Raw genomic sequence first — 72,089 nt, 5'->3', positions numbered from 1 at the left:
ATAATGTTTCATAAAGTATAGATTCTTTAATGCTTCTCATTCCTCCTGCGATCTGTCTTTTGAGATAAATATTCTGTATGGCTGCCCCTCTTTCAAGCGTTGCATCTCTTTCTCTTTCTGCCTCCAAAGTAGACTAGACATCCGACGTGTCAGCAAGTTGAAAGATTTCCTTTCTGACATTCTTCATTTGAATTTCAGGAGCACTCAAACATTCAACGTTCTCACGCTTTCCTTCATATTTTAATGTTAAAGACAACAGATAGTCCAGTTTTTTTCCAGATTTTTCATATGTGTCAAACAACTTTTGAAAAGCGGAAAAAATCATTTGAAATGAATCACTTGAAGCAAGTATAGATGCCATGATGTGACGCAGAAGATATTTGCAAGTAAGGACACGCTGGGAGCTATGCAATCTTATCTGATCTTAGACCAACACAGCCAAGCAGTAAAAGTGTCAAGTTATAAGAAGCCAAATTATAGTAAATTGGTTTAAAGCCCACTTAAGGAGAGCCTGAGGGAGTGTTGAAGTAAAGTAAACTTTCCTTTATCCACGTAAACAGCATTCAAAACATTTAAGAAATAGGGTAACCACCAGCCATAAATCCATTAAAAAAAACCAATTCGCCGCTAGATTCTTCTGTTCTTTGGTTTCAGTTAGCTTAGATTTTAATGCGGACCATCTCTCTTTGAGTAATAAAATCAGCTTACCAGTTGAAATCACTTCTACCATTCTTAGGGGCTACCTGCAGTTTCGGTTAGCATACAGCTAATCCAGAAAGGGTTGGCAAAAGGGGTTGAATTCCAAGCCCCCCCCTCCCCCCAAGACCTGCGAACGTCTCTGAGGTCACTGGATCTCCCCAAACCTTCACTGTCTCTTCAGGACAGCTAGGATCGAAAACGACCCGTCCAATTCCTCCGGAATAGGGGAATTTCAGGAATGGCCTGAAACTCCGTCTTCTCACTGCTAAGCCCTGCCTTCTTCCCCCTTAGAGTTTCTCTTATGCTGTCAGATAGCCATGTTTTACAGCTCTGAGAGAATCCAACAGGGAACTGATAATTTAGACATTCCATAAAAGAGAGGAATCACTAAGAAGGCTCAGTTGCAAAATATACAAAGTATGACATTGGGCAATAGCTGCTGTACTCTTAGTTTCCAATAAATAAAGGAAGAGAACCATTTGCCTGGAAAAGTCCAATGGCGGACAGTTGCTGACCATTCAGTTATACTGTAGCACCTATGAGATAGAGAGGTCAAAAAAATCAAGATAGCAAATGTGACTGACCCCCCCCCCCCACACCCTTTACAGAAATAGCAGTTAGATTTATATGCCACTTCATAGTGCTTTATGGCTCTCTCTAAGGAATTTACAGAGCACTTTCCTCCAACAATCTGGCTCTTCATTTTACTGAGCTCAGAATGCCAGTCAGGATTGAACTCCTGGCAGTGAGCAGGAGAAGGAACTCCTGCATTCTGACCACTGTGCCACCATGGCTCTATGTGTCATGCAGAGACAGGACTTCCATCTTGCAGATTTAGTTACCATCTTGATTTTTTTGACATTTTGTGCTTTTGTGCTGTTTCTTTTCTTTTCTCTCCCTCTCTCTTATTACCATTCTAGCGCCTCTGTTGACCAAAAACCGAGAGCTGTGTTTGACACATATTCCTGTAAGAAACTCACCAAGTCAGTAATTGCCTTATTAGCCCTGATGGCTGGAAATTCCTGGGACTGTATTTTATCAGAAGGAGCTACTGCTGCTCTCCTGGCACAGCTATGACATCTGTTATTAGTAGGAGACAGATTAATCTTAGAAAATCCCATTTCAGAACTGCCCCTATTTGAAGTTTGGCAAATTTCATCCTCTCCCTAAAATGCAACCCTATTGTGGAAAGATCCTCTAATTCTACCAAGAATGGCAAAATAAGAAGTTGACACTTGACAGTTTTGAAGAAGCAAAATGAAGTAAACTCTATTTGGACCCGTAGCAAGGGAAAGCTGTCCTACAGACAAAACCTCTACATTTAGTCATCTATGATTGGCTGCTTTAATTACCTCTAAAGAAATACAATGAATAGCATATTTCATACAATTTGGCCAAGCAGACAACCTATTACAACTTATTATGTTTTGTTTATTACTAACATCCGTCTGTTTGCTGCGTTCTTTCCCTATTCTAGTTTTGCTTTGATACTATTAAAAGCTCTTAGAAGAATTATTATATAATGGGTATGTGTAAATGATTGCTTTATTTGTTTTATTGGATTGTTCTCAGAGCACTTTCCATGAGATGGTTGGCCATAAGAATTTGATGAAATAAATAAATATTTATATAGGGCTATAAATAACAAGACCAACATACCTACACCTGTGAAAATCTACAAATATATATATATATACATACATACATACATACATACATACATACATACATACATACATACATATTTATTTCACGGTGTAGGTATGTTGGTCTTGTTGTATTCAGGTCTCTTCTCGTGTAAGATTGAGATTGTCTTGGCAACGTTTCGGTGATGGAAACTTCTTTTAACCAGCTGACTTATGGCACGCATGTGATGCAAAGGATGCAATCCAGAGGTTGGATTTTCTTCCCCAAAAATGCACACACAAGTGAAAATTATCATTGGACTCTAGAAACAAAATGGACTTTTTTAAAAAAAATGTTCCTTATTTGCTGTATAAAACAACCTGAACAAGTTTAGTGCCAGAAACTGCTTACCCGGAAAATATGAACCGGCACCAACACTCATTTGAAACAAGACTTTTAGATTTACTGATCATTCTTCTTGTCTAGTAACAATTCAGTTGTCTAATGGGTTGCTCTGTATTTGGCTGGTTGAGGAATTGTTGGAAAAACATCAAAGAAAACCACTCCTATTTCTGATTCTTCTGCAGTCTACCAGCAGAAAAGGGGTGATAATGATGTTTTCTCCATAATGTACAGTAGATGGAAAGAAATATTCTCAGTTCCAGATGATAGGTACCTTGATTTCCACTGCTTTTCCACTAAATTCCTTCTTCTTACATAAGGACTTCATATGATTTAACTAGCAGATATTGTTTTGGTTCAAGCTCATACAGGTTTGGGTGAGTTGTTGTTTTTAAATGGCTTTTAATTGTTTTGAAAAGATCTTAGACCTTCTCACACTAGATAAGAAGAATCTAATCATTAAATTTAAGAGAAACTAGTCTGCTGTCAGCATTACTGTACTGAACCAATGAATGGTCATTCTGTTGGCTACTGTTTAACAAAACAAAGCAAGCCTTATAGATACAAAGAATGCAGTGGCTATAAATTCATTCATTCATTCATTCATCTCTCTCCTTCCTTCCTTTCTTCCTTTCTTCCTTCCTACCTACCTTCCTTCCTTTTTTCTTTTTTTCTTCTTTCTTTCTTTCTTTCTTTCTTTCTTTCTTTCTTTCTTTCTTTCTTTCTTTCTTTCTTTCTTTGAAAAAATCTCAACAAGTATACTTCCTGAGTAATTTTTAACTGTTTATTTATTTACATAATGATTTAACTATTACATCATTTACATAATGATTATGTAACTTGCAGATGAGCTCCAGTTAAGATGCTTTAGATCATACAGCAGGTCTAGGTTGCTAGTTTTGGATTTCACACTTTTAAAATAACAACCTCAGAAACTAATGTGGTCAATCCATGATATTTCTGAACAATCAGTCCATCATAAGGGAGAATGTGTGTCTCAGTGGATCTCTTTCAGTTCACATTCTTAAACACAAAAATTCCCACCTAACCACAGCACTAAAATGCCCTGGCAGTTCTTATAGTAATGTCTCCCTGCGCCCATGTCATTGTTGTATGTCACTGATAACAATCAAATAGAGTTAAGAATCACAAATGTGTGATGGGATGCTAGATAACCTTAATACTTAAATAAATAATAAAGATATGTGCTGGTATTATATTTTCTGAATATTTGGACACTATCCAAAGACAGCATTTAAGCACTTTAGGCTTCCTAATCCATCACCCTGGAGAGTAACTGGTAATTACTAGGAATAGAAACAGTGGATACAGTGGCATAGGCAGTTATATGCACAGTCAGGATATGCTTCAGTGGTGGGATTCAAAACTTTTTACTACCGTTTCTGTGGGCATGGCTTGGTGGGAGTGGCAGGGGAAGGACACTGTAAAATCTCCATTCCTCCCCCCTCAAGGGGAAGGTTACTGCAAATCCCCATTTTCTCCCGACTATCTGGGACTTGGGAGGCAGAGAATAGATGGGGGTGGGGCCAGTCAGAGGTGGCATTTACTGGTTCTCCAAACTACTCCAATTTCCGCTACTGGTTCTCCAGAACTGGCCAGAACCTGCTGAATACCACCTCTGATATGCTTATAGTATTCTGCAAGCTGTCTTGGTTGCCAGTATACTTCGGGATCTAATTTAAGGTGATGGTAATAACTTGTAAAGCGCCATATGGCTTAGGACCAGGCAATCTGAGATATTTCCCAATTACAACTACATATCCCAGCTGGTCCAGCCAGGGAGGTGCATTTTATGAGTCCCTTCTCCAAAGGAGTGTATTTGGTGGGTGTCAAGAAGAGCCCCTTTTCTGCTGTGGTGTCCACTCTTTGGAACATTATTCCTCCAAATCTTACATTGGCCTGATTCCTCAGGATTTTAAGAAAAATGTGGCTGTGCCATCATGCCTGGCAATGGTCTGTAATAGTTGGGAGCTTTTACAATGCTGTGTTGATGCAATAATGGATTTTGCACTGACCATAATTATTTAAATGTAGTTGTTGGTGTTTTGATATGTTTGTACATCTGTTTTAACTTCTTTTTATTAGATTGTTGCTGTTAACTGTTGGAAGCCACCCAGGATCACTTAATAAGAAGGGCAGATATACAAACCAAATGTAATGTTACTGTTCTTTTCTATGACTGAACCAGGTGATGATAGTATTTTAACACAGTGGTGGGCATATGCCTTTCACTTATTCAAGACAAGCACTGATTTATGGAAAATGCAAGGCTGTTTTAAGGAATTAAGAGATCCAATGCAATACCCAGCTTGAATCTTCCACATCTATGGAGAGCTCCAGATTAGCAAAGCAAATAGATTCCAGAAAAACAAGACAGTACAATTCTGCATTCCAAAAGGAATATCCACAGAACCTGAATTAAAAATTAAATGTGCATCTATAAGGAGTAGATGTAAACATCACCATGCAGTAACATTCTCTTTAGCCCAAGCTGCCCAGTTGGCTAACAAAAGTTGTATTAGTAAATGGGGAGACCCACACTGATTAAGTCTATTTGTATATAGGTAGCCCTCGACTTATAACATTTAGGTGACTATTTGAAGTTACATGATAGCAATAGCAGTTAGAGTTATATACTGCTTCATAGGGCTTTCAGCCCTCTCTAAGTGGTTTACAGAGTCAGCATATCGCCCCCACAGTCTGGGTCCTCATTTCACCCACCTTGGAAGGATGGACGGCTGAGTCAACCTTGAGCCGGTGAGATTAGAACCACTGAACTGCAGGTAACAGTCAGCTGAAGTGGCCTGCAGTACTGCACCCTAACCACTGCGCCACCTCTAACTGAAAAAAGTGACGTCTGCTTTTCACACAACCGTTGCAGCATCTCTATGGTCATGTGATCAAAATTCACACGCTTGGCAACTGGTTCATATTTATGACGGTTGTAGTGTCTTGGGATGATGTGATCACCTTTTGCGACCTTCTTATAAGCAAAGTCAGTGAGGAAGCCAGATTCACTTAACAACTGTGGCAAGAAAGGTCATAAAATGGAGTAAAATTCACTTAACAACAGTCTCGCTTAGCAACATAAATTTTGGACTCAATGATGGTTGTAAGTTGAGGACTACCTTTATTAACATGGAGGTATGTAACTCATTGGGAGATCTGCTTATCCAGAAACCCCATCAGCTCCAGGCAAAATCATAAACTCTGCCAGAGACAGAATAGTGGAGATATGCTCTTGCTCGCCCATAGCCCACTTCAATCTTTTCTTGGATGTAAGGCAATCTTGGAAAATGCTATCTATAGATCTGAAATAGAGTATTATGGCTTTTGCAAAGAATGTTGTTAGAAGGAAGGTGCCTGGATTGACACAAATATGTGTTTTCATGTGTAGTAATCTGCATATAGTTAGAAATAATTAGAGATAAAGGTGTCTTTTAGCCTTGAGAAAAGTCTTTGCTTTCTAGCTTTCTGCTAAATCCCAAGTCCTGATAGGTATCTGTCCTTCCCTACCTCACTCGGCAAGATAGTAATTAGTCCTTGCCATTTTCATGCTCCTGCTAACTATGTGTGCAGAGAAGTATAGTGCAAATAAATTCTGTAGTTGTTTACTCAGAGTGGGATTTCTCTGTCATCTCCTCAGTTAGAACATGTCCTCGTGGAAAAAAAAGAGCTGAGAGAAATTGTTTAAATTGCTCTAATTGCTTTTGTGTGAGAGACAGTGAGTGACATGTCTTCAACCAGTATCATCTTTCTAGTGTGATAATTATGCTAGAGCCTGAAGCTAGTAATTTGCCAGATTTTCCAATTGACTCCCAGTAGTCATACAAGTCAAGGCAAATTCACTTGATAGCATTTATAATTTCTTAGATTTATGTCAGGCTGTTATGTTATCAAAATTTTCAGCTGTTGGTGCATCAGCAAAGTAAGTTAGATTGGAAAACCTACAGTTATGCACATGCTCCCTCAAAAGGCTTAACTTCTGCAGGTAACTTAACTGACTGTTGAAAGCAATCATCCATTTTGTACCCAAACAATTTCTTAAAGCATAGTTAGTTTTGAAGAAGCCACAGCTTATATGAAATATCTGGATAGTCATTCCAGACTTTATAGTGTAAATATCTTCAAAAGAATGTTTCTAGGTCCTTTCCTCAAATTTATTTTTCCAAGGATAGAACCAATGGAAGGGAGAGCTGGCAATAATGTCTTCATTTTAAGCATAACCTAGATGCTCTTAATAAAAGAACAAAAAGGGATGCAGTGGCTCAGTGGCTACGATGCTGAGCTTGTCAATCAGAAGGTTGGCAGTTCAGCAGTTCGAATCCCTAGTGCCACATAATGGAATGAGTTCCTGTTACTTGTCCCAGATTTTGCCAACCTAGCAGTTCAAAAGCATGTAAAAAAGGCAAGTAGAAAAATAGGGACCAATTTGGTGGGAAGGTAACAGTGGTTGATGCACCTTTGGCATTTAGTCATGCCAGCCACATGACCACTGAGATGTCTTTGGACAGTGCTGGCTCTTCAACTTTGAAACGGAGATGAGCACTGCCCCCTAGAGCCAGAAACAGCTAGTGTGGGATATTCTTTACCTTTTCCTAATAAAAGAACTGTGTGAACATTGGGATGCATACGGAAACCATAGCTTTTAGAATTCACTAGGAAGACAGAAAAACTCAAAGAAATAAATGTACTACTGTGATATACCAAAACATTATTCTGCATTTTAATCCCTTTCCCATCAATTTAGTAGAAAACTAGATTAAGATTAAGGTAAATTTAAGGAAGCAACATTCCACATATGGCTTCCTCAAATTTCTGTTAATCAGAGTAGAAAAAGAGTGACCATTTGATTTTTAATTGTACTCAATTAATCTGCAGCCAAACCGGTTAAATTAAATCTGAAAACAAAACAAAACATGCAAACGTCTTCTTTAAGGTCTCTTTCAAAAAGCAAGGAGACCAGAGAGTGGTAGAAGAAAGTTAAAAAGTAAAAGAAAAGGGGTACTATATTGTGATAAAATGTATATAGGCTGCGGAAAGCAATTCCATTAAAAAATAAATAAATTCTAAAGCATGCTGCGAATGAGGTGGCATATTTGGCAAAAGAAGAAAATGTTGCACAGTTTGTTGTTGCTGTTTAAGGGGGGAAATATTAATAAAGGCTATGCTATGAAGTGTCACAGAACATCCCATGGGGATCTTTTGGTCTCAGTTTGAAATTGTTGCGAATTTAAATGAAATAATTTCAACCTCATGCTCGGTGTAGTAGCTTGATTTCAGATCTAGGCTAGGATTCTGATTTTAAATTCCTCTGCTCAATGGAGAAAGCAAACAATAATTATGCAATGGAAATCAGGTTCCAGAGAAGGAACCAAGTATCACTTAGAACGTAAAGCTTGAGATTTTAATGGAGCAGAATGGCTATGTCTTGGTTTTAATTGGATTTCCAGCACTATCGCTCCCCGCCCCCCAAGGAAAATGAATCTTTTGCAGCATAATAATGTTTACATGCTATTTCTTAAGATTGTGTGATAATTGTTTGCTTTTATCAGAAGCCTTTCACATTCCCAATCCTCACAATTCAGCATAAACATACACATGCACACACATGCACAATCCAATGCAAGAGATTACATGGATTTTATTTAAAAAAAAAACAACGACAGCACATTTTTATAATTTAGAGTTATGAAAAAGGGATTTGGCAATAGGGGATTCTGAATCATTGATGATAGATGAATATTGCCTTCTGGTTATAGGCAGCATAACGTAACTACCAGCTGCCACTTCTGAACATACATTCTTCATCCTGCTAAACTCTTCTTAGGCCTGCCTCTTATTATGTAATGTTTATAGTGCAAATAAATCCATAAACTCAACTCTACTGTAATAGCTATAACAAATGAAAAAGGCAAAAAGCACAGAGTTCAGAAAAAGGCTAGTGAATTGCTACAAACAAGCATACCTTAAACTTTTGAGCTTTTTGCAATTGGCAATTCTGAGTTAAGTTACAAAGCTGCCTATAAATGAACCACAAGTCAAAGGACAATGTTTAAAGTCAATTTTAAAAAAAGTTGGAATATAAGATTTTTTTAAAAAAAAAACTTATTTGGTAGATATTTCTTTTTGCTTACTATCTGCACAATCAAGAGATTCATTAGAAATAGCCAGAATGATAACTACTATTAGACTACTTTTGTGCTGCCTGATATACCTTAAGGTTAGGGTTAGGCTTAAACAAAACCAATATGGTGTAGGGACTTAAGAATTGGATTTGTCTAGGGAAACATATTTTATATCCCTGCTTACCTAGAGAACTTGCCTCTGCATATCCATGAAGGAAAAGGAGGGAGGAAGAGAGGGAAAAGAATATATGAGACATATTAAATTACTGTTCTGAGTTCCTTGAGGCTGAAAAAGTGAATGCATTAAATAACATGTACAGAGCTGTTCTTTAACTCTTGTACTGTATCAGGAAGTGATTTTGACTGGAGCATATTTCCTCATAAGCTATACTCAAATCCTTTCCAAGAGAAACAAGAAAAACAAGAACAGACTCTGTTGACATCCTGGCTTTATGAGTAGGCACATGAAATAAGTTGAGAATAGCCATATATTTCAGTGGCTGGAACTGTGTATAAACCCTCAGACGAGTAGTACCAATTATTCATTTGATGGAAATATTGTACCCTCCTCATGAAATAATCCCCATCACAACTTCAAGTACTATTCTTCTCTCCTTTTGACAGTTCCACAATTTTGTAAATTTTGTAAAACTCTACTGTGGGTTAGAATTGCTGATGGCTAAAGTGATGCTTCCCCACCAGTGGTGGGTTTCAAATTTTTTTAGCCAGCCATGTGACCAAGTGGGAGTGGCTTGGCATTCATGTGACTGAGTGGCCATGGCCAACTTGTTAAATGTGGTGAAACACACTTAACAACACTTTTCCTTAACAACCAAAATGTTGGCTCAGAAACTCTGGCATTGAAGTGTGCATCTTAAAGCTGTTACAAGACTCTTGCACCCCTAATCCTTTAGAAAAAAAAATCCAGGGATGTTCAAACTTGACAGCTTTAAGACTTTAAGGTTTAAATAGGACTTGTGGGCGGGGTGATTGGTGAGCCAGCCAATCAGTGAGCGGTGGGCGGGGCAAGCATGATGTGGATGGGCAGGGGGAGGGAGCTGGAACCAGTTCTAAACAGCATGGTAGATTTGTGGAACTTCTCCTATAGAAGATGTCAGAACTGGCAGGAGCCCGCCCCTGTTCCCCACCCAAGATACACAACTTCTCTAGATATTCTTCTCAGCGCAGATAATTCAGGGATCTGATTAGGTCTGGCTGTGTAGACAAGAGAAGTAGGAAAGGGGAGTTATTGGTACAATGGATGAGTCTTCATTAGAAGTGGGTTCCTATCTATTCGGTCTGGTTCAGCCGAATAAGTAGTAACTCCGGCAGACACATGATCATACCAGTTCTATGATCGGTGGCACCATCTTGATTTTCCGTTCTGCACATGCGCAGAATAATCTTCATTTTAAAAATGTAATTTTTATTCATTTTTTAATGTTGTGTGCAGGTCATTTTAAATGAAAATGTGCACGGGTGCAGAACACAATTTTTTTACTACCGAACTGGTAGCAAAACTCACCCCTCGTCCTGATTCTCCCATTGCCAAGAGCCCTGAAAGCCCTGAAAACCCGTGACCAGAGACCAGAGGGGCTAAGAGGAGCCAGGCAGTCCCAAATAATACTTAGATATGTAGAGCTATAAATAGCTTGCATGGCCTAGTTTGTGCACCACTTTAAAACTGGAACAGAAAAAGTCAAGTTAATTCTGTCTTCTTGATGGATCAGGGGCTATCTGAAAACCCAATTAATATTAGGATAAGTTATTGCAGTGTTCAGTACATCCAAGTCAGGATTCCCTGGAGTCTTAGTTGCTTATAAAAATGTTCTTTTGACTCTTTTCAGTTTTTCATAGCACTGAGAATACCTAAGAGATGTTTTGTGTGGGAATTTCCATTTTAGTTTTAAAATGTACACTTTCTCTGGGGAGGTATTGTAGGGCTATTGCTGAAAATGGAATGTTATTCCATGCTTTATGAAAGAGGCTTTAAGTACATCTTCCTACCGTGTATTATGTTACATTACTTTAACAATATTTCTGAATACTGCAGTCAATACTGCTACAAACTACATTTTTACCTGTGTGTATTGCCTTAAACTTCAGTTTATACTCTACTAATAAAAGCTATTTGCTGGTGCTTCAGCATCGGTATTGCTGTAATACCAATTTCTGAAGTATTACACTTTGATATCAAGTGTTCTTCTGGATTGCAGAGCTTAAATGTTGAAGCCATATTGCTCAGTTTTAAAATTACTATAAATATGAAGTCTGTAAAATACTCATCATTGTATAATGATGGTATTGTTTTTTCCTATAAATGCACCAAAAATATATTGAAACAGTTGTTTTTCCCTCAACCTTTTGTAGTTTTTGTTGTAAGCCAGATATCTATTCTCCCTTTCCACACAGCCTCCCATACTTAGATAGGGTCTGCTAGATTCCTGATTTTTAGTCCTTAAATTCTTACATGTCATTTTTTATTATTTTTTATCAGAATATAAGATACAAAGGAAAATAGAAAAAAATAATGGAAAACCAGGAGAAGGAAAAAGGACTTCCCATTTTCTTTGGCACAGGAGAAGATAACATTACAAGGTCAACTTTTTACTTTTATACAATAGTATATACTAGCCATTTCTATAACACCGAACCTTTCTAATCAACAAAAAAAAAGGCAAAATTTCATTTTCCCCCCCCATCACAAGCACACAGTTCAGAAACTCAAATCTATAAACCTGCTCTGTACACGTGGATAATGCTAGAGTGCTGATTCTTGGTTTAAAGAATTCTGTGTATTTGCAATTTAATTTTTTAAAAAACAAAAGTAGTTTAGATCTCTTTCCTAACTTTTTTTCCCTCTTTTTTGTAAGCCGCCCGGAGTCCTTCGGGATTGGGCGGCATATAAATTTTACAAATAAATAAATAAATAACTGGCAATAGAGAAAAAGTATTTGTATAGGCTAGTCTAGTGCTAAGAATTCCTCTCGAACAATACCTAGCACCAGCCTACACAAAGACTTTTAATTTCTCCAAAGCTCTGTATGAATGCCAGAGTCATAAGTCATGACTTCTGTGATGTAAAAATCTATCTCTTCCTCTTGGTATTGAATTAAAACAAGTATCTGTCTATAAATCATTTTTTTCTGAAGTCACTGAACCCTTCTGTTAGTTATTTTAGTTTATCAGGGTTCTGTGGCATTAGTGTTATATGCAATGTATGGTTTTTCTCCCACAGTAGCTAGTAAAATAGCTTTACTACCACATTCTTCTCTTCTTTTTATCAATAACAAATATAAAGTTTTGCTTCCACTGCTATCAGTGTTGCAGGTATGTTGAGGTAAAAGACTAGTAATGTGGGTACTAGTTTCTCCATTATCAATGTGCTCTCGCTCTCGCTCTCTCTCTCTCTCACACACACACACACAAAAACACATATCATATGTTCTGTTTATAATGAATGGAATAACTTAAGAACAAGTGGCATTATTTATTAAATAATAATTTTGGGGGAATAGAGTAGAGCCAAGGTGGCGCAGTGGTTAAAAAGCAGCACTGCAGGCTACTGCTAGATCAGCAGGTCAGCGGTTCAAATCCCACCGGCTCAGGGTTGACTCAGCCTTCCATCCTTCCGAGGTGGGTAAAATGAGGACCCAGATTGTTGGGGGCAATATGCTGACTCTCTGTAAACCGCTTAGAGAGGCCTGAAAGGCCTATGAAGCGGTATATAAGTCTACTGCTATTGCTATTGCTATTGCTATTACTGTTTTCTCCTTTCTCTTCAACAGACTGTATGTTTTTCTCCATTTCTGTTCCTCTTCTCTAATTCTGTTTCTATTTTCTGAACTATGTGCATTGCATATTCTAGTAAAATAGGCTATTACTCTAATAAATCCCAGATCACATGGAGAGCTGAATCTGGGAAGGACTTTGGGAAACACAATTCTTAATAGAGTTGAGACAGAAATGTATTTCAGAAGTATTTTGAGTACCCACAGACTACTAAAAACCCCTTCTCTGAGGTCCATTTGTGGCCCTGGTCCCCCAACTGAGGACACATACTACAAATATCTTGAATTTGCTTTGAATTCTCAGTCAACCTCAATTATTTTGCCTGTTTATGTAGAATCACATTTTCATTTTCATATTAAAGGTGCTCTCTTACTATTTTGAAATGAAATGCAACCAGACAAAGATGAAAGTCTTAGGTGGAGCACACCGACTGAAATGATCAATGGCCAGTTTTTCTGGGTGGGTGGTTTTGACAGAAGTTGGCACCATAAGATAAATAAGCCAAGCCAAAGCAAATGTCATTCAGCCAAGTATCAAGTTGTGAAACCCAGCTGAGAGAAGGAGGGTGTACCAGGAAGGAATGCACATAACGTTAAATGTAAAGGTGGATTCCCGGGCCAGCTTATTGCTTTCTTTCATTTTGACATGAACCAAAAATGATGCAAGACAGGAATAATACTGAGAAGAAAAGAGCCAAGAAAAAGGAAGGAGAAGAGTTCAAGGTATTGTGTTCCTCAGGAACATATGGTGGTGGTGGTGGTGGTGGTGGTGGTGGTGGTGGTGGTGGTGGTGGTGGTGGTGGTGGTGGTGATGAAGGAAGTGTCAGGATGAAAGGTTGGGTTTTTCAATTGCTTATTAAAGAGAGCTTAGCTCTTCTTATGCTTCTGTTATGCTTAAGAATGGTATTTATGTTTTCATCATTGTCATCAAACATGTAGGATCGGTTGCAAAAGTTCCAGGATTATATTATACTTTACTTGATAGCATTCTTTATAGAAAGATTCAGGGATACACTCAGGTTTCCTTTAGGGTCATTTCTACCTACAAAGACTGTGAAGGTGAGTTAGATGGATCTCTGGTAATCTTCTGTATCTCTCATGACACTTGTATTTGGAAGGGCAGAACAAGAAGACCTCAAAAGAAAGAGTAACACTTCAGACTTTTATGTGGTTTCTGACATTTCTAGAATTAAATTAAATTAAATTCAAGAGTATCTTCAGGATACAATTAAACAACAAACACCGAGATGGCAACTGTGACAGTGCAATCAAAGCTCCACCTGCTTTGTATGTGTCGTTTTAATCATACTATGGCATCTACCAACTTGACTTTTTTTTTTTTACCACACTGTGCAGAATGTTTGTTTGTGATTCAGATGTGGAAAAAGCTGTATCTTTCTCCGGAAGCTTTCCAAAGGCAAAAAAAGAAATAGAGGCGGGAAGAGAATATACTTTTGTGTCTGACTTCAGAACTTCAAGATAAGTTCTGCAGTAAAACATTCTGATGTATTTTATATAGTGAAAGTGATAGCATGGCTAAAAGTGACATTAAGACATTTCATTAAAAATCTGGCAGGAGAGAGAGGGGGGGTAGGGAGGGAGAGAGAGGAGGAGGGGAAGGGAGGGGGAGAGAGAGATATTAAACACTTGGTCAATTTTCTAATACTAAAAAAAGTGGATAGTTGAATAATGATAGGTATAAGCCAGTTTGATGCTAGGTAGGCTGTCAAGATGAGGACATTTTCAGCTTACTCACATTTATTTTTGCTCAATTTGTAGATTGTCTCTTCCCTAACTGCCAGCTTTTCCCACAACTGGTAATGTGCTTCTATTATTGTGAACATTGTGAAAGATTAAATGTAAATAATCCCCAACACATCTCGGGTAGCCATTAATTCTGGACACAGGAACATGAGGAAAAACACGAACGTTTTACTGACCAGAGCAAAGTAATTCTGGCTGTATATTAAACTTTCTGCTTTATACCCACAAGATGGTGCTGTGTTAATACAAACCGCTTTGTGTTGCACCATTGCTAAAAGGTTTCTTGAAATTGTTTTATTAGGATGGGCACTTTGTAACTTATTCCTCTAATATTTATTCTCTACAAATTAAATCTCATTGAGTTCAGTAAGACAATATACCTTTGTGAGTTCAGGAAGGCTGGGACTAATGTAAAACAAAGTGACCAGGCCCACAGAAATGTTTGGGATCACCTGGGAACAGCTGCCAAAATAATTGCAGAAGCCTGTGGGGAGGGTGGAATGGAACAGTTTTAATGATTTGAAGAGAAATGCTTCATTTGCACCACTGCAGGAATATGCACCTATTTGTATCCAAAGCAGTGTTTTGGGGAAGATGTTGGTTCAGCTGCTGTATAAACCCAGAATCAAGCTTAAGGGGGTACCCAAAAATGGACTGAGCACTCCAAAGTCTCCTTTTCATTTTGGAACTGACTAGTTGCACATTGCAAGGGATTTGGTGTCTCAGTGGCTAAGACACTGAGCTTCTCAATCAGAAAGGTCGGCAGTTTGGCGGTTCGAATCCCAAGTGTCACGTAACGGACTCCCGTTACTTGTCCCAGCTCCTGCAAACCTAGCAGTTCAAAAGCACATAAAAATGCAAGTAGAAAAATAGGAAACCCCTTTGGTGGGAAGGTAACAGCGTTCTGAGAGCCTTCGGCATTCAGTCATGCTGGCCACAGAGATGTCTTTGGACAGTGCTGGCTCTTCAGCTTTTAAACGGAGATGAGCACCGCCCCCTAGAGTCGGGAACTATTAGCACATATGTCCGAGGGGAATCTTTACCTACCTACACATTACCATACTACTATATGTGACCAAACACCCCTTTAAAGGATCTTCACAACCTTGATAGCACCGCTATCATCTTGAATGGCAGATAGAGGATTTTTTTCCCCAGAATTGGAGAATAATTCATTTGTCAGCATTCTATCTATCTCCAGTACAAACTGTGCAATTTTTTTCCTTGTTTTTAGTGGGCTAATCCTAACTCTGTAAAAATGGATGCTTTGCGGAAACCCAAAATAGAAAAATCACATTTTAATTTCCTTGAATGCAACTGGTTGATTTATTGAATCATTTCAAATATTGACTTGTGCTTTGAATGGTTCTACTTCAGAGATGGGTTCCAGCAGGCACTACTGCTGTGTGCTGATGCATGCTGTGTGTGCATGCACAGTGCAATTAGTTCTGTGCATGCCCAGAACTGAAAAACAAGATGGTGACACTGGGGAACCAGTTCGGGGGCGTGGCAGGCCTGGGTCGCTGCCAGTTCCAGCGATCCAGGCCGCCAAACCACTACCTATTTGGCCAAACCAGTTCAAACCAGTAGGAATCAACCATTGGTATACATCCATGGTTGGGCCCCTCATTATTTCCTATTTAAATAAATTTTAAGTTTTCCAGAATTGTTTAGAAACTTAGGTTGTACAACCACTAAAACATATTAGAAATGTCAGCACATTATCACATAAGGCAAGATAAGCGTTATGGGCAATTTTTCAAGTTGTTAAAACAAAGTTATAAAATTAATTCACACATTACAGAAATACCAGAAACATAATCCAGATCAGTATCAGGGGCTCAGTAAAGCTGAAGGCTGTCAAATGCTCAGAACTGGTATCTTTGGATAGATTTCCTAGTTGTTTCATTAACACTTTCACTTTCTCAAATCTGTTAATATTTATTAAGGGAAAGTAATAAAGAAAAGTCCAGTCCAAAGTCCAGTCTGAATTGTAGAGGCAACAGCCAACACTTTTCGACAATCATGAGCCAGACATCGGCCACAGCTGAGCCACTTAATGACAAGCCTGAAGAAAAGAGTTTTGCCTTTGGAGTTCCTGACATCATTGTGGTCGTCATTTATTTCATCTTTGTCCTAGCTGTAGGAATATGGGTAAGTGCCATAAATGGCCATTTTGGCAATTAGGGAAGCTCGCTCTGTCTATCTGTCTGTCTGCATGTCTGTCTGCCTATCTGTGTCCTTTAGGTGGCCAATATAATGGCCCTGCAGAAAGTCACAGGCTTCTTGTTTCTGGTTTTGTTTTATTTTGTGTTTGTTTTGTTTTGTTTTGCCTGATAGCTGCATTAAGGTTGATACACAACTTTAACTAAGGTTGATGCTTCCTAACACAAACCTTAGCTTGAAAATAAATCATTTTCTTTGCAAAAGGGAGACTTCTTATTTATGTTATTTATCGCACAGACAACTGTTTAGTTTCGCAGGTGAATGTATGCACCTTCCTCCTGATACCACAGGTACGAAAGATAGTGGAATGTTCTCCACAGCATTCTTTATTTTCACTGTTGCTCTACAACATTGCTTATAGAAGCAATTGTGGTACTAACAGTATGTTTCAGAAGAGTTGCTGACAAGTAGAAGTTGCCTTACACCAGATCAGCCCATTAATTCATTTAGCCTATTGCTGACAATGACTAACAATAGTTCCCAAAGGTTTTGGGTCAGGGGTTATCAACCCTTATCTGGAAATGCTGAGCAATTGAACCTGAGGGCTTCTGGAGGCAAAGGAAATACTCTCTCATTGAAAGACTGTCCTTAGGTCTTTTCCGAATCCATCACTCCAACTTTCTGCTTTCAGAGAGTGTCGGCAGCCATGTCTGCCTCTTTCATACCCAACATGTGATAAATCCAAACCTCCTCTCTGTAATTTTGCATTTAATATACAAACCTCGAAGTGTTTGGATCTATCACAATCCATCTACACTAACTTAGTGGTGGATGTATTTATTCCTTACATGACGAATGTATTGTGTTCCAGTCTTGAAGATAGTATCGGCCTCAAGTTCACTGTGTTCTGGCATAAAACCTTGAATGCCAGTGTCCCAAGTAGGGAATAAGTATTGAAGCATGCCTGCTATGTGTTGCATACAGTTGAGGCAATATAAAAGACTCATAAATAAATCAATAGATCAAGGTTTAAGGAAAAAGGTGGAGCAGGTAAAACAAACATGTGAATTCTGTTCCATATATTTCTCTGCACTTCTTCCTTGTAGAGAATTTCAGCCAGGAATATTTTCCTATCTTTCTTTCTCCTTGTGCTGTCTATACCCCTTTGAAAAGCTTCTTTGTGGAAGGAAGGAGAAGCCTCCAAGCTGTGTACAATACTGTCTCACATTCCATTTTTTCAATCCCCAGAACCCTTTTGTCTTTAGTACCAAAGTGCACTTAACAGGGGTTTTAAAAACTAAAAATTCCAGCTCCAAAGAGGATAAAAACAAAATCTCAATTGTGACACATGTGGAACATTACCTTAGCCAGAGGAGTCAACAGTGAGATCAAAAGAGCTATGCAGTTGTGGTTGCACATAAAAAAGCAGTGGGGTTTTTATCCCATACTTTCATATACCATCTTGATATTTTTGATTCACCTCCATCCACTGGTGCCTGAAACCTGGCTCACCTATGTTTAAATGTAGCCAGTGCCAACCACATTGGTCTAGGCCCACAACCTAGACACTTTTAGAGGTCTGAAAGGAGAAGGGGTGGAATAAATCTCTTATTCCATTAAATACTTCTTCCTTTCTTAGAAGTAATTTTATTAGAAGAAGATTTTGCATAGGTTTAAAAAATCCAGAAACAAAAAGAAAAAGTTGGAAAAAAGAAGGTTAAAAGAATACAAAAAGGAGATAAGAAAATAAAAGGCAAAATAAAAATATCTAAAGAAATGAGTTGCAATCTTCTTTGAAGGAGTTATAAGCATGATTATCATATTCACCCACCCAAATTATGTATTATAGTTCCCTTTTGTAATAGTATGTGGGAATGATCTTGGAAAACCAGAGATGCTGTCTAGGGAACAATCAGATAAGAAGAAGCAGAGCCCACAGCTGCATAGTGGGCAAAGCAAGAGACTCAGGATGGACCCTCAGACTTAAAAGGTGACCATGGGTGAATTATCTTTTCAGATTTGCAAGATCCTGTTAATGTAGTTTACAATAAAGTGAAATTAGCTTACCTGGCCATGTTTCCTGTCTAATCTACCTGGTAAAGCTGTCACCTTCTTTTCTTAATCAAACATTTAAATAAATAAGTTCTAAAGTCATCAGTTCATATTTTAGCCATTTTTAGGAAAAAGTCCACACAAAGGAGTTCAAGTCATTTATAAAAGAAATTGTAGTTCCCTCCTTCTTTGGTGAATGTCATATCATTCAATTTTCTTAAAATCCAAGCCAGTGTTTTCCTTATTTCAGTATTTTTTTCTTTTTCATTCCTTTTTTTTTAGTCTTCTCTTCGGGCCAGTCGAGGAACAGTTGGAGGCTATTTTTTGGCTGGAAGATCCATGACATGGTGGCCTGTGAGTATAAATACTTTATTGGTTATATTTATGCTTGAAAATATCACAACTCTGATTTTAGATAGATGCCCATCATGTGACATCTGAGAGACACAGAAAACTAATGCTGTTAGAAAAGAAAACTAATGTTCATGGCTATTTGGATTTTTGCAACCTGGATTCTATTTCCTTCCATTCCATTCCATTCCATTCCGTTCCATTCTAATTTATATGCCACCTATCTCCTCAGTAAAGTGACTCTTTGGCAGCTCTAACTTTAAATGCAAGAGATGGAGAAACGATAAAAGGCAGTCTTCCTACATATAACTACCAATATACTTCTAGTTTCGATACATCTAAATGGTAACAAAATAGAACTAAACCAAAACAGAACAACTTCCTGCATCAAACTGATCAGATGCATAGACTACCTTTTTTTTTCTTTCAAAATTCAGATTCTGTCTTTAGAATAAACTAGATAACCCTGTGATCTCTTAGGTCATCCTTGGAGAGGAATGTAGTGTAACTTGATGTAACCAGAAAAAAAAACATTAAATTTTAGACTGATCATATCCATACACCCTGTTCTGCCCCGGGCAATGAGGTTCTGCTCGGGCAGCCAGTTAACTCCACGCTTGGGAATAACTTTCAGATCAAGTTTATTGTCAGGAATCCTTAATAGCAAAACTTACAGTTCAGTGTTAAGATTCTTCTGACTTTCCCTGATCTGTCCCATCACGTAGTGTAAAAAGACATTAATTCCTCTAACCCATGCCGCTGGTGCAAAGCTGCTTCTGGTAGTGCTGATAGCGATTCAGTGAGTGTGCAGTAATAAAACAATTTCCCAGGCAAAATACCCCACTGCCCAATCAGGGAGCACAGATGTGGTCACATGTTATGGGACTACATTTCCCATAAGGTAGTTACATTTCCCATGAGATAGTTGCTTAAAGGAGACAGCTTCTAATTCTTAATTGGCTATATACTGTTGGGACAGCACACACCCCAATACTGTATGATCATCTAAGAAGAGTATATATCTTAAATGGAAAAATAATTGTAGTAGCAAGCAAAATTTAGTAAGTCAATATTTACTTACGTAAACAGGTAAACAGAATGACCCACAGGTAGGCAAAACAGCAGTGGAGCAGGAGCAACTTTTGACTTCCAGCTGACTTTTGCATTGCTTGTGGGAAGTTGACAGAGAGCATTGGCAATCATGATCATGTGACAATGGGGTCATTGCAATACACCTTGAAAGGAAAATGGTGTCCCTAGCAGCCCTGAAAACATTATGCAAAGTCAAGTGTCTTCTCCATTGTGTGCCTACTTACTCTCTTGTTATCCTTTCTTTTCCAATGAATGCAAATATGAATGTCAATTGTCTTCTTGCTAATTATCCCGGAGCTGGGGTGAACATTTCAAAGAATGGGGGAATGAAGGAATGGAGGAAAGCAAAGTACAATCACAGTAATTTCCAACTTGATCATAGAATAACAGAGTTGGAAGGACCTTGGAGGTCTTCTAGTCCAACCTCCTGCTTCAGCAGGAAACCCTACACCACTTCAGACAAATGGTTATACAATATCTTCTTAGTGTTGGAGCATTCACAACTTCTGGCAGCAAGTTGTTCCACTGAGTATTGTTCTAACTGTCAGGAAATTTCTCCTTAGTTCTAAGTTACTTCTCTCCTTGATTAGTTTCCACCCATTGGTTCTTGTCCTGCCCTCAGGTGCTTTGGAGAATAGTTTGACTCTCTCTTCTTTGTGGCAGCCTCTGAGAAATTGGAATCTGGAAACTGCTATCATGTCTCCACTACTCCTTATTTTCATTAAACCAGACATATCCAGTTCCTGCAACCATTCTTCCTATGTTTTAGCCTCCAGTCTCCTAATCATATTTGTTGCTCTTCTTTGCACTCTTTGTAGAGTCTCAACATCTTTTTGACTGCTTCAAGGTCAGCAAGGAATAGCTGAAGGAGCAAGGAGACAACTCAAGGCTGCTGTCATAATGGCTGACTATCCAACCCTGGGTAGTACTATCTTGCTGCTAACTACCTCCCCTTTAAGACTAGAGCCTGTAGTGGAACTCTATAGAGACCCCCCCCAAAAAAAATATTCACTCCAATAAATATTACATCATTTGTCAACCACTTGATCCCCCAGACATTAACTGACCCTCTTTTGATCCCACCTGACATTTATTGACCCCTTGGATGATCCCATTGACCTTTGGGTATCAATATTGACCACTATGGGGAAGCCTTTTTTTTCTTTAATCCCTTAATTTGGGGTGGAGCCATGGCAACTGAATGGAGCTGAGCATTTGCTGGTTGGATGCCTTGCCTGATGCCTGCATGGAGTTTGTAGCAAATATTTTCTCTTTGCGCCCTGATAGAGAGACATCTGTTTAGGATTAAATTCTCAATCTTCCTAGTGGGAGGCAAGCATGTCACCTCTAGACCACTGCACTGCTCGGTGGGGAACCCTATGTTACACTAGCTGCTTTGGGAAAACCCTATGTTACACTAATTCAAAAAAAGAAGTAAAAAAGAGAGTAGACTTAGATATTAGCAGCTATAGTAAATATGCAATAAGGGACATTCAACTCTGCAAATCATAGCCTTGCTGCAGTCTGGAATGTCCACTGGTGTTGATATGGGCTGCCTAAAGTGCAAGACATTTAAGGCTTCAATCACACAGTTGTTGTTACCATCTTGACCTTTTATAGCACTCCATAGATACTTCTGGTGGCCAAATAATTAGTATGCTAAGCACTAGGAGGAGGGGGGGCAATCAACTATACAATAGGCTACTCAGGTAGCCTATTTAAAATACAATGAGACCAAGGAAAGCAATAAAAAACTTTATCTCAAGCAGCATATTTCTGGCAACCAACTGAGGATTTAAATAGCTAAACTTCATATTTGTACACAAACCAATGTACAATGCCACCTGGAATTTATGAAATATTATTGGGTCTTAAAATATGATCACCATGGCTTTGAAAAGAGAATGGGGATAAGGGAAAACCTAGCATAGTCACAAGGGAATAATAGAGATTTTCAAGATTTTTCTTTTAAAATAAAAATAAAAATCCCTCAGGTTCAGAAGAGCTATTATTCTCTTAGCTGAAACTATGGCAAAAATAGGTCCCCCCCCCTTACTGTCTAATAACTTCTTCATTTATTGAGCAACTTTGTAAAGATTGTAGCTTTCTGTGCTAAACCACTTGGATTTAAATCTCCAAAATGATTCACTGGAAAGGCATAAACTTTTTGAAGGACACATTTTCTTTGAAGCAAAAAGGTAATATAATAGTAATTTAAAGGCCCAGAGAAATAAGTGTCAGTGGGATGAATATCTTTTTCACCCTCCCTCAATAATACAATGCTGTAGATCTTTTGAGAGTTTAACTGCAAGCTGAATGTGGCATTGAACTTCAACTTTGGGTTATATGAACTGTAAATTCTATAGACAATGTTCCCCTCCTACCTTTAATAGACACACAAATACACACATATATAAAGGTTTGGTGTGCTTTGTGCCCCAGTGATATTTAACCTATTGTTCACCTACAGTAATATTGTAGGAAATTTAAAAAGCTTACAGGAAGCCAGTTGCACCCAACAACTTCCTTACTAGGTTAAATATCTTGAGAGAAAAGGCAAATTTCATGAGAATTGAGTCCCAGAAGAGCACTGTTCCCTCTAAGGTGCGCGGCTGCGCGGCCGCGCACATGGCAAGAAACCCCCGCGCAGAGGTTTCTAACTGCCGCGCAGATTTCTTTCAAAGTAAACGTAGGGAAGTCCTTTGCAGGCGGCTAGAACTGGCCGCCCGCAAAGGACCTCCCCAAACTTGTTTCAGCGGCAGCTCTCAGCCTGGGCGGCAGCGTCATGCAAGCTGTGGAAGGAGGGGGAGGAGGAGGGAACCAAAGAGAGGCTTTTACCGAGTCTGCGCCCCACAGCCAGGACCGTCCTTGCGCCTCAAGCCGCGTTTCTTCCTGCAAAGCCCTTCTGGCGTCAAGCGGAACTCTCGGGTTGCCCGAAGGGCTTTGCAGGAAGAAACGCGGCTTGAGGCGCAAGGACGGTCCTGGCTGTGGGGCGCAGACCCGGTAAAAGCCTCTCTTTGGTTCCCTTCTCCTCCTCCTCCTCCTTCTTTCTGGAGCCCCTTCCTCAAAGATTTGGTACCAAAGCAATGGCGGTGAGGAAGTTGTGTCTTTTGGATTTTGCACTGTTGTCTTTTCAATGGTTCTCAGACTGGTTGAACCTTTAGCAGCTGGGGTGATATTCTTTACTGTTAAGGTTACAATTGGATGTGTTGGACGAATCTTAAAAGATGAAACTTTTATTAAAACGTTTGACTTAACTAAAAACGTCTTCCTTTTTCTTCTTCTTCTTAAATATGATTTATTTATTTATTTTTACTTCAGAAGTTTGATGACCGTTGTATAAACTAATCCAACCTAAATGTAGAGGAGGAGGAGAAGGGGGGGGATTTAAAAAGAGCAGAGGAAAAAGAAAAGAAAGCATGAAGAAAACATAAAGAAAGGGATGGGAGGGAGGGAAGGAAGGAAGGCACTTTATGTTGAAACAGAAAATATTATATAAGGAAGAAAATGGAAATAACTTAGGAAGGAAGGAAGGAAGGAAGGAAGGAAGGAAGGAAGGAAGGAAGGAAGGAAGGAAGGAAGGAATTGCACTTAATATTGAAGGAAAAGAGAATGAAGGAAAAAGTATTGGAAGGATTGAAAGAAGGAAGGAGGAACAAAGAATTACACTTAAAATTGAAATGGAAAAGAAAATATAATGAATGAAAGAAGAAGTATAGGAAGGAAGGAAGGAAGGAAGGAAGGAAGGAAGGAAGGAAGGAAGGAAGGAAGGAAGGAAGGAACAAAGACTGTTGAAACAGAAAAGATAATATAAGGAAGAAAATGGAAAGACGTATAGGAAGGAAGGAAGGAAAAAAGGAAGACAATGTTGAAATGGAAAAGAATATAAGGAAGAAAATGGAAAAAAGTATAGGAAGAAAGGAAGAAATGTACTTAATATTGAAACAGACAAGGGAATGAAGGAAAAAATATTGGAAGGATTGAAAGAAGGAAGGAAGAATGGAAGGAACAAAGACAATGTTGAAATGGAAAAGAATATAAGGAAAAAAATGGAAAAATGTTAGGAAGGAAGAATTACACTTAATATTGAAACAATTGAATATAATGAAGGAAAAGGAAACAGGAATAAGGGAGGGACGGAGGACTTCAGCTCCCAGAATTTCCCTGGCTGAAGAATTCTGGGAACTGAAGTCCACCCCTCGTAAAGTGACCAAGGCTGGGAAAAGAATCCGCACTAGGGACAATGCAAGCTATGCTTCACCCCGTCAGTCCATCTTAGCGTGCAAGAAAGACATCAGACAACGCCATAGTTGCTATGGTAGCATTTGTCTATGCGCAGCGATGCTCTCCTGGTCTTTATGGGTGGGAGGGGGGCAGTTGAGCTGTGATGCTAATCCCCTCGTGGGAACACAGAGGGTGGGAGAAGAGAACCAAAGAATTTCAAACTCCAAGGTTCTGGAGTGGAGAATAAGGGGATCAACTTTGTCTAAATGATATTGACATATAAAGAACGGTTGTAGGAACTGGGTATGCCCAGTTTGATGAAAAGAAGGACTAGGGGAGACATGATAGCAGTCTTCCAATATCTCAGGGGTTGCTCCAAAGAAGAGGGGGTCAAACTATTCTCCAAGGCACCTGAAGGCTGGACAAGAAGCAATGGATGGAAACTAATCAAGGAGAGAAGCAACCTAGAACTAAGGATAAATTTCCTGACAGTGAGAACAATTAACCAATGGACCAACTTGCCTCCAGAAGTTGGGAATGCTCCAACACTGGAAGTTTTAAAGAAGATTTTGGATAACCATTTGTCTTAAGTAGTGTAGGGTTTCCTGCCTAGGCAGGGGGTTGGACTAGAAGACCTCCAAGGTCCCTTCTGTCATTCTATTCTACGATTAGGGGACTGGAGGCTAAAACATATGAAGAATGGTTGCAAGAACTGGGTATAATGAAAAGAAGGAATTGGGGAGACATGATAGCAGTCTTCCAATATCTCAGGGGTTGCCACAAAAAAAGAGGGAGTCAAGCTATTCTCCAAAGCACCTGAGGGCAGGACAAGAAGCAATGGGTGGAAACTAATCAAGGAGAGAAGAAACTTAGAACTAAGGAGAAAATTCCTAACAGTTAAAACAATTAACGGAACAGCTTGCCTCCAGAAGTTGTGAATGCCCCAACACTGGAAGTCTTTAAGAAGATGTGGGATAGCCATTTGTCTTAAGTGGTGTAGGGTTTCCTGCCTAAGCAGGGAGTTGGACTAGAAGACCTCCAAGGTCTCTTCCAATTCTATTTCTATTGTATTCTCTATATTCTATTCTTTCTCTATTCTATTCTAATCTCTTCTGAACTAAATGTTTATCTAGAACTCAAATAAATAGCTGCTTTTTGGTTTTATTTTTTAATATTTATCAGTCTCTCTTTTATTCCATACTTCTGGTTGAAAGACTATTCTATGTCATGCTAAACAAATGCATATTCTAGTGGTGGTGGGGGCTCGTTGGCATCTTCAGCAGCAGCCCTGCCTCCTGTGAAAAAACCGAAGATGGAGCAGATCCACGCAGATGATGTTGCTGCAACATGACTGGAGGAGGAATTCTGGGAGTTGAAGTCCACAAGGCTTAAAGCTGTCAGGTTTGAAGACCCCTGGGGTTTTTTTCCTAAAGGGTTAGGGGTGCGAGGGTCTTGTAACTTGACAGCTTTAAGACTTGCACGCTTCAATGCCAGAGTTTCTGAGCCAACATTTTGGTTGCTAAGCAGGACCATTGTTAAGTGATACTGATATTATATAACACTTTTAATTAAGCGGGTACCTTGAATAAACATAACTTTGAGTTTCAAATAATACTGATTTCGTTGTTGTCTTAGGTGACATCTGTGAAAAAAATTCAGGTGCTCAGGCATGAAAATGTGCCGCTCAAACACTATACTTTTCCGCTCACACTGAAAAAAAATTAGAGGGAACATTGCAGAAGAGATATGTTGATTTGTTTTTATGAAGACTCCATATTGATTTTTGACCCACTCCCAACTAATTGAGTTCTGCCCTTAAGAAGACCAAATGTTGCTTTGTGTTTTTAATTCTTAAAAAGAAAAGAAAACCCCACTATTCATTATGATGAGATGCTATACCTAAGAAGCAAATTTAGTCATCTAATCTCACAGCCATATTTCTTTTTGTTTGAACAAAGAACTGGACAGATGACACTTAGAAGATTCATTGTAAGCATCAGCATACAATCTGTTAGTTCAAAATATCTGAACTTTCATTTTTAAACAACATCAATCATACCAAGCAACTTCAAGTAGCTTTCAATGCCTATGTAAGCTTGCAATCCTAAGGACACACACATCCCATGCAAGCATGCATATATACAGTACATATAATAAAAATAGCATTTAGAAGATTACATTTTCTCCTTTCAAAGTGAAATCTCTTATGGTCTCTCTGTGATTTCTCACCCATCCACCCCTTTTCTTTTCTGAGAGTTCAATGTTCCCTCCAATTTTTTTTCAGTGTGTGTGGAAAAGTATAGTATTTGAGCAGCACATTTTCATGCCTGAGCACCTGAATTTTTTTCACAGATGTTTCACAGAGCAATTGATTTATAGGATCTGAATTGGAATGAAGAAAAATGGTTTTGTCCATGAGTGTGTGTGTATGTTTGAGTGAGCGAGGGGTCTGGTAAGGGAACTGCGCCTATTTAGGAAAGAAGGTACATTATTGCAAACATGATCAATCGAAGATAAGCATGGGGACAGAGAGAAAGTGATAAAAGAGTGGAGAGAGGAAGAAAAAAAGAGGGAAGAGAGACAGAAAGAGACAGAGAAGGACAGAGAAAGTGACAGAAGAGTGGGAAAGAAGGAGAGAGAAAGAGAGACAAAGAGAAAGAGGATGAGAGAGACAGAAAGAGACAAAGAGGAGAGAGAAGGGAGGAGAGAGAAAATGAAGGAAGAATGGAAAAGAAGAAGAAAGAAAGAGAAGAGAGACAAAGAGAAAGAGGATGAGAGAGACAGAGAGAGAAGAGAGGAAGACGAAAGAGTAAGAGAACATCTCATTTCAACCCTGAGGTGCAAATATTCTCTTTGATTGGTAATTTTATTTGTCCATTTACTATCCAATACTCTCATTTCTCCTTAAGTTCATCAAGAATTCCCTTCTTTTTATTGAATTTATCACAATACCGTGAGAACAACTTTTTCAGCATAGCTTTACAGCTATTTAAAATATATAGTAATTTAGGTCAGGTTTTCAGAACATTAGTCTATTTATGTCACTAAGTGCAAAGAAACAGATTCAGAAAGTTGGCTTCCCTTTTTGTAATTGCCTATTGCCTGCTTAACTTTTTACCTACATTTTTGATAACTGATATTCACATTGACCCAAGAAGCCCATCGTAGAAAGAAACCCTCCCTATGAACTTTGTTGGGTTTCCATGGAATGAAGTTTGATCTTTTTCTCAACCATACAGTAGCATATTCTTTCTAAGGAGGATATAATCAAGATAGTCCATAATTGCCTCTCAATCTAACAGCGATTGACAATCTCTTTATATTTCAACTCTAACTCTTTCAGTCTTAAAGGTTTGGTGAGGAGAAATCCAAAAATTCTTTTAAAGAGGAAAAAAATGCTTGCACAATTGCACCCATTGAGACATGTATATATACACAACACACAGAGAAACAAGGTGCTAAGTCTGCCCACTAACTAACTAACTAATTAACTAACTAACTAACTCTCTCTCTCTCTCTCTCTCTCTCTCTCTCTCTCTCTCTCTCTCTCTCTCTCTCTCTCTCTCTCTCTCTCTCTCTCTCTCTCTCTCTCTCTCTCTTCCCTCACTCTCGCTGACATCCCGGACAGATGAGAGGGACTGCAGAGGGTCTAGGGCAGCGAGTCATTCGGTGGGAAAGTTGCCTCTTGGAAGGAATGACCCGGCTTCGCTCCCACTTTCAATCTGCCGCCCAACGACCAAACGGAGAAGCGGAGACAGGAGGTCATTCCTTCCAAGAGGCACGTTTCCCATTGAATGACTCACTGTCCTAGACTCGAGGAGACCCTCTGCAGTCCTTCTCATCTGGCCGGGATGCCAGTGAGAGTGTTGGGCTGAAGGAAGGAGGGATACACACGCTCTCCCTCTCCCTCACTCCCTCCATCCCCTCATCCTCCTTCTCCTATTCCCTCCCTCCCCCCTCTCTCTCTCAAATGGCAAATCTGAGCAGCCACTCCTGGGAGCCCGTCCCATGCCTTCTCCCAACCCCCACACCCCTTCTCTCAGCTACTTTCTGCCTTGTGATTGCTGTCTCCAGGCTGGCTCTCCTCTCCTATTATCGTGGAAGGCATCTCACAAAAACCTCTGGGCGGCAGTTGGAAACTGCTGCGCAGTGTTTTGTTGCCATGTGCGTGGCCGCACACCCGCGCAGCTTAGAGGGAACATTGGTTATATTTATTCCTTTGCACTTTGGAGCCCTAAGCAAAGACTTTCTCACCTTTGGGATAGTTAAAATATTAATACTGGATAAGACTAGAAACCTTTCTCTGAAGCCAGAACTGATAACATCTCAGGTGGGATGTAAAGAGACTGACTGTGCAATATGCATTTGTATCTTAAGGAAATAAAGATGTTCCCTTCCCAAAGACACATATCTTTATTGTGGCAAGATTAAACAGGAGCTGGCAGACATGATCTCAGAACCACTGAACCATATCTTTGAAAGATCATGGAGCATTGGACAACTTTAAAGGGACTGCAAGACAGTTGATCTAGTTCCTGTCTTCAAAAAAAGGGAGGGGTGGTAAATGGATCTAGAAAATAACAGGCCAATAAGTCTGACATCAATACCTGGGAAGATCCTGGAAAAGATAATTAAGCAACAACTCTGTAAACACCTAGAAATAAGTAAAGTTATTACTAGAAGCCAACATGGGTTTGTCAAAAACAAATCATGGTAGAAAAATCTTATTGCATTCTTTTACAAAGTGGCTAAATTAGTGGACCAGAGAAATGCTATGGACATAGTATACTTAGATGTCAGTAAAGCATTTGACAAAGTAGACCACAACCTACTTCTTGGTGAGATAGAAAAATGTGGGATAGGCAGCACCATCAGGACACAACTCATCTTCTATTCCACTATAGAAAACCAACATAACACTTCATCCTCCACACACCCTTTCTTCTCCCCCTCCAACTTTCATTTCTCCCCTCCAGCATCCCCCTCTTCTACTTCCCCTCCCCCTCAGACATTCCTTTCTCCCCTTCCCTCCATCTCACCCTCCTTACATTCCCCTCTCACTCCCGCTCTACTCCTCCCTCTTCTTTCCCTCTACTCCTCGCTTCGGTGTATTTCTACTATTCATTAATCTATTCGATTTGTATTTCATACTAAAATTGAAAGAAAAGGGAAAAAAAGGAAAATAAAAGGAAAAGAGAAAAAAAAGAAAAAAGAGCAGCAGTATACAAGTGCATTCTTATTGTTTTGGAAATTGAAACTATATTTCCCCCCTCCCCCCAGTAAACCCCCCTCCCAAGCCCCCTTCCGACTTCCCAGATCCCATGCCCAGCATAGTTTTTTATCAAACACAGTCTAGAGTATATTGAAACCAAATAGATTAAAAATTAAAAGATAAAAGATAAAGGGGAAAAAAAAGGAATAAAAAAAGAAAAAAGAAAAAAAGAAAAAAAGGAAAAAATCAATAAACTCTCTACATTGAACTCAGCTTCCCATCATTATTAAAACTTAAACAATGTACATCATTCCTAATCTCAATTAATTTATTACTTGCAGGATTTCAAACTATATTGAAACCAAATAAGTTAATCAAATAGAATTCTACTCTAGCTAGGGACCTTATCTCTTTGTCTAAATATCTGTCTGTTTCCAAACCTTTAATTTGTCCCTTTTACCTCCTTCTCTAAAAAGCAGTTTAAACACATCTCAAATACTTCTCTCAGTTTCCTTTTCCAACTCTTCTCATCCTACCTCACCCGTGTCCATATATATATATTATTTTCATCCGTACTCCTCTCATATTTGCTCCGCCTTCCTGCACACTCCCTGGGTATATCCTTCCAGACATTATATTCCAATAACAGTTTATATAAAAATCAACTTACTTTCTGGCTCAAAATAAGCTCTAATTGAACCTTCACTACCCTCCCATCTACACCAGGCGTCCCAACTCTATTCAATCTAAACCACAACTTCACCCTCCTCACCCTAGAAAATAAATCATAAACAATTTATATAAAAGTTCAGAGTTATCCATCAAGTCTTTTTTAAGTCTCATACAATATATTTTCCGAGGAAATCAGCGTCATTTCTTTCAGCCTTAATGTCTCTTCATCGGTATACCACTATACCATTTTATACAAGACAGAAGTCACAAAGTATTATTCAAATTAAAATTAAGCAAATGTTTTGGAAGCATAACTAAATCCTTGTTCTCTGCTCCTCTGCCCTTCTGGAGGGGGAAAATGATACCTCCCGCCTTGTAGTTGTGTGTTTTGTTGTTTCTCTTCTACTTCTCCTTGTCTTTGTCCAAGTCCGGGTAATTCAGGAAGTCCCGCCTTTAGGATCTTATAGTAAAAGTCTCGGGCTTCCCAAACAGAATTGAGGCGATGTTTTTTGTCATCAAGTGTAACTGTAATACCAAATGGCACCTCCCATCTGTACTGTATCTGATTATTTCTGAGTTCTTTAGTTAGAAAAGCATAGTCTCTCCTGGCTCTTAACATTTGGGGTGGTATTTCTTTGAAAACGATCAAGTCCTGTCCATAATTCGCAGCCTGTTATTGTAAAACTCTTGTAGTATCGCGTTTCTGGATTCTCTTGTAGCAAAATATATAATTATATCTCTCGGAAGCTGTCTCTGTTTTGCTGCCCACGAATTATGGCAGTAAATTTTTTGGATCTGCCAATCAAAGTTGAGTCCCGGACTTCCCACCAAACGACTGAAAGCCTCAAAAAAGGTCTGTTTCAAATTCTCCTGTTCATTTTCACGCAATCCCCTAACTCTTATTGCAAATGCAGTCTTTTTATAATTTGTCATAACAAGTTGTCTTTCTGCGTTTTCAACTTCCTGTTGCAACATTTCAATTTTAGATGTCAGATTAGAATTAGCTTCTTCCAAAATCTCCAGTTTATCTTCCATTCCTGCAATATAATCTGTCATTACAGTTATGACCCCGATCATATCCTCCTTTGTTTGAGCAATCTTGGCATCAAGCTTATCACATAATTCCGAGATAAGTTGCTTCATTTCCTCTCTAAATTCTTTAAGAGTTTCAAAAAGAAATTCTTTCGTTAACAAATCTCCAGTAGAGGGCGTAGAAGGCAAAAGCTGTGGCTTTATAGCAATTGCTTGGGATGTATTGTTAAAAAAACGTTTAGACTGCTTTGATTTGGGAGCCATTATAAAAAGGAAACAAACAAAGTCTCTGCTCACCTTGATTTAAGATAAAATACTTTCAATAAACTTTTGGCAATTAGTAAAGAGAAGTCTTCAGGAAAACAGGGCTAATTAAATATATCATATATCAAATGCGGAAGCTATAAAATCGCCATTTTGAAAAGCAGTTAGACAAAGGAGTTTTTTATAAAATTGAAGCTGGTATTTTGAATAATAATAATAATAATAAAGGCTTCTCAGGAATGGTCGCTGCTCGGATTGATTTTAAATAGCTTAGTTTTGTCCTGAGGGGGGGGGGGCGACCTGCCTTGAGCTGAAAAAAAAACAGCTGAGAAGATCTGGCTGGAGTAAAAAAAAAACTCAGCTTTTGTTGAACCTCTTCTCCGTTCACAGCGAAAAACAAAAAGCTGTGAACTACAAAGAGGATTCTAACGACTGAGTTCCTCCCTGCTCCTTTCTTACCTGAAAGGAGAGATATCTATAGATCTTGTAGATATACAGACCAGAACTCTGAGGGCAGCTCTGTTGAGCCACCGGCAACGGCAGACCCCTCCCCCGGAAGCTCCCTTCAATATTTTTTAAAAGAACCTGGCAGGGAAGTTGTAAACTTTAACATTGCAAATTATTTATAATTAGTAGCCTCATTTTAAGTGACACAGTTTATCACCTTGGCACATGATTATCTCATCCTATTTCTATTTAATTAAACTATGCTTCTGTCAAAAACTGGGATCTCCTATCTGCTGTCTTACACATTTATACCTTGATTATTGCTACTGCAACTTATAAATACTAGTTAAAGTAAATACCAAGGTGTTTCCTGATTCTTGTCACCTACAATATACAATATACATTCTGTATATTTTAACTACAGCTACTATTAACATACATCCTTTTGTACTGCTATTTAAACTATGCACTCTACTACTTGTCAAGGAAGCTTTGTCTTTCACAGAAGCATCAACTGAAGTTTCAACCACCCTGATTAAATATTTGCCCAAAGATCTATTTTCATGGAACAGTTACTATAGCACTTTCAGATCCACAAATATTTTGGCTTGAGAAGTTCCTGCTTCTTATGGGACCACCCAGAAGTTTATGGAACAGCTAGCTATCATGATAGGGTCCCTTGGGTCTTTGGTGAATGGGGCCAATGTTATATACAGAAATGGAGGCAGGAAAGCAAAGGAACCCATCGTGCAAAAGCTGAGAGCAAGTTTTTATCCCCCTCTGTGAGGTTTGGTCTGGCCTGAGTTTTTGGTAATACTGAAACCCTGGGTCCAAGATTTGATAAATTCTCAAATGGGTTCAGCAAGGCCAATTCTTCCTGTTCAGATCTTCAGTGACTTCAAAAGTATATTCCCTGGTTTTCTTGCTAATCATGTAGCTTGCCCATTCACTGTTTGTAAAATGATAGATTTTCTATTTCTGTTTCCAAATAATCACACAGCATGTTTTTTCTCAATAGATTTGTGCCATATTTGTCCCAGTATTAGTTAATGATGCTATATTATTTTTAAAGTTTGATAGCACCAGACCTTATATATTCTATATTTAAGGAGTCCAACCAGTTTTAAAGTATTATAAACAGCAGGAAATCCAGAAATACAGTACGGTAGACCATGTGATTGAAGATCTATCCCTTTTAAAAAGGTGCCACAAACAAATAAAAGGGATAGGGCTTCTATTATACAGTTAAGTTCCCATCCCCTCCTCCAAATTCCCCCCAATTGATAATTGAATCATAAATCTGATGAATGGAATGACATATTGATGGAAATCTTGAAAGTCACCTCTATTTGGCCAAAGGTGCTATCCAGGAATCATTTGAAAGGCTCTGATAATTTTCAAATGCCCATGATAGCTGCTTGAACTGGCATTACAGATTTCCATACTGCTGTCAGCTGTCTATTTATTTATTTATTTATTTATTTATTTATTTATTTATTTATTAATAAAATTTATAGGCCACGCAATCCTGAAGGACTCCGGGCAGCTTACAAAAAGAAGAGGAAAAAGAAATAATAAAAAATAAAAAAGACAGATTTAAAATCGCAACACATGCACTCGTTCTGATTGGGGCTGGACCTCAACAATGAGGTCAACAGCCCCAGGCCTGCCGGAATAGCCAGGTTTTAACAGTTTTCTGAAGGCCATGAGAGTGGGTAAGGTCCGGATCTCTGGGGGTAGCTCATTCCAAAGGGTCGGAGCAGCCACAGAGAAGGCTCTCCTCCGGGCAGCCGACATTGTCGGTGGGATCTCCCTGGCTGCTGGGAGGTATGTGGCAGTAGACGGTCTCGCAGGTACTAAGCCATATAGGGCTTTAAAGGTAATAACCAACACCTTGAATTGCGTCTGGAGACCAATAGGTAGCCAGTGCAGCTCGCGGAGGATAGGTGTAATGTGGGTGTACCTCGGTACATGCAATATCACTCACGCGGCTGCATTCTGGACTAGTTGCAGTCTCCGAACACTTTTCAAGGGTAGCCCCATGTAGAGCGCATTGCAGTAATCCAGACTTGAGGTGACAAGGGCGTGAGTAACCGTTTGAAGTGCCTCCCGATCCAAATAGGGCCGCAATTGATGCACCAGGCGAACCTGGGCAAAGGCCCCCCTGGTCACAGCTGACAGATGCTGTCCCAGTGTCAGCTGTGGATCCAGGTGGACCCCCAAATTGTGGGCCCTCTCTGAGGGGTGTAAATTTTCACCCCCCAGGATTAAGGATGGACTATGTGGGCTGTCCTTTGGGGGCAGCATCCACAGCCACTCAGTCTTGTCAGGATTTAGTGCAAGTTTGTTCACTCCCATCCAGATCCTGACAGCTTCCAGGCATCGGCACATCACGTCCGCCGCTACACTGAGCTGGTACGGGGCAGAGAGACACAATTGCGTATCTTCTGTATATTGATGGTACTTAACCCCTGCTGTCGAATGATCTCACCCAGCGGCTTCATGTAGATGTTAAATAGGAGGGGGGACAAGACCGAATCCTGTGGCACACCACATTTAAGGGGCCTAGGGGTTGACCTTTGCCCCCTGACCAACACCGACTGCAACCTGTCAGAGAGGTAAGAGGAGAACCACCATAAAACGGTGCCTCTCACTCCCACCTCTTCCAGCCGTCGCAGCAGGATACCATGGTCGATGGTATCAAAGGCCGCTGAGAGGTCAAGAAGCACCAGGATAGAGAAATGTCCTCTATCCCTAGCCCGCCAGAGATCATTGGTCAGTGCGACCAAAGCGGTTTCCATGCTGTACCCAGGCTTGAAACCAGACTGAAAGGACTCTAGATAATCCACTTCATTCAAGGTCCGTCGGAGTTGAAGCGCCACCACTTTCTCGACAACCTTCCCCAGAAAAGGAAGGTTGGAAAAAGGACGATAGTTCTTGAGAATAGCTGGGTCCAGAGAAGACTTCTTGAGGAGGGGTCTCACCACTGCTTCCTTTAATGGACGTGGGAAAGACCCCTCCTGCAAAGATGCATTCGTAATCATCTGGAGCCAGCCTCGTGTTACCTCTCTGCTGGTTGAAACCAGCCAGGAGGGGCACGGGTCCAGTAAACAGGTGGAGGCACTCATCGCTCCCATGGCCTTGTCCACTTCCTCAGGAGTGACAAACTCGAACTCATCCCAGCAAATCTGACCAAGACTCTCCCTCGGCATCTCCGCTGGTACTGCCCAAGTGGAGTCCAGGTCTGCCCGAATCTGAGTGATTTTATCTGACAGAAACTGAACAAACTCCTCAGCTCTTCCCTGCAGGGGTTTCCCCGCCTCCTCACCTTTCAGGAGGGAGCGGGTCACCCTAAACAGGATGGCTGGGGAAGATTCCGTGGATGCAATAAGAGCGGGAAAATGTATACATTTTGCCACCCGTATCACCACTAAATAAGTCCTGATAAAGGCTCTTAATAGTGCTCAGTCAGATTCGGAGTTACTAGCCCTCCAGCATCGCTCTAGGCGTCTCTTTTGGCACTTCATCTCCCGGAGTTGCTCGGTAAACCAAGGTGCCCTCCTGGATCCACTGCCGCGGAGAGGCCACAAAGGCACAATCCAATCCAGTGCCTCAGCCGCCGCAACATTCCAGGCAGCGACCAAGGACTCTGTCGAATTGTGGACAAGGGAGTCAGGTATCTCTCCAAGCTCCTTCTGAAATCCCTCAGGGTCCATCAGGCGCCTGGGGCGGAACCACTTAATCGGCTCCACCTCCCCCTGTGATGGGGGAGTAGCATCCTAAAGTCAAGCCTCAGCAAGGAGTGATCTGACCATGACAAGGGCAAGGTCTCTATTCCCCTTAATTCAAGATCACGTCTCCACTGCCCCAAGAGAAATACAAGGTCGAGTGTGTGTCCCGCTCTATGAGTTGGACCCTGAACTACTTGGGTCAAGTCCATGGTTGTCATGGAAGCCATGAACACCTGTGCCCTATCAGAGTGTTCACCCAGAGATGGCAGATTGAAGTCCCCCAGTACCATTAGTCTGGGGAACTCCACTGCCAACCCGGCTACTGTCTCTAGGAGCACAGGCAGGGCTGTTGTGACGCAGCTGGGAGGTAGGTACATCAAGAACAAGCCCAATTGAACCCCTAGGTCCAACTTCAAGAGGAGACACTAACACCCCACAATCTCTGGGGAGGGATCCTGCGAGGAGCTAACGACCTTCGGATAATAACTGCTACTCCCCCGCCCCTTTTTGGTGTCGTGGTTGGTGGAGCACCTGGAACCCATCTGGGCACATTTCTGAGAGGGGGACTCGTCCCTCTTGGTCCAGCCAGGTTTCAGTTATACATGCCAGGTCTGCCTACACTAATAGTCCCCAAAGTGGGGTGTACAATTATTTATTTTATTGATTGATTGATATGTATATACATAGTCCAGGAATGCAGGAAGAAAATGTTAGAATGTTGTATTTCCATTTAATGTTTATACTTAAAAAGCAGGAAATTAAGCTGCATTAATAGTGAACTGAATATATAAACTACATATTTGAAAGATATTTTAAAGCATTTGCAATATAAATGCTTTATAGTACATGCAGTATGCCAATATATATGCAGTAGTACATGCATATAATATATCAATAAATAAGAAAACATCCATTTGGAATTCATGCTCTTTTTTCTTCTTTCAGATGGCATTGATAAAATCAGAAAGTTTGGAGACCAGTGGTTCAGACTAATCTGCAGGATTATATATAAGAATGTCCAAGAATTGCTTTGTAGGTTCTGTTGGGAATAAATCGAATAAATCAAGCCCAACAGATCAATAGCAATACTAAATGCTATGCACAAGCCAAGTTCAGTGGGTATTTGTCTTTGCTTTTAAAATCCTTATAGGCAGCAGGCAGAGATTCCACCAGCATTTAAAAACGTAATGAAATGATGAGGTGGCTCTTTTGCTGGGACAAACCAGGAAGTGGTATAATTAAAGCAGGAAATGTTTGGGGCATTTTTGTTGCAGAAAATGACAGGCGTTAGATTTCTCAGGATACAGGGAAAGTTTATTTGGCAGCCAGGTTCAGAAAGCTAGCCCATGGCTTAGCATTGCAAGTTCTGAACCCCCTTAATTATCGAAGCACACATTCTTATACATTCTCAAAAGCATTGCAACACGGAAATACTTAACACATTTCTTAGTGGTTACCTTGAGGAGAAAACCTTATAAGGAGATGGGATCTTACTTCTCCTTTTGTTTCAGGTATGGCTTACGTGTTATTAACGAACTTTAATTGAACTTTGTGGTTTGGACTTTCAACACAAGTTTCGACATAGGGACGTTGGCGAGAACATCCTGTGGTTAGTGAATGGGGACACTTCCTTTAAGTAACTTCTAACTGTCCCTGTTATTCTATTGCAAGTTCCAACTCTTGTCTATGTGACTTTTAATATAGAAGTAAAGGGGTTCTAAGAGGCTGTCCAGCCTGACCCAGTAGCTTTCACACTTAATGTCCAAATCTCACTTTACGGCTGCTTTATCCCCCCCTTCTAGACTCTATTAATACCCACAATTGAGTCTAGCCTGTTAGATTAAAAATACAAGCATGCAGAATACAGAATAGCAAATCTTATAGCACATCAATACACATCTTAGGGCTTGTCTTCCAGAATCACTTTCCCTTCTTCTATGAGTGCAATTTGAATATAGGAGCTAGTATCTGAAGCTTCATCTTCCATGAGGGTATGTGGGATTAAGCTTTCCATTAACATTAACTCCTTTTCAGCCCGTATCTCTTTTACAGACCTCATAACAAGCTGTTTAAGCAAGGATATTATGGAAGGGATAATATCTTGCAATTCCACATAATAAAAGCAACAGCATTTGTTTAATCCAACCTGTTTCTGGTAGCCAAGAGAACCATTCAGAGTCTTGTGGTCTTTAACCAATTGAGGAAGCTGGGTTTCGTAGTTCTTTAACTACCCCTCCCCAGATCGCTCTTGATTTATTCATATAGAAACAGCAATCTTCTCCCAGGAATACACATAGCCCACGTTTTTCAGCAGTTAAAATATGTATGACACGCCAGTTCACAATTTGGTTCAGGCTTTCTTGGAATTCTTCTGACAGCTGCCTGAACTGTGTAATGGAGTGGGTCATTCCACCTACACCTGTTCCAACTGCAGTCCTTATTCTCAAGATTGCTAATAGCGGAATTAGGAGCTGCACTCTTTTCTGGACATGTCCCATGAGGGGTACAGGGAAGGTCTGTTCCCTACTTACCACCCATTTTAGGGAGGTTTATTAGAGTGCATGTGCCAGTCCAATTGGTGCATAAACATAGATATGCATTTCTCCCACATAGAAAGAAAACTCCATTTTCTCCTACACATATGCTGATGTTCATGGAGAAGGCATGGGCTCGGAGGTTTCTTCCATTAGTCCAGACTTGTAAGATTCCTGCTAGGATCATATCACTCAGGAGTTATAATGGAACTTCTTGATTAGGATCCATTAACTTATTCCTGAGGCCTGGTCCTTCAAAGAGATATTGCAAAAGTAAACACAAATTCCCATATTGGATTGTTTTGAAAGCCAAACAGGAATTCAGGGTGGGTGGAATGGCCTTGGGCAGCTTCCAGTGGTCAAATTTCCCTCCCTTCGGTTTAAAAAAACAAGTGGAGGTGACTTTCTGTTGGAAGATCTTGTGAGCAGAGACATGATGCAAATCAATTTTACATCTACAAGGATTTTCCTGGGGGCAAGATACATTTCAGATGGGCATTGTTCCTCTGATAGGAACAGGAATGCCAGGCTCCTATTATACTGCAAAGAACCCATTCCCACGGTTCCTCAAACATAAGTGTCGACAGAAGATTCACACTCCTCTTTGTCACAGTCAATGATTTTAGCCTCAGCAACTGTCTTCCTCTGGAGGGGGCAATTCCTGGGGATGAATATGCAATACACAATTAAGTACATTCACTAAAGCAAGAGATAAAGTAGTTATGACTATGAATACTTGGCTTGCCATTTCCTGACAGGTGCTCAAACTTTCTAATACATCTTATAGCTAATAAATGGAACGTTGTCTTCCTTCCTTCAATTCTTCAGTCGTACGTTGAGAAGTCAGCTTCCAGAGGGTGACTTCAGTAGGCTTCTTCTTCTGCCCTGTAAGAGCTTACCATTGCCGGTAGGGAAGCTTATAGGGAGTGTTTCTTTAAAGCATATCACTAGAGGATGGGCTTCATCCTGGTCTGCCTTCCAATACACATCAGCAGCTGGCTTAACTTGAGTCCAGTGAATCCAAAACTTGCATTCCAACACTTTTATTTACATGACCACAGTATACGGGTCCTTCCATCTAGGTTTCAAATTCTTCTCCTTTCCAGTGTTTTTCCTATACTTTTTCTCCCACCTGAATATTATGACTAGGGGTGGTCAGACATGGTGGACTGAGGGACACACAGTATTGCTGGATTTCTTGTATTTCTTTTCAGTTCTCTCACCATTTTGGTTCACCCATAAGGCCCCTATTTGACCTAGGTGCCCTATATGATTTTTCAAGTTAGCACTTATAACTGGGGGTCTCCCAAACATCACTTCAAAAGGAGATAACCCAATTCCCTTTTGCATAGAGTATCACACAGACTAAAGTGCCATTGGCAATGCATTCACCCATTTATGACTACAATTGCCTTATATAGCCCACACTTGGGCATGTCTGTGAAATCAATAGCTAATGAATCCATGGGATAATATCCTTTGAGTTGACTTGAGCACACATGCTACACCTTTCACTTACATGGGCACACAGTGCATGTAAGTGGTCAATGTAAGATGGAGTTCTTCTGCTTTGGAATATCTGGAGCTCAGTCTCCTTCACATTTTTCAATGCTGCATAAGTTATCATGTCAGGGTGGCTCTGATCACCTCGGGTTGCTGACAGCCTTGTTTTTCTGTCAGCTGCTTTTCCCTTTTCTGCTGGATCCAACCATCCAGATTTAGAGTCCTTTACATGGGGTAAATCTTATCTTTTCCTTAACAGTGCGATTCACACATTTGCTTAATTTCTTTCCTGAGGCCGTTAAAAGACACCTTTCCCCATAATCAGCAGTATTGATATGCAAAGTAAGGAAGGCATATAGAGTCAGTTCAGAAGTTCACCCTTCATTCTTTGTTCTCTTGTAATGCTCCATATAAAGCCCATAATTTTGCTACTTGGGTTTGTTAACCATAAACGTCCCTTCATTTCTAAAATTCTTTGAATTGCATGGCTTGTGTAAATAAAAGTAGCCTGTCCAAAAGTTAATTTATTAGCTTCTTCTATCACGAGCCGTGGTGGCTAGAATCTTTAGGCAATGTGGCCAGCCTTTTGCAACACAGTCCAGTTGTTTACATAGATAAGCCACAGTTTGTTGCCAACTTCCCTTTTCTTATCAGAGCCTGACTTCAGGGCTTTTTACACTTGTTTCTGCTTTAAACCCCAAACAAAGGGTTCTTTTTCACCCCCCTTTGCAAATGTGTAAGGAGGTTTGGCTAGAAGCGCAAAATTTGAAATCCTCATCCTGCAATTTGGCACACAGCTTCTTTTCACTCATTTCCTATTGTCTTATTGGAGTAGCGCATTACTTTGCCAAAAAGGTAGGTGAATTATTATTTTTTCAAATCCTTGGCAAGCAAACTGCCTCTTGTGACCAGTTACTAGGTTTTCCCCAAAAGCAAACAGTTTTTGGCTGTACCTATGTATTTGAGGTGGTAGGCAGACAGGCATGGCTGGAGGCTTTACTTGTATAATTATTGGTACATGATGAGATGCATAGCCTGGTGGATTAAATTCTTGAACCACCATTACTCGCCATATCTCATCTGGGGGGGTGCCTCATTTTAGGGCCATTTTTTTCTTCCTCAAAGGACAGTGTAACTCCCATTTTGCATAGGATCACACCTCAAAAGAGGAACTGGGCATTCAGGCATGTCTTGGGACATTTTTGTAGTCAGTGGCCTTTTTTCTTTTCTTTTCACCAAATACATTGACCTCTGCTTTGGAATTATTTGACAACGCAACTGTCAGCAATTCAGCTTTACGTTGCATCCTGTCTTCTTTCTTTCTTTCTTTCTTTCTTTCTTTCTTTCTTTCTTTCTTTCTTTCTTTCTTTCTTTCTTTCTTTCTTTCTTTCTTTCTTTCTTTCTTTCTTTATAAAGACCTTTCATGCAATTTCCATTTATTCAAGCCACACAGACCTTCATGGCTTTCTTTTCTTGCTAACTGGAAGGCTCTTTCTCTGACTGGGCATGGATTCTATCTATTTGGCCCCTCCTCGACAATTCTTCCGGCAAGTTCCATAGCCTCCCACTCTTTCTGTCTTTCTTCTCTGAAATTTGAGCCCAATTAACATACGTTTTGTCATGCCCCCCCTTTTTGTCTTCTGTATTTTATTTATTTATTTACCCTAATGTCATCTGCAGAGTGACCAATGAAGATCATATTGATCATTCTCTTACTTTCTTCAAACTCAGATTCGAATGTGATATTTTGCCTAAAGTTTTGATAAATGCATTCTAGGATTTCCTCTAGATTTTCATCCTATTTCTGTTGAATTTAATAGACCTTCTCTGAATTCTTAACTTTTGTTGAATCCTACCAAAACTAAGGTCCAATAGTTTTTCAGCTGAATGGACTAGGTTCCCAATCTGGTTCCTTCAGTAACCATGTCCAGTCTGGATTTTTTTTTTTCATGTTCCTTCTGCAAAGGCTTATTCATGGTTATCTTCACCAGTCTTCTTTTCTCTGGGGTTAATAAAATTTCCATCAGAATTTGTATGTCAGCTCAAGCAGACTGGTGAGTTCAGAAAAATGGATGGACATGCATCTCATCTGGATTTTCTTTATATGCAGGAATTTGATTTTTCCAATTATATAAATCAGTCATTGAGAATGGAGCATATCCACACCTTATGTAGCTCCCCCTCAGCTTCTGGCAATAAAATTTTCCTTAGGGGCAATTTGAGTTTTTGTCTCAACTGCTCCCTTGGACCAGGTTTGTGGTCCACTTGATTTGTTCCTCTTGTAACCTTTTTTGGTTTCCTTTCTCCTGGCCCCACCTAATGGGACCGTTTGTTCATTCTAACCAATATCTGATTCCACTTTTTGTCTCCCTGGGTCTCCTACCCCTTCAGTGTCAACCACTTCATGTTAAGGCTACACAGGTGGAGGGCACTGATCTCAGAGACACACTCTCTCTTTCTCTTTTTAAACACTTAAACACATCAACAAAGACAAACATGCAAGCTAAAACATTCAGACGCCCTCTTTTTCTTTTGTTTCTTATCTCTTATCTATGTCTCTTTTGTGGATTCATATGGTGGTTTGACTAGGAGGGCAAAATTCAGTATCCATATTCTACAATACCCTGCTACAACCAAAAAAAAAACCTTAATAATTGTCTCCTATTAGTTGGTTTTGTTGTTAAATCAAATAATTTAAACACACAATAACTACAAGAATGAAACTTTTCTCGTGTCCTTTTGGATTGGAGACATCTTAGTTTCAATTACCTTGAGGGTGCACAAAGACTTAGACACACCTTAGAATTTCAACAGACAGTACATAAAATTAATCAAGTCCAATTTACCGAGATCGTCCCATTCAATAGGCTTTACCTTTTTATTACCTGCTAAATGTCTTACTTTTGCTCAAAGTTATGCCCAATGTTCTATCTCCTTATGCAATAGATTGTTAATACCTGTCTCTGCCCTGGGGTGTTCCATAATTTGGATTTCCCAGCCACGCTGGCATATTTTTAAAAGTCCAAATTCTTGATCTCCCAGCCCACGCTGGCATATTTTTAAAGATCATTAACACATCATTTGCATCTGGGTGGGGCCTTGATTCATCTCATGGTGGCCAGAATCTGATGCCCTGCAGAAAGGCACCCCAAATCTTGGCACAATGTCTTTTAGTACACACAAAACCAAGAGATCTCTAAATCCCAATTTCTGGGAATATTGTGGGGAAATCTATTAGCCACACAGCACCTGGGAGCCCTGTAGAAGGACTTCCAAAGGAAGTTTCCATCCTATCTTTGGGTTGTTTTTTCACAACTGAGACAGGCTGCAGCAACCTGATTAACCTTTTGAGTTGTGAGCCGCCCTGAGTCCCTTCAGGGAAAAGGGCGGCATACAAATAAATTCAAATTCAAATTCAAATTAACAACAGCATATGTGTCTCTAACTACCGATCCCTGCAAACAACCTCCTTGAGGCTTGTGCAATGGGGGTGAGGGTAATTTCTCTGCCAGAGACTTTACTAAAACTTTTCTGAAGGTTTTTTTTTCAACATGTATTGGAGGGGCGTTCAAGGAACACTCTCCACCCTCCCATATTCTATTTCTAACACACTTTTTGCTGACCTGCGGCCCCGGGAGCTCATGGCCACCAACAGGAAATGCAGCAGATTAACCTCCCACACAAACCTAGAGCCTCATTAGGATACACTGGTTCCGTTTGGAAGGGACGCTATCCCGGGCCCAGGGGGGTGATCGGGCCCCCTCTTCCACTCCTTAACCAAGTGGGTCTAAAATTCTTTTGATATTTGCCTGCAGGCGTCTTCTTTCTCAGCTGGCATAATTTTTAATTAACTTGTCCTATCCCTGGTCAGATTCCTGCCCCCTCTCTCTGACCCACATACCTTCCAGCTGTGTCAAAAATGCAAGATTTGGTCTAGCCAGGGCCAGGCAGGCTAGGATAGTTGCTGCGAGAATCACCACATGGATGACTCCGCTTAAATGTTTTTAAAAAGCCTCTAAACAAACTGCCCTCTGCAGGAGGAGGCAAGAGAATCATTTGCATACGGAATTTTTCGCTTTTTAACCCTTGCTTAACTCTTAAAAGGCGAAAAATTCCTTATGCAAAGGAGGCCCATAGTTCTCTCGCCTCCCCCTACAGTTAGCACTAAGCAGACTCAGAGTCACTGTGACTTGGAGTCTGGCAGCAACTACCTTGGCCTTTTTAATTATTTTAAAAATTATTTCCTTTTCCTCATGAGACTGGTGAGGCCCTGCCTCCTCTGCCTCCGGTGACTGCACGTCCCTGCCTCATAGTTATTTTTCAATAGTCCACAGATTGGCAAGATTTTACACAAAAGAGCATACTGATTATTTCCATTATTGCTGTAAAACTTTGGGATAAGGTTATTCAGATTTTCTTTTAAGACAAAGAAAATCCACCATCAGATGAACAGTCCTGGATATTTTCCTCTATGTTTATTCACTACTGCATGAATGCTCTTTTTCCTATCTCTGAGCTAATCTCTGTATATTATATGTTTCAGATTGGCGCATCATTGATGTCAAGCAATGTGGGGAGTGGCCTATTTATTGGTCTAGCAGGCACTGGAGCTGCAGGAGGACTGGCTGTTGGAGGCTTTGAGTGGAATGTGAGATGACTTTGCTTTGTTTTTACAAATGGGTGGTTTTGGAGGACTCCTATGGGATTCCTGTGTGGGTTTGGTCAAATTATTGTGTTGCTAAAGTGACATGGTTGTAAGATGCAATGTCCTGTGACCACACTAAGTTACAGTTCCAGCAGTCCAAGTTGCTGTTTTTAGGCAACTTCTGACCAATCACAGCATACCACGGTCACATGATCACCATTTGAGACCTCCCAGTTTCCCTATTTGCCTGCTTATTAGAAACCCACAGTGAAGGTGGCAAATGGCAATCACGTGTTTACAAGATGTTGCAATGTCATAATTGCAAGCCACTTGCCAAGTGTGTAGCTTGTGACCACAGGAATGTAACAACAGCTGCAACTGCAAGGACCTGTCATAAGTATCATTGTTCAATGTTGTTATAACTTTGAACAGTTGTTGTGTGAGGGAACATTAAACAAGGATTACATGTACTGTAGTTTCACTGTCCATTTCAGAAAATGTACGTGCTAATGTTTAGAAGAAGTACAATATAATCCATTATGTTATGTCACACAATATATACAAAAGGGGCAGAACTTCCCTTGTGATAGCACAATTAATGTACTTGAATGGATGTCATTTTTGATTATTTTTAGCAGATTGATATGGCCTGATTCATTCATTGTGGCAGAGTTCCTATATATTTTAAAGATCTTTTTGCACCCAGAAAATGATATTTAATTTCAATCAATTCCATGTGATTATAATGATTATATGATCTCTGTGGTAGCCAAGGAAAAAATTACCCCACTGGGTTGAAAATCCAGTGTGAAAATAATTTACTAAATATTCAAGAAAAGATCTAGTTCTAAAGAAAAGGCTGGCAAAAACTGGCATTTTAAAACATACTGAACATAAACTCATGACAAATTCAGGTTAAATTGTGTTGCTCCAGCAGAGAAGTCCCTACAATATTGTGACCCTTGACCCTTGTCTTTGTAGTAATCCAAGTGAACTTAAAAGCCAACTTTGTCTTAGAATCGTTTGAAGGCCAAGATTGTTCCATGCTTTGAGTAACATTGCTTGCAGTTACAATATTTCACTCATGGCGCAGTCCTGAGGGATATCTGAACTTCTCAGCTGCCAAAAAACTGGAGCTCAGCTGTTTCTAAGATGAATTATTTCTCTTGGTGCTGAAGGTCACCCAATAATACATTTCCTCGTGCACACTTACTAGAACAGCAAAGAAGCAAGGCTGGAGTCCAGTAACTTATATGGTAGTGAATGAAAAAAGGAATCTCCAGAAGCCATCAAAGTCCTAAGCGTAGTGATAAAATGGATGACGTTGTCATCTTCTGGGATATTTTTCAACTTCCACAGTCTAGCTTTCTGTCTTGGGATTTTCTGAGGTTCTTCTATTTAAGAATTAACTAGGTCTGATTCTCAAAGCAAGCCAAGTTTTCTAGGCATTATTACCTGCTTATGTGGTGTTAAGACTAATAGTATAAGCTGCCAAGTCCAGTGTCAAAGCCTCATCACTTTATCTATACCTTGAAAACTTGACAGAAATAAAAGTTCAGAATAAGTTGTACCTAAAAATCAACAGAAAAAAGGAGGAAGGGTTTAATGTAAGTGAAAATGTGATTTTAAAAGTGTGAGCAAGATCATTCATTTTGATGTTGGATTTTCTGATGCCCTATACATTCACTTAATTAAGATCTTTTGACCTACCCTCAAAAGAAAGGGTTTTTTAATGTTCTAGAACAATGGTTTTCAACCTGTGGGTCAGGACCCCTTTGGGGGTCGAACAACCCTTTCACAGGGGTTGCCTAAGACCACTGGAAAAGACATATTTTCGATGGTCTTAGGAACCGAGACACAAATTTTATGGTTGGGGTCACCACAACATGAGGAATTGTATTAAAGGGTTGCGGCATTGGGAAGGTTGAGAACCACTGTTCTAGAAGATGTGCTATTCATTCAAGGAATCATTTCTCTCATCTACCTACTGTCATTTATATTATTTGTTTTCACAATTTTTCTTTTGCCATTTACTAGCAATAAATAATTTTAAACACTATTTGCATATGTGGTATCTTTCTTTTTGGTTCCTGATAGGCCACCTGGGCATTGCTAGTCCTTGGTTGGATCTTTGTACCAGTTTACATCTCTTCTGGAGTCGTTACCATGCCAGAATATATGAAGAAAAGATTTGGAGGACAAAGGATTCAAATCTACCTATCTGTACTATCCCTCATTTTGTATATATTCACCAAAATATCGGTATGTATCCAAGACAAAAATCATAGCCTTGGGATATATGGTTTACTTAGTACTCAAGGATGTTTGCTTGGATAAGTCATCCCACTATTCTCAATTGCAATAATTGTTCTAATAGAGCATGTCCATGTTGCCACTACTTCCTTGAAAGAATTTTAAAGATGCCAACCTGACTGTCTCACATAGTTTAAAGAACTAATAAAATAAATTGGATAAAAAGCAAAGTAAATAAAGTAAATTTAATGAAAAGAAGGACTAAGTGTGACATGACAGCAATGTTCCAATATCTAAGAGGCTGCCACAAGGAAGAAGAGGCCAACCTACTCTTCAAAGCACCTGAAGGCAGGACAAGAAGCAATGTGTAGAAACTAATCAACCTACATGTAAGGAGAAATTTCCTGACAGTCAGAACAATCAGTCAGTGGAATGACTTGCCTCCAGAAGTTGTGGGTTGTCCAAAACTGGAGGTTTTAAAAAGAGATTGAACAGCCATTTGTCAGAAATGATATATGATTTCCTACCTGAGCAGGGGTTGGACTAGAACACCTCCTTCTATCGTTGTTATTCTCTTATTTGTATTAGCGATAGATACCATCCATACACCAGTATCAAAGGTGACACTTTTTCTAGCTTTGGCACCTGCTTTACTTGCAAGAGTCAAGCTATAATAACTAGCACAATTAACATCTCTTTCCCCCTCTCACTCTTTTTCTCTCTCCCTCCCTCCCCCCTCTTCTCTCTCTCTCTCTCTCTCCCCCCCCCTCTCTCTCTCTCTCCATTTACTTCAGACAGATATTTTTTCTGGTGCACTTTTTATCCAAATGTCCCTTGGTTGGAATCTCTATCTCTCTACGGTGATCTTGTTAATAGTGACAGCTATCTACACTATTGCAGGTAACTATGCTGTGTAGAAGTATAACAGTGCATGAACAACTAATCCTGGTCAGAAATAATTTGTATGTATGAAATAGCCCATGTGTTACATTGGATGAGAGCACTCTGTAAAATATGAGTATGAGTATCTCAACTCATAACTGGGTTCTGAAATAACCATCAAAGTACTTCAGAACAATGAACCATTTTCTTCCTTTTTTCTACTATGAAAGTCACCATGAAAGACTATCATTATCCCAGAATCCAGGAGCATCCATAGGTGGGACAGGAATCAAAAATGTCAAGTCTACAGGATCTGAAAGGTAGATGGTTACAATTGGTGGTCATGGTTGACATCTTGACATTTTTTCACCCTATGGATGTCCTAGCCTAAGAATAAATAAGAACGGGCTAATGGAACTGAACTGATATTAGCTTCCTAGCTTTCTTCATATCAAAGTAAATTAAAATGAATGCACATAGTTGTTTACAATGTAAATAGCATATAGCTAATGTGAATATGCTACTTTGATCATCACTATTTAGAAGCACCTGTGGCTGAATCAGTCTTTGTTTTTCTTTTTATATTGCAGGTGGTTTGACTGCAGTTATATACACAGATGCTCTACAAACTGTAATTATGGTACTTGGTGCTTTGGTTCTTATGTTCATAAGTAAGAAGAAGGAATTGCGTTGATTACTTTCTTATTCTCATTTCTAATTTAGTATAGATTTCTTGAGTTTTGCTTTTGAAAAGGTCATCAGAGGTTAGCAGTATGTGGTGCAAAAATAAGTTTATCTTATGGTTGGAATATCTAATTCTCAATCATTGAGGTCAAAGGTGTTTTTCAAAAGACAACTAGACTTTATTGGGTTTTTTTTCCTTGAATACATTTTACTTCTCATCCAAGAAGCTTCTTCAGTTCTGGCTGAATGGTGGGAAACAGAAGAATTTATATTCCTTAGCAGTCATCTGGTCATTAATACTCTGAAGATTGGTCTGTCATTAACTCTCTGAGAGTCACTGAGGCCACTTGGGGGTTTATCTGTACCCTCAGGGTCACCTGAATCAAACCAGTTGGAATAAAACCATTTTTTTTAATATGCAGAGGGGGATACAGACTAAAAGATAGTTGTTCCTTCAGCTACTTCAGGTGGGCTTCAAAAAGTTCAGCAATGGGTTCTCTGCCCGGTTGTTGGGTGGGCGTGGCCATGATGGGCATGGTCTAATCGACCTCCTGCACCATGGCACAGGGGGCATTTTCACCTTCCCCAGGCCCCTGAGGCTTTCCTCGAGCCTCTAAGAGGGTGAAAACTGCTTCCCACAGGCTCCAGATACCTTCCAGGAGGCCCGTTTTTCCCCCTCCCCAAGTGGGGCCTGCACTTACCTTGCATCCAAAATGGGCTGAGTGGAGACTCCTGGGAGGTGTGGGGTGGGTGGGTGGTGCCAGCCAGAGGAGGGATTTGGAGGTTCTCTGAAGTGGCCATAACGTTAGTTACAGTTTCTCCCGAACCTGGACAAACCTGCAGCAGCCCAGCCCTGCTTCATTTACCAAAATTTTTACACAATGACCTAAAAGAGTATAAAATCCTGTGTTATCTAAGTACTGATCAAACAAAAGTAGCACTGTAATGCTTCAAAATTTGGAACAATGTCACCATGAAATATTTATTCATCATATCAGACAGTCTGGTCAAGAAAGAAATTGCGCTGATGGCTCAGACTGGCAGACAATTATCAGCAGTGTAGTAATTACATACCCAACAATCCAGAAATTCTAATATAGTAATATTAAATATATTAAATATAATTTAAATAATATTAATTTAATATAATTAATGTTTTTTTTATTTTTATATAATGTGTAAGCTTAAACATATGGCTTGTGTCACATATCATATTGCACTATTTATACTTTGTGTTTCTGTTTTAAACTATAATCATACTTTTCAAAGAACACATATCAGCACCAAAAATCCCTCCCATTTAGACTGGCAGATAAGATTCAAATTAAATGGCTGAAGATTAAAGATAAATGGTTACATCTCCCTTCCATCACCTCATGTATGTGAGATGTTTCTTAATGAAAACTAATCACAAAATGCCAGCCTGTATAACAAATTTAGCTTCTATTTTGTCTCAGAGAGAGTAAATTACACGGGGGGAGCAGGAATGAATGAATGAATCAATCAATCAATCAATGGCAATAGCAATAACACTTAGACTTATATACCGCTTCAAGTGTTTTATAGCCCTCTTTAAGTAGTTTACAGAGTCAGCATATTGCCTTCAACAATCTGGATCCTCATGAATGAATGAATGAATCAATCAATCAATCAATGCCAATATTAATAGCACTTAGACTTATATACTACTTCATAGTGCTTTTACAGCCCTCTCTAAGTGGTTTATAGAGTCAGCATATTGCCTCCAACAATCTGGGACCGACCGAATGAATGAATGAATGAATGAATGAATGAATGAATGAATGAATGAACGAACGAACGAACGAACGAACGAACGAACGAAGTAGGTTTTTTTTCTTTTCAGGTTTTGAGAAAGTTGGATGGTATGAAGGACTGCAAGAGAAGTACAGTCAGGCAATACCTAACATCACTGTCCCAAACACAACTTGCCACCTGCCACGACAAGATGCTTTCCATATGATGAGAGACCCCATCACTGGGGATATTCCATGGCCCGGGCTTCTATTTGGCCTCTCGGTTCTTGCTCTCTGGTGCTGGTGCACTGATCAGGTAAAATAAATCTCTTTCTCCCCTTCCCTTGAACTTTAGATTGATGATTCACTTCCACGGAAGGATGTTAACAATGCTTCCTACTGAATAATACATATGGAAAACATTACAATGGAATCAAAAAGCCATTTAATTTTTCAGTAAAGATGCATGAGAAGGATGTGAGAGCTCTCCTTCCTTACGCTTACAGTGCCCAGAATAATTTGTATCGCTCAGCTTTTAGGGAAAAAGAAGGATAAAGCCTTCTGTTGCTGGGCAGGAAGAGAGGGAAACAATGAAATACAAAATATATTTTCTGACCTTTGGGGCTACCACAGTTAAAGAAGCAAATTCATCTTCATAGCCACAGTCAAACATACATTCGAGTGAAACCTTGATTTAATGGACCTCAGTGCAGTGCACTTCAGGTTCAAATTTCTATTGTATTGACGTTGCCAGATGCCATTTGTGTAATGATGTTATTACATAAATGATGTAAAAGAAACAAACGATGTCAATTCCACCTCGCCTACTTCAGCTAGCAGGGAAGTCACCTATATTAATTCAATGTGTTAAAATTCACACTTGGAACAAATTCATTTATATTTAGTTAAATACTACATGAAAATGTGTATACAGGCAGTCCTCAACTTACAATTATTCATTTAGTGACCTTTTGAAGTTACAACAACACTGGAAAAAAGTGGTTTTTACACTTTTACACAGACTGTTTTTTACACTTATGACCCTTGCAGTACCCCCATGGTCACCTAATTCAAATTCAGAGGCTTGGCAACTGACTCATATTTACGATGGTTGCGGAGTCTCGGGGTGTTGTGATCTCCTTTTGCAACCTCTGAGAAGCAAACTCAGTAGCAAAGACAGATTCACTTAACAACTGTGTTACTAGCCTAACAACTGCAGTGGTTTACTTGACAACTGTGGCAAGAAAGGTTGTAAATGGTGGTAAAACTCACTTAACAAACATCTCACTTATCAACAGAAATTCTGGGATCCTGTTCTGGCCCAGCTCCCCAAACACGACAGACCCACTGAAGTTAACTCAAAGATTCCTTTATTAGGAGCGCCAGCAGCCAGTCTCTCTCAATGCTGGGTAATAAGTCTGACCGGTGGGAAGATGAATAGTTGTCTGCCACATCTATTCATCTCCCACCACCCCCACGCCTTTTATCCCCAGAGCCAGGGTAGGGCTTTGCTAGCAGCGGTGGCTCTTCCCTCCCAAGAATTGGCCACTGATTTCCACTGCTCTCCTCTCCTCTTCCTTCTGTGCATCATTGTGTCAGGCACTGGACCCAGATGTTCCTCTTCTTCTTCATCAGCCACCACCACACCTGAGGGGCATTGACTCTCCATCTGAGGGTTGACCCAGGCTCTGTCTCTGTTTCTCTCTCTGCCAGCTCCATTCCCTCTTCCCCATTGGAGCTCACAGGTTGCCTTGATGCTGACCCTGACTCTCACACCTCCTCCTCCTCTGATTCAGCTGCTGGAGGGGTCAGTGGCCAACAGGCCACAACAGTTGTGGTTGTAAGTTGAGGACTACCTATATTTTAACTGAATTGATTGTGTATTTTTAAATATTTGTATGTTCGACAAATTTATTATTTCTTTACTTATTTATTTAGTTTGTCAAACATGTACAAGATAACAGGTATAAGTATAAACATGGACAACTACAAATAAATGGGGACAGTAGGATAGGGGTGGTAGGCATGCTGGTGCGCTTATGCACGCCCCCTTATAGACCTCTTAGGAATGGAGTGAGGTTCACAGTGACAGTTTAAGGTTAAAGCTATGGGGGTTTCAGGAAATAATAATGGAGTCAAGTAGAGCATTCCAGGCACTGACCACTCTATTGTTGAAGTCGTATCTTCTGCAATCAAGTTTGGAGTGGTTACTTTGAGTTTGTATCTATTGTTTACCCGTGTATTATTGCAGTTGAAGCTGAAGTAGTCATTGAAGATAGCAATTGCAGCAGACAACTTTGTACTCTGCTTAGGTCAGACCATAGGTGGCCTAGTTCAAGGTTGTCCAAGCCCAACATTTCAAGCCTGGGGACATAAGGTACTCTATTGTGAGCAGAGGAGTGGAGTACTCTTCTCGTAAAATACCTCTGGACCACTATATATTGGACGTTGTATTAACGTCCAATATATAGTGTGGATTCCAGGCAGACAAGCTGTATTCAAAGATTGGTCTGGCAAAGGTTTTTCGTCTGACAAAGGTTTATTAGGCAAATACTTTATCTTAATATTAGATGTTGCCTTTCGCAAGCACTGGGCACTCTATAGAAATTTCAAAATTTTGGCGATTGAAAGGTTTTTCCATCAGTTAAAGTAAAACAACAGCTCCGTTTGTTTTGGTTGGCCAAAGAAATGAGAAGGAAATCATTACCACCAAGTTTCTCATTGCAGGTCATTGTGCAAAGGTCGATCTCAGCCAAGAACATCTCTCATGCCAAAGGTGGATCAATACTTGGTGGATATTTGAAAATCCTCCCTATGTTTTTTATTGTCATGCCAGGAATGATTAGCAGAGCTCTTTTTCCAGGTAAGCTGCTTCTCAGTGTGGGAAAGCCATGGGTGTTTTCAGACATCATTTTTCATTAACTGAGCAGCAGTCAATGATCTAGAGAATTGGATACCCACATGGTAGAACAAACATTGCTTGGAGTTTAGTCATGGAAATATCTAATTTGGCTGAAAGTGTAAGAAAAGGCCCTCCTAAGAGCAACCAGAGATGTTCTGTTGGAAGCTCACATATTTCCACATTCAGTCTCCAGGCCCCCCTGAAAATTGCACTAGAAATGTTTGGCAATAAAAGGCTATTTTCAGCTGTGCATTTTTTATTTCTTCCAGGAAGGTTTAGTGTACCTGTTCAATATAATTTATTTACAAAGTCTTCACAATCAACATTTTCCAAATATTTTTGTCCTGCTTTCTCCTGTGCTCTCAGCTATGTCCCAGGAAGGTGAAAAACTAATGAACAAATGTTCTTTAGAAGAAGCCTTTCAGACCAATATTACAAGCATGCCCATAAGTATCTTAGAAATTGCTATCTTTATTTTTCTTTAGGCCAGAGGTGGGCCACCATGGCCCTTTTATGATCAGTGGACTTCAACTCCCAGGAATCCTGGCTCGTGAATTCTGGGAGTTGAAGTCCACAAATCAGAAAGGGGTCATAGCTCCCCATCTCGGTTGTAGGCAGAAATAGGAAAAGCTCATAACATTTGAACTAAGAAATATGAAGTGAACACGGAAGTATGAAAGACCTTTGTCTTTGGGGCTCTTATTCTCCATGAGATCTGTAAAGCTGAATTGCAATGCTTTTGTTTCCTTACGCCAGATGAAGTGGGCTGTGTAGATCCAGTAATCTGTGAAATAGTTTGTGGTGCTAAAGTGGGATGTTCCAACATTGCCTACCCTAAACTGATAATGGAACTCATGCCTGTTGGTGAGATAAGCTTCATTTACTCTGAGAATGAGGGGAGATTCTGAATCGGCTATTTTAGGGCTCCCTTGCACATAGAAGCTAACTCCAGTTTCTTTTTGGTTGCTTAGGACTCCGTGGTCTCATGATTGCTGTGATTATGGCTGCCTTAATGAGCTCTCTTACCTCCATTTTCAATAGCAGCAGTACTCTCTTTGCCATAGATATCTGGCAGCAGCTTCGTAAAAAAGCTACAGAGCAGGAACTCATGATTGTTGGAAGGTAATTTTTGTCTTACTAGAGTTTTGTGCACTTACCTGAATGGTTAGGGCTCTGGGAGTTGAAATCCAAAAACGTTTAGCGGGTAGCATATTTGACAAGGTTAATTTGATGTACTCAGTTCCACATTGTATTCATCAACATCTGCTTCGCTGCTTCTGTGGCAGCTTCATGTATCCATCTGCCAAGTATTCTTCGCAGAGGCTTCTGATAAAATCTTGTTGGAGACCAAATAATTCTACAGCGATGACAAGACTGCAACCCTTTCTCATAGAGCCAAGTATAAGTCCTAGCAAGGGCTTTGTGCATAATTTTAAATAAAAGCTGAAGCAGCCCAAATAACACCACAAAAGCTCTGATACCAAAGCAGATAACCATATCAACCACTGGCCTCCAGAACTGATGACCCCCAATCTCCATTCACAGTTCTGCATTCTGGGATATTAGTTATCTGCTTTTAAACATTTAAGGGATAGCCCTGCAGCATTGAAAATGACATCTGTATGTAAATTGTCATAGTCACCACCGATGTCTTACATTTATGGGATGTGAAGCAATCATTTTGGATAGTAGCTTTGTATATGTCTTGTAATAAGATTCCTCCCCTTTCTTCATTTTGATTTATGAAATATTTTTGTATCTGGTTTTGTATCTGGTTTTAAAGTAATCTTTTGTTCAGTTTCCCCAAAGTCCAGGAGTGCAATGCTTCCCTCCCCACTTTATTTTCCAAGAAGTTCAGTGAAAGAAGTTAGATTGTTCAAGTTGTACAAAAGTAACTGTACTTTCTCTTCTTCTCTCAGGGTGTTTGTTCTGATTCTCGTTGCCATTAGCATCCTTTGGATCCCCATCATCCAGACAGCCAATAGCGGTCAGCTCTTCGACTATATTCAGTCAATAACCAGTTACCTAGCGCCACCCATCACTGCTCTGTTTATCCTAGCAATCTTCTGCAGGAGAATCAATGAGCCAGTAAGTACAGAATCAATGAGAAGATTTATATGAATAATAGTATCTCCCCAATGTCATCATTTCATAGTTTTTTTAAGGGCAGACAAGACCATTCATTACAATTATATTGACTGCTGAATGCAACATCTTTGGAATTTAGTCCCATTAGAGCACAGTTTCACTTTAAAAAGATTCTTAAGACTTTGATTACTGGTTTAACGGAAAATAGTGACAGGCTTAGAAAGGAATGGAAAGGGGAAGGAGAACAAAATATTATAAAGAATTGCATTCTCTTATTTCCTCCCAAAGTTTAGAAAGTAATTCTTATTCTGAGACAGAATTTTCCTACTTTTAATCTTCCAACCATCAAATCTGCTTTGATTTGAGACTTCAAGAGAGCCCAGCCTTTTATAATTATGTGGGAGATCTATCCACAGGAATCAAGTGCTATTTCACTAGTCTCTTTTCAATAAACTTAATAAATAGCTTTTCTTCTTATCCTATCCTTATATCAGCAAGTCAAACTAAGTTCCATAATTCCCCACAAGTCAATTTCTGCTTAACTTGCTGCAAGAGTCAATAATCACAATGCAGTTATTCCATGATGCATCACAAATAGCATGCCCTTTCTTTTTTAAGAACAATAGTTGTGCATGTCCAAAACCCATGGTGTGCAACAAAAGTTCAGTAAGTTTGGGGGGGGAATCATGTCAAATATTGACTACACAAAATAAAACCTAACTGATGGAGAGTCAGTGGGGAAAAAGATAATAACCATTGTCTTATTTTTGGTAAAGAAGATAAATTACAAAAAGGAACAAAAACAAAGTGTGATAAGCAGTTTCTTTTAGCCTACTGTTAGAAGTATAACATTTTCTGGTTATTTGATCGAGCTTTCAAACAAAACCTGTTGTTGTATAATTTTTAATCTTTTAATTTATTATAGTCTCTCATATAGATCTGGGATGCAAAACTCTTAATACATTAGATGGCGGCAAATGGATATAGAAAACTTTAATATCTTGCTGCCATCCAGATTTTGCTACCCAGATTTGGTAAGTCTCTCAATAACTTATGAGTAAAAGAAACTGCTACATAAATGACTTGGAAATAGAGATTTAATAGATGACATTCTACATTTATGGCTATTACATCTGGGCTAAAACATCTGGATTCTTATTAGATGACAGTAAAGAGATTCAACATTTGTAGTAGAGAATCCTGTACTCCTGATCTGGGAACTCTATTAGATTTATATATCACTGTTTTAGTTTTGAGACAACACTGGCTTTCATAAATATCTCTCTGTTACAATTTTAACATTGTAAATTTTGTTTAATTTTAAATAAAAGTACTTTAAATCAAATTTACCCTAAAATAAGTATGTAAAGAAACCCCTTTCAACGTAAACTCAGCAATGAAGCCTGTAAATAAGCTGAAGTTACCCAGATTTATGTCAATAACAGTATCTTTTTGTATTTTTTCTAGGGAGCTTTCTGGGGCCTAATGTTTGGACTAGTAGTGGGATTTATTCGGATGGTTATGGAATTTATCTATAAAGTACCTTCATGTGGTGAGGAGGATCAAAGACCATCTGTATTGAAAAATGTTCACTATTTGTACTTTGCTATTATTCTGTTTGGGCTCACAGTTGCTGTTATAGTTTTTGTGAGTCTCTGCACACCACCAATTCCAGAAGAAAATGTAAGTGATATTTTAGCTTGAAATCTATTGTTTCAAATCTATTTTTAGCCTCTGCTTGCTTTATTATCTTAAGAGCATTGTGTTTGGGATAGTAATATTTTGGTAAACTCTTGCTGTACAAAGTTCTTGAATATGTACATGTAAATGTAAATGGAGAACAGCCTGGTTTCAACGTTGTGAAGCAACTAATGCACAATGCACATGCTATCAAGAAGAGAGACAGACAGTGGATAAGAAATTATATTACAACAGGCAGCTGAGGAGGAAATGTAATGGAGCTAATTGAACCCTCTTTTGTATTTCAGTAGAGACAGCATCAATCTTGAGAGCTAAAAAGATTAATATTGTTGGAGCTCTGGCATTTAAAAGAGCATTTCATTCCAAACCAATCTCAATTACATTGTACAATCAAAGTTTAGTAACAAAGAATTTGATTTCTTTCGCTACTTTAAAAGAGACACAAAAAGTTTTACTCCAGCAAGTACATAAACATTTCATTTAAATATCACTGGTTTTATGGAATGAGTTTGTGATTCATTAGATGTCTGTCTCCAATGTAGGAAATTTCCATATCCTGCTAGAAGTGATTAGAAAATCTATTATGATAACTGTAGACTTAGTAGGACATTCATATTATGCTACACTTTCTCAAATTGAGTCAGAATACCTACCCCATTCAACTGAATTGGGAACAGTGGTTTTATACATACATACATACATACATACATACATACATACATACATACATACATACATACATACATACATGCCTACATACATTCATACATATTTTCAGCAGGATATTTGACTGTGTTTGCAGTTTTTAACTCATAATTTGTAATTTTCACCATAAGGACATTTTTCTTCTTTCCCTTTGAGTAAATGAAACACTGCTACATCCAAACTGATGAATTGAATAGGTGGTACTTGGCTCCATAGTAGCTGTGAGCTGCAGCTGCCAAAAAAGCCAACACATGGTCGCCATGATGTAAAAACGATGTTGAGACTCTAGTACAGGGGTGTCAAACTTGATTTTATTGAGAGCCACATCAGGGTTGTGTTTGACCTGGGAGGGGTGGGGGGCATGGCCAGGTTGGGCATGGCCAGCTCTATTCACTTGTGTCGGAGGTGCCTGTGATGACTCAAGTGCTCTGCCAGCAAAAAGGGGCGCCCGAGCTTCATTTTCGGCTGCGATGGCCTCCTGTATCCCTCTGCCAGTGAAAACGGAATTCAGGAGAGCTATACATGGTCCTCCCAAGCTCCATTTTCTCTAGCAGAGGCATTGCAAGCCAGTCCTTTATTGTTTCCAAGGCAGCCCCATGGGCCAAATCTAAGCACCCTGCAGGCCAGATCTGGCTCCTGGGCCTTGAGTTTGACACCCATGCTCTAGTAAGAGTACAGAGAACAACGTAGATGATTAGGTGACTGGAGGCTAAAATATATAAAGAATGGTTGCTGGAATTGGTTAGGTCTAGTTTAATGAAAAGAAGGAATGACATGAGAGCAGTGTTCCACTATTTCTGGGATTGCCACAATGAAGAGGGAGTCAAGCTATTCTCCAAAGCACTTGAAGGCAGGACAAGAAGAAATGGATGGAAACTAATCAAGGAGAGCCGCAACCTAGAACTAAGGATAACTTTTCTGACAGTTAGAACAATTAATCAGTGTAAGGGCTTCCCTCCAGAAGTTATAATACCTCCAACACTGGAAGTTTTAAAGAAGAGATTGGATAACCATTTGTCTTAAATGGTATAGGGTTCCTACCTGAGCAGTGCGTTGGACTAGAAGACCTCCAAAGTCCCTTCCAATTCTGTTATTCTATTCTGTTCTGTTCTATTCTATTCTAAACAAAGCAATCAATCTTTGGAAGATTATATAGCTTTTTGTGACAACTTGAAACCGTCTTCTATATTTTATGCCTGAAATTCGAACTACTTAAACTTCTCTTCTTTTATAATGCAGCTTTTGAGAATTACTTTTTATGTAGAGGCCCCGCACTGTCCATATATATTTATAGAAGCAGCTTTGGGAGGAAGCAAATCTGAAGCAAAGAATAGGCAGAAAGATGTCTGGTCATTCAATAAAATAAAAAGACTGCAGCAGTAATTTTAGAAACTGAAGCAATGCCAAGGAAAAATAAAGAAATGGTTTAGCTATAGAAACAAGCTTTAAATAAATATATATTCCAAACAAATTACAAAGTTAGATGCTGTTGAAAAGCTATACAGAATAGTATTAACTATTCTTCCATGTTATATTCCCATCTTGCTCAGTAATTTTGGTTAAAATAGAAGGTATCTAATTCCAGTCAGTGTGTCTGAGTTTAAACTACAGTCAGTGTTTGATTGTGGGCCCATTTTTGCATAAGAAATGTGATATACATGGCTTTTTCTAAGATACAAGTTTACATTGATTTGAGATTGAGAGACAGTGACTTCAATGGGATTTATAACTCAGTAGAATTATATAAATTTGGGCTTAAGCATCTACAAAGTGAGTTGTAGTATATCTTATCTTATCCATGCCAAATGATAGGCACATAGTGTTCTTCCTTGTTAAACCATCAGACTTAAGCAGCTTTCTAACTTTTATTTTGTTGTTTCTAATTTTCAATTATTCAGATTGCCAGATTAACATGGTGGACTAGATACAGTGAAACACCTGAAAAAGACATGGAGAGTTGCACCCATCAAAATACAGAACATACTTCCCAAAAGGAGAAGGATTCAGTGATTTCGTCATTGGAGAACATAGATTTCACAGACAAAGAACATGGCGGTTTGTAACATTTCCTTCCTCCCTTCTTTCCTTCCTTCCTTTCCCCACTCCAGTTTACAAAAATAAATAATAACATAAAAATAAATAATAATAATAAATAATAACAGTAATCCTAACTACTTATCCCCACTAAATAAAGGGACCACATTTTGAAAAATAATCAGCCTCTATAAGCCCCCTTTAAAAAATTTGGATACGAGAGAAATGTCATCAGCATAGCATAAATTATTAGTGATTCTTCCTCTAATTTTAAAGCCACTTTCTTCTACTTTCAATCCAGCTTTTTTTTCCCCAGATACACTCAGTGTATAGATTGAATAAATAATGGGAAAGTATATAGTCTTTGTTTCATTTCTTTGCCACCCTGAAGTCATTTTTTTAAATATTATTTTTATATTACTAGACATAATTCTATTCAAATACAGTTTTCCATTTTGTATTTTGAGAACACAGTAAATGATTGATGGTATACATATAAACACTTAAAATAAAACAATAGCTTTCCTATCCCCACTCTAGTTCTTGCTGAGCTATGTTGATCAAATACATTTGGTCGCAGTAGCAGAAGGTAGCAAGGAATGTGCCGCTGAATAGTCACACTATCAATCACAGCTGCCGAAGTTAAAACAAGGATAACTTTACTTGCATTAACAAAAATAAAGTAGGATAAACATTCTCCAAAACAAGCGATAAGTAGTCTTGAATTATATACACAGTCTATGATACAACACGTTGATTTTTAGATGCTGAACTCTCAATTCACCATGTAGACAGGTAACTAACATACAGAGTAGCCACCATCCATTATACAGTATTCAACTCCAATAACAAGCACGGAGAACATACAGGAACAACCAGGAACAACCAGTAGTAGTTTCTACTCCCTCTTATGGCTGATTAAAGCAACAGCATCCAATCGCATCTCACTTGAGCATTTAAAGTGACAGATAACATTATTTCAATCATAGCATATATATAATCTTAATCTTGGGTTGGCTATATTATATATGCCCAAATATGGGAGTGAAATAGATCTATACTAGTCTCCCTTTATTTATTTATCAACACAAATACAACACAAATGTAACAAAGGCAACAGTAAAAATATTGGGTTTCTGTCTGGATGGTCTCTTGTGACGAGCCGATAGACAGAGAATGGAAGCAGTGAGCTTCCTCCCATATTTGGGCATACCCAAATTACATATCTATTTCCCTGGCTCAGCTGATAAAGGAGGAGAGCCTGTGGCTTAGTGGTTAACACATCTGCCTAATATGTAATACAGCCCAGGTTCGAATCCCAGTAAGGGTATGGCTAGCTGATGAGAGCTAAATAGCTTGAAATAGATCTATACTAGTCTCCCTTTATTTATTTATCAGCACAAATACATATATATATATATATCCAACCCAAGATTAAGATTACATCCCTAACAGTCCTCAATTTACAACCACAATTTAGCCCTCAATTTATGTTGCTGAGAAATTTGTTAAATGAGTTTTACCCCATTTTATAAATTTTCTTGCCACATTTGTTAAGGAAATCACCACCGTTGTTGAATTAGTAACACAGTTGTTAAATTAGTAACACAGTTGTTAAATGAATCTGATTTCCCACTGACTTTGCTTGTCAGAAAGTCACAAAAAGGGATCACATGACTCTGGGACACTGCAACCGTCATAAATGTGAGTCAATTGTCAAGCATCTGAATGCAAATCACATGACCATGAAGTTGCTTCAATGGCCATAAGTGTGGAAAATGATCATAAATCACTTTTTTCAGTGCCGTTGTAACTTTGGTCACTAAATGAACTGTTGTAAGATGAGGACTATCTGTATCTACTCTCTGCTTATAACCAGTGACTTTTTTAAAAAAAAAATATTTATTTATTTATTTTCAAAACAAACATATATTGTAGAAAGTATATCAGCTGGTTACAAAAAGCTTTTGTGCATCTCTTCCACCGTCATCAAATATAATTCATATTAACTCAAATTTCTTAACTCAAATATTTACTATATTAACATCATCATACCTCCACTTTTATTTGACTACAGTTATTTAAACATCCTTCATCCTTAAGTATACCAAAATTCAATACATAGCCATATGCTGGCATTTCATTTACTTATTTGTAAAATCCTCCATTAACATTAAATCCTCATATCCTGTTTTAGCTAAACATCCATAATATTTAATACCAAAATTTTCTAATCCTCCATGTATATAATTTATTATCATTATCCTTTATTTAACTATATCCTATATCATAACATTTCCCCCTATTAGTTAAAACTTAACTGTACATAGTTTTATTTTTAATTATAATTATTATTGTTATTAATAATCTTTATATATAGTCCAAAAATATTTCTAACCTTCCCTTCTCATATTCAATTATTACTTATCATAACAGCTCAACATTGTATACATTACTATCATTATCAATTTTTATTTAACTATACCTATTACCAATGGATTTAACTAAGTTTAGCTAATTTTGAATTATACTCTTCCATCTATCAACCTGTATCTCTCCAATAACAGAACAATCTTATATCTACTGCCATTTGTGGATCCAATTCTCCAAACATCTTTTTGAACGAGTCCATACAAAGTGATCTTTGCACCTTCTTGTTTGTGGTATCTCTCATATAATGTTGACGCCCTCCTTTTGTTTCCTTTATCAGCTTGTCTTTAATTCTCAGCAGTGTTATCAAATGTTTTGCAAATAGTATTTCATAGTCCATAAGTTCTTTAGTGCTTTCTTCTCCTTCTATGTCCTGTCCTTTGAAGTAAATTTTCTCTCCATTTAACTCCTCTTCAAATATTCCATTCTTTCCTCCCTCAGAAATAAACCAATTGTCACGAATATCAACAAGCTCAAATTCTTTATCTCCGTTTTCCATTTCAATTTTTTGAATTTCCATCTTCTTATTTTGCATTTGATGAACATCCTCAGTTTTTTCATCACAATTTGTTGCCAAATACACCAAATAATCCAATTTTCCCTCAAATCTTTCCTCTGTATCAAACACCCTCTTCAACGCTGAAAGTATCACTTGGAGAGATGCTTGAAGAGACGCCATGTTTATACGCAGTTGTATTTTTTCTTAAAAGCTCAGCAAAACTGAAAGATTTGCAAGAGAAAACAAACTACAAAGGAACAGCTGTACAATCTTATCAGATCTTAAGCCAGAACAGCCAAGCAATAAAAGTGTCGAGATGTAATCCATCCATTTGAAAAGGTTTACTTAGAATCAATCCATGTAAATAACATTTAAAAAGTAAGATAATCACTGTCCAGAACCATTAGAAAGATCAAAATCGCCGCTAAGATCTTCTATTCTTTGATTTAAGATAGTTGTAAAAAATTTTTAGGCAGTCCGTTTTTCTTTAAACAATAAAAGTTTCTTACCAGCTAAACACTTCTCCTCCAAATTGCCCTGACTTTGTCAGCCTTGAAAGACTGGAATTTTTACTGCCAGCAGAAGACTTTAGATCTGCTTTTCTCGGAGATTTTGCGATATCCCCGAGATCACCAAGATGTAATCTTCCTGTTCACCATCTCTTTGGGATGATTTAGGTCCGTTGGAACCCCCCAGCAATAAAAGTATCGAGTGCGATCTCAGAGCTTTGAGATCGCACGTCGTCTCGTCACGGCATCCAGGCTCCACCCCCCATAACCAGTGACTTTTTATTCATGAAATTGTGCACTTAGAATTCTCTGACCCATCATTTAGTGTCTGAGAACTAAAGTTAAAATGTATGGACACTGTAAATTCCAATTGCTTGAAGTAAGTAAATTATCAGAGGTACAGTAAAGTAAAAAAAGAAGTATCTTAATTACAATCTGTGGTTCTTTATTTTGGGAGCATTCAAAAGAATTAAATTTGATAGCTATTAAGGAGTGACAAGAAGGAAACCAGACTTTGTAATCTGAAGTTCCAGTGGGCACTTTAATTCATATTTGAAGCAGCTGTTGAGACTAAAGTTGTTAATTATTTGTCATCTTTGTTTGCACATAATCCATCTCATCTGTCCTCACCTCTGAGGATCAACAGTTATCTTTATTAGGTTATTAGCACCAACTGTAAAAGAAATGTAACATCTTCTCATAAAACTGTATCATTGCATTATTATAGAAAGACTGTATGTGGGTGTGTTTATTTTATTCTCATACATACTGCAGTTCTACAAGCTCCATTTGAATTTCCATTCTCATAGTAGCTTCATTAAGTCAAAATTGTGTAAATACCCACGCTTCCATCATAAGATCTTAAACCAGGACAGGGAATTAATTCTGGGAATTGAAGTCTACAAGTCTTAAAGTTGCCAAGGTTGGACACCCCTGTCTTCAACTCTCTCATGGTTATCCATGGTAGAAAGGGTAATTTCAAAATCTGTAAAATGGCAGGCATTGTGTTATGAAGTCCTGCCCCTTTTGTTTGTGCTTGCAATGATAGTACCCTATAAAAGCAATGGGCCTCCTATCATAATGTCACACCTGGTAACTCACACATTGTAAAGTGGATATCCCTCAGTGAAGGCTGCTGGTGTCTTGCTTGTACAGCTTTTAAAGGTAGAGGAATTGATTCTTGGAAACGAGAACAAAGTTGACAATTAACAATTATAATACCCATAGAAGAGAGCCAGCTTCATGTAGTCACTAAAAGCACTGGAGTAGAAACCAGGAGAATGTGACTTCTAATGTTGTCTTAGGCACAAAGCCACCTGGGTAACCTTGGGCCAGACACTCTCTCTCAGCCCTAGGAAGAAAGCAATGGCAACCACTTCTGAAAATGTTGCCAAAAAAACTGCATGGACTTCTCCAGGCAATTACCAGAAGTTAAGACTGACTAGAAGGCAGTGGGGAAGAAAATGGCACATTGAAATATAGGCTTTTTCATGACCAATTTTATACTGAAGAGTTTGAACCGCAAATCATTAGGGATTCCCCTAAATTTGGCTACCATTGAGGTTATATAGAGTTTTCCTTAAACAATTAAAAAGATTGCTTTCAGTGATGAGATTCAAAAAAATTTACTACCGGTTCTGTGGGCGTGGCTTGATGTGGCTTGGTGGGCATGGTAGGGGAAGGATATTGTAAAATCTCCATTTCCTCCCCACTCCAGGGGAAGGTTACTGCAAAATCCCCATTCCCTTCCCAATCAGCTGGGACTCAGGAGGCAGAGAATAGATGTGGGTGGGGACAGTTGGAGGTGGTATTTACCGGTTCTCTGAACTACTCAAAATTTCCACTACTAGTTATCTAGAACTGGTTAGAACTTGATGAATATCACCTCTGGTTGCCTGGTTGTTTTTCTGGGGAACACCCTCCCTTCCTCCCTCTCTCCCTCCCTCCTTCCTTCCTTCCTTCCTTCCTTCCTTCCTTCCTTCCTTCCTTCCTTCCTTCCTTCCTTCTTTCCTTCCTGTAGGAAATGTGTGGGATCAAGGCACCTCTGTATTTAGAAGCTGTGTAGAAGAGAGTCCTTTGATATGAACACATAAGAAGAATTTGTTTCTTCTAAATGGTTCTGGAAAGATATTGGAACTTCTTTGTTTCTCATCTGCCTACCCCAAGAGAGATGCAGATCTTCAGCAGATGAGGCTTCTCTTGGCAGGCAGACAGTTTCAGTTTCAGTTTCAGTTTAATAAAATTTGTATGCCGCCCACTCCCATTGGGACTGTGGGCGGCTCACAAGCAAAATAAAAACATTTTAAAAAGTTAAGAAAAGATACAATTATTAAAACTGATACACCATCCATTCAGTCTAAGTGGGGCTGGATATTAATCAACAGCCCCAGGCCTGCCGGAACAGCCAGGCCTTGGTCGCTTTACCAAGCTGGGAGAGTGGTAAGGGTCCGGATCTCAATGGGTAGATCGTTCCACAGGGCCGGTGCAGCTACAGAGAAGGCCCTCTCTCACGGGGCCGCCAGCCAGCATTGACCGGTCGACGGCACCCGGAGGAGGCCCAACCTGTGCGATCTTATTGGTCGTTGGGAGGTGAATGGTAGGAGGCGGTCTCTCAGGTAGCCAGGTCCTATACCATGTAGGGCTTTAAAAGTAACAACTAGTACCTTGAAGCACATCCGGAGACCAATGGGGAGCCAGTGCAGCTCGCGGAGGATAGGTGTAACATGGGTGTATCTAGGTACACCCATTATCGCTCATGCGGCTGCATTCTGGACCAACTGTAGTCTTCGAACACTCTTCAGGGGCAGCCCCATGTAGAACGTGTTACAGTAATCCAGTCTTCAGGTGACAAGGGCATGAGTGACCGTTCGAAGTGCCTCCCTGTCCAGGTAGGGCTGCAACTGGTGCACCAGGTGAACCTGGGCAAAAGCCCCCCTGGTCACAGCTGACAGATGGTGTTCTAATGTCAGCTGTAGATCCAGGGGGACACCCAAATTGTGGGCCCTCTCCGAGGGGTGTATAATTTCACCCCCCAGGCTAAGAGGTGGAATGTCTGGACTATCCTTGGGAGGCAGCATCAACAGCCACTCGGTCTTATCTGGATTGAGTGCAAGCTTGTTCGCTCCCATCCAGACCCTGACAGCCTCCAGGCACTGGCACATCACATCAACTGCTTCACTGAGTTGGCACGGGGCGGACAGATACAATTGAGTATCATCCGCATATTGATGATATTTGATCCCGTGCTGACGTATGATCTCACCCAGCGGCTTCATGTAGATATTAAATAGTAGGGGGGACAGGACCGAACCCTGCAGCACCCCATATTTGAGGGGCCTAGGGGTCGATCTCTTTCCCCCAACCAACACCGACTGCGACCTGTCCGAGAGGTAGGAGGAGAACCACCTTAAGACGGTGCCTCCCACTCCCACCTCCCGTAACCGTCACAGAAGGATACCATGGTCGATGGTATCGAAGGCCGCTGAGAGGTCAAGAAGCACTAGGATAGAGGAATGTTCTCTATCCCTGGCTTGCCAGAGATATCAATCAGCGTGACCAAAGGAGTTTCGGTGCCGTAACCAGGCCTGAAACCCGACTGAAAGGGATCCAGATAATCTGTTTCATCCATGGTCCGTCGGAATTGAAAGGCCACCACCTTCTCAACAATCTTCCCTACAAATGGGAGGTTGGAGACTGGACGATAGTTGTTCAAGATGGCTGGATCCAGGGAAGGTTTCTTAAGGAGGGGTCTCACCACCGCATCCTTTAGAGGGTGCGAGAAGGATCCCTCCCGATGAGAGGTGTTAACAATCCTCTGGAGCCAGCCACGTATCACCTCCCTGTTGGTCGAGACCAGCCAGGAGGTACACGGGTCCAGTAAACAGGTGGAGGCACTCACCGCTCCCATGGCCTTGCCCACTTCCTCAGGAGCGACAAGTTGAAACTCGCTCCACAAAATCCGATCAAGACCTTCCCCCGGCGTCTCGGCTGGTACCGTCCAAGTGGAGTCCAGGTCCGTCCGAATCCGAGCGATTTTATCCGACAGAAACTGAACAAATTCCTCAGCTCTACCCTGTAAAGGCTCGTCCGTATCCCTCTCTTTCAAGAGGGAGCGGGCTATCCTAAACAGGGTGGCTGGGTGTGATTCTGCAGATGCAATAAGAGAGGAAAAATGCGCACATTTTGCCGCCTATATCACCACTAGATAAGTCCTAATAAAGGCTCTTAATTGTGTTCGGTTGGATTCAGAGTTACTAGCCCTCCAGCGTCTCTCTAGGCGTCTCTTTTGGCGCTTCATCTCCCAGAGTTCCTCAGTAAACCAAGGAGCCCTCCTGGATCCACTGCCGCAGAGGGCCTGTAAAGGCGCAATCCAGTTTAGAGCCTCCGCCGCCGCTATATTACAAGCAGCGACCAAGGACTCCCCCGGACTGTGGGCCAGAGAGTCAGGTATCTCCCCAAGTGCCGTCTGAAATCCCATAGGGTCCATCAGGCGCCTGGGGCGGAACCACCTAATCGGTTCCACCACCCTACAGTGGGGGATTGGTTTCCGAAAGTCGAGCCTCAATAGGAAGTGATCTGACCATGACAAGGGCAGGATCTTAATGCCCTTCAAATCTAGATCACGTCTCCACTGCTCCGAGAGGAACACGAGGTCGAGCGTGTGACCCGCTGTATGAGTCGGACCTTGAATTACCTGGGTCAAGTCCATGGCTGTCATGGAAGCCATGAACTCCTGTGCTCCATCAGAGCATTCACCGAGCGACGGCAGGTTGAAATCCCCCAGCACTATAAGTCTGGGGAACTCAACCGCCAGCTGGGCTACTGACTCAAGGAGCACAGGCAGGGCTGTTGTAATGCAGTTGGGAGGTAGGTATGTTAGAAACAAACCCACTTGACCCCCAAGGTCCAACTTCACCAGAAGGGACTCACACCCGACAGTCTCCGGAGCAGGGATCCTACAAGGAACTAGTGACTCTCGGATGATGACTGCCACTCCCCCACCCCTTCCTGGTGTCGCAACTAGTGGAGCACCTGAAACCCTTCTGGGCACATTTCAGTGAGGGGGCTCCTCCCTCATGGCCCAGCCAGGTTTCAGTAATACATGCAAGGTCTGCCCCCTGGTCCCAGACGAGGGGAGCTTTGTGAACCACAGACCTGGCATTTAGCAGCAGCAGCCTGAGACCAGGGCCCTGACAACTCTCGCCATCTGGTCCTGGAGTGGAGCTAACAGGGCCGGAAGAGGGGATCGCTGTAACGTAGCGAACCCTCCTTCCCCGGTAATGGCTATCCCTATAACTCCCATCAAACCTGCCTCTCCCAACTATGACCGGGATGCACCGGCCCATCCCCACACCCGTAGGCCCCACTTCCCCTCCCGTAGCCTCCATTCTCCCCGGCAGGCTGTTCATACCACACATTCTGGGATGAGACACTGTTAAAAGGACAAGAGTCAAGAGAGACAAAGGGCAGGAGAACACACAACAGTCCTATTCCCATGCATGGAAAATTAGAGACCCTCATAATTGGTTAACACAAAGTTAATGCTCTTTAAGCAGTTGCAGCTGAGACTAATCAGAATGTAAATAGAATTAATTTGCTGGAGAGAATTTACGGAAAGCGGGCTGAATGAACAATCCAGGATTTAGCTGCACCTCTTAACTAAGGAACTCAGAACTAGAGTTCTCCTTATGTGTATTATAGATGGTAAGACTGAAGTTTGGGGGGTGGGGATTCACCAAGAAAGATCAGTCAAGGTAACAAGCTCTTCATGGAAGGTTCAAACCAATGATGAACAGGACAGAAACTAGAAGGAGCCTTTTTCTATGAGCCACATTTTTCACCCTCCTTCCTTCTGCTTTGAGTAGGCACAATACTGTTCTTGAGAGGTGGTCAACTTTTTGGACTGTCCCAGGGGCATATGATAGAATACTTTATGCCACCAGGCTTGAAATTTTGGACCTGGGCAACCTTGAACTATGCTGCCTACAGTCTGACCTAAGCTTAGTACACAAAATTGTCTGCTACAACGTCCTACCTGTCAATGACTACTTCAGCTTCAACCTCAATAATACTTGGGCAAACAATAGATACAAACTTAAAGTAAACTGCTCCAAACTCAATTGCAGAAAATATGACTCCAGCAACAGAGTGGTCAACGCCTGGAATGCACTACCTGACTCTCTGGTTTCTTCCCCAAACCCCCAAAACTTTAACATTAGACTGTCTACCGTGGACCTCACCCCATTCCTAAGTGGCCATGCATAAGCGCATTAGCGTGCCTACCACCCCTATCCTACTGTCCCCATTTATTCATACTCATTTCTTATGTATATACATATACCTGCTTATACTTAGATGTTTATATGTTATATTCATACTTATACTTGTTTTCTCATACATGCTTGACAAATCAAATAAATAGGCAAACAAATAAACAAATACATAAATAAATAAATACGTAAATAAATAAAAAATGATCACCATTAATGACCTTTCCAGCCAGCTTCTGAGAAACAAAGTTAACATTAAGCCAGATTTGTTTAGCACAGGATTCACTTAGCAAGTGCTTTAACATAGTTGCTTTAACAACTATGGCAAAAAGGTCATAAAAGGACCCGATTCAGTTAACAACTGCCTTGCCTAGCAACAGAAATGTTGGACTCACTTATGGTCATAAGTTGTGGACTACGTATAACTTCATCTGTTCATAACCATCCTTCCCTATTTTATGCTGTTTCTAAAATATATGTTACATACCTGCTCCAGTGTGTCTGTAATCACTATATAGAAGAGAGAGAGAGAAAGCTTCCAAGGCATACTAATTTATTCTTTTCTTTCTTACAGAAGTGAAATATCCTTTCTGGAAAAAACTTTATTTCTGGTTCTGTGGAATTTCTGTCAACCCCAAATCCCCTTTAACCAGAGAAGAGGAAGCAGCCGCTCAGAAGAAGCTCACCAACATCAAGGAAGAGCCACTGTGGAAAGCTGTTTGTAATAGCAATGCTGTTATTCTTTTAGCTATCAATATCTTTTTATGGGGTTACTTCGGATGAGCTGAGTAAGCTCCTAAAAAAACTCAGAAGATTAGGTTTAGTTTAAAAGAACAACCCAAGTGCTAGATAATAACAATGAACATACTTTGAAGAAACGAGTTATAAATTGTTGTTGAGACCAGTAAATGGACCACCAGAAATGATTTGCAATCCAAGGCCTGGCTTACTTTTGTTTGGTCTTTGACCTAATTTGAAAAGATTGAAAACAAACTATTCAGACGTGTAGAAAAAGCAATCTCTCCTTTTCATGTCACTCCTTGTAGTTTTAACTTTTAGTTTTCAAACGACAGAAATTCTCAGGGAAGTAAGAAACAGACTTGACTTACCTCAAAGTGTTTTTGTAAAAGAAGATAAACTTCAAATAAATACCAAAGGTGTTCTTACAGAGAGTTCTTGTCATTGTATAATACTTCGTTCTAAATCCTTTTGGCATGAATAAGCTTCTCCTTTAAGAAATAAAGCTTCTCCTTTAAGAAATAAAGGGTAGTATAAAGGCAATATTTACATGAATTGCCTTGGAGCCACAAAAGCTCACATGAAAAATTCTCAAAAAGAACTACAGTAGTGCAGTTGAAAGAATGCGTAGTGGCATATTTTCCAGTCTAGCATTCACTCCAGCAGATATGATGAAATTGCTTTTGTTCATGATAGCATTTCCTGCAATAACATTGTTGATATTTACATGGGACGCAGTGACTCAGTGACTAAGACGCTGAGCTTGTCAAGCAGAAAGGTTGGCAGTTTGGCAGTTCGAATCCCTAGCGCCATATAACAGAGTGAGCTCCCTTTACCTGTTCCAGCTTCTGCCAACCTAGCAGTTCAAAAGCATGTAAAAACACAAGCAGAAAAATAGGAACCACCTTTGGTGGGAAGGTAACAGCGTTCCGTGCACCTTCAGCATTTAGTCATAGCAATAGCAATAGCAGTTAGACTTATATACCGCTTCATAGGGCTTTCAGCCCTCTCTAAGCGGTTTACAGAGTCAGCATATTGCCCCCAACAATCCGGGTCCTCATTTTACCCACCTCGGAAGGATGGAAGGCTGAGTCAACCCTGAGCTGGTGAGATTTGAACAGCCGAACTGCTGAACTGCAGTCAGCTGAAGTAGCCTGCAGTGCTGCATTTAACCACTGCGCCACCTCGGTCATGCTGGCCACATGACCACGGGGACATCTTCAGACAATGCTGGCTCTTCAGCTTTGAAACAGAGATGAGCACCGCCCCCTAGAGTCAAGAATGACTAGCACATGTGCACAAGGGGAACCTTTACCTTTATCTTTTATTTAAACCTATTGTTTGTGCTGAAACAGTGACTCAAATCAAAGAGGTTGTAGAACGTTATTTTTTTCTTCTCTGCATAGTTTTGGGTCTTATTTCTGACCTGGGGGCAGTTCTTGATTTAATCTCCCGAATCACCAAGCTAAGACCTCAACCATTCCTTTTTGGATCAGTGCACTCCTAGAGTTGATGATAACATGTTATTTATGTACTCATCTCAATGCAACAGTCTTTCTGCAGCCAATCAGATATGGATTGTTTTTCTGATTCAAGTCTTCCCTGGCATACATTCTGTCAATTATTTTATTGACCTTATTAATAAACCTAGTAAGAACTAATATAAACCAGCTTTAAGACTTGTGTGCTTCAACTGGCTCAGTTTCTGAGCCAACATTTTGGTTGCTAAGCAAGAGCGTTGTTAAGTGAGTTTCACCACATTTTACTAGTTGGCCATGCCCACCCAGTCACATGGCTGGAAAGCCACTCCCACAAAGCAGGCCACACCTACAGAAGAAATTTTGAAACCCACCACTAAAAATTTTTGAAACCCACCACTGGAGGGAGGGATTATATAGGGTGTAGGTGACATATAGTCAAAATAACATTCTTTCTCAGAGAGTCCAGGACACCTTGCCCTGCAGCTGCGATGAGGTGACTTGGTGGCATCTCCAAGTTTTGGATGGTGTCTGATTGGATCATGTGATGTGCATGTGGGTGCTGGGCAGGGACTTGAACTTCCTTTTGGGTAGGGAAAAACTGGAAGCTTTCAGATACAGGTTTTCCCAGATGTGCCAAGATGACATCTCTAATAAAATGGAATTTTGAGGAAACTCAAGCCTTGTCTTCTTTCATTAGGGGTGTTACTTGGAATCCTGTGTGGGAAGTTATCATCCAGTCCTCTCCCAGAAAAATGAAATATCCTAGGAAATATTGAAAGGGCAGAATAGTTCTCTGGATGTGAA

At 39.9% G+C, this 72,089-nt stretch overlaps 1 protein-coding gene across 1 annotated transcript; it reads left to right on the top strand.

The window, feature by feature from the left end:
- The first annotated feature begins 13,219 nt into the window (after positions 1 to 13,219).
- On the top strand, positions 13,220 to 70,232 carry SLC5A9 (solute carrier family 5 member 9). Its single transcript, XM_087719702.1, has 15 exons — positions 13,220 to 13,390; positions 16,381 to 16,585; positions 18,932 to 19,003; positions 44,255 to 44,359; positions 46,454 to 46,618; positions 47,404 to 47,509; positions 48,082 to 48,162; positions 50,040 to 50,245; positions 52,657 to 52,792; positions 53,588 to 53,695; positions 53,803 to 53,953; positions 54,751 to 54,919; positions 56,387 to 56,602; positions 59,224 to 59,380; positions 69,641 to 70,232. Exons 2-15 carry the CDS (start codon positions 16,457 to 16,459, stop codon positions 69,847 to 69,849), a joined length of 2,010 nt encoding a protein of 669 aa, XP_087575828.1. The 5' UTR covers positions 13,220 to 13,390; positions 16,381 to 16,456; the 3' UTR covers positions 69,850 to 70,232.
- Positions 70,233 to 72,089: the final 1,857 nt, after the last annotated feature.

This window comes from Thamnophis sirtalis, unplaced genomic scaffold, assembly GCF_051295495.1.
Source record: "Thamnophis sirtalis isolate CommonGarterSnake01/CBP01778 unplaced genomic scaffold, rThaSir2_p1.2 scaffold_7, whole genome shotgun sequence".
NCBI lineage: Eukaryota > Metazoa > Chordata > Lepidosauria > Squamata > Natricidae > Thamnophis > Thamnophis sirtalis.
Note: the sequence above shows the minus strand (reverse complement) of the source record. Positions and strands in the feature narration are given on the sequence as shown.

Bases quoted from the DNA above. Each gene is read 5' to 3' on its own strand.
- SLC5A9 (XM_087719702.1), top strand. From the start codon at position 16,457: ATGAGCCAGACATCGGCCACAGCTGAGCCACTTAATGACAAGCCTGAA. The intron at 50,246-52,656 runs GTAAAATAAATC...TTCTCATTGCAG, and splicing joins GGTGCTGGTGCACTGATCAG to GTCATTGTGCAAAGGTCGAT. The intron at 56,603-59,223 runs GTAAGTGATATT...TCAATTATTCAG, and splicing joins CACCAATTCCAGAAGAAAAT to ATTGCCAGATTAACATGGTG.